The sequence below is a fragment of the Zingiber officinale genome, chromosome 9B (assembly GCF_018446385.1).
Source record: "Zingiber officinale cultivar Zhangliang chromosome 9B, Zo_v1.1, whole genome shotgun sequence".
NCBI lineage: Eukaryota > Viridiplantae > Streptophyta > Magnoliopsida > Zingiberales > Zingiberaceae > Zingiber > Zingiber officinale.
Genome location: NC_056003.1, coordinates 81,383,027 through 81,455,115, shown reverse-complemented (window position 1 = coordinate 81,455,115; position 72,089 = coordinate 81,383,027). Strand labels below are relative to the sequence as shown.

The window sequence follows — 72,089 nt, the reverse complement described above, 5'->3', positions numbered from 1 at the left end:
CAAAAGTACTTTTCAAAGCACTATTATGCTATTTTTAAAAATTGCCTTGAAAATTTCTTCAAAGGTATTTAAACTTTAAACTTTGAAATTTGTAAAAGCTATCTTTCAAAATCTAGTATAAAACTTCTAAACTTTCCATGCACAAAATTCTGATATTTTTAAAAAACACAAGTGTTTTGATGAAAGTTTCTTTTAAGATTTATAAAACTCTTTAACTTCTTTCCCCAATAATCCTAAAAGTTTTTCTTGTGTTAAGAAAATTTTATTATTCTCACTGATTACTTTACTTATCACACAATTTTCTGTTGACTCATTTATCTACTCATGTTTTTTTTTATAAATGTCAAAAGAGGGTTAGGGGTTAAGTTAGAAAACAAATGTAAATCAGAATAACTTAACTCCAAAAATGATAAAGAGAACGAAACCAACAATCTCATTTTTTTTTGTGTCTCTTCTCTTAGAATAATTGTATGTGTATTTGTTATATATTTTTTTCTTAACTTAATCAAGGTTTTCATTGTATCAAAAAAGGAGAGATTGTTGGTGCAGTTTTATACTAACAGTCTAACTCAAGTTTTGATGAATGATAAGTGAGTTAAGTTAGATATTTTATGATCTAATTGCTTTACCGAGAGTCCAGGAATTGACGAGTCTAAAGGACCAGAAATCAGACTGAAATCCAGCTAGGTCCACAGGACTAGATAGCTAGTGAGAAGTCCAGATAGGTCAACGAGCCAACCGGATATCTGGCAGGAAGTCCGGTTGGGTCCACGGTATCGGACAATTGGTGGAAGTCCAGTTGGGTATGCGGACCGGACAACTGACATGAAGACCTGGTGGGTCAGAAGACTAGTCAACCAACTGCAAGATGGTATGTAAAGATAAGTCACTAGAGGAGAGTGACTTTGTGAGGATGCATTCCGGTTGAGGGACAATAGCCGTCAGTTCAAGTTAGGTCCATTTTGGATCTCTAATCTGAGACCTTGACTAGTTCCTAATCCTGGGAGGATAGGAGCTAATTACTACTTATTTTCATTGTGCTAACTTTGTTTTGCAGGTTAGATATTTTAGTTTTGGACTAACACAACTTGCAGGACAAAAAGGAGCAAAAAGCCTTCGGATGAATAGTACTCGAAGGCGCCTTCACACTGTTCATAGAAGGCGCCTTCAATGTCTTGAAGGCGCCTTCCAAGGGATAAAATTTAGACCTTGGCACAGATAAGGCACAACAAAAATAGGATAATGTTTCTCTCATTATTGGAGGCGTCTTCAACACCTATGGAAGGCACCTTTCATGCCTTATTTAAGGTAGTCTCAACCAAGCTTCAAAAAATAAATAATATACGAGCTACTACGCGTCTATTCGAGGTTCCGACTGCTCCGACACCCAGCTGTGACTCTGCTGCGAAGGTGATGCACCCGACTACTACTCCGAGAACTTCCGATCGCGATCGGCACATCAACACTGACACTCGAGCGCTCTCACTTCAATTCATACGTGTCAGTAACGGAAGTTTTTTTTGTAATTAATTATTGCAAAAGAACAAGTGTAGGGTGTTGCACTTGTTCAAACTTTCTTTGTACTCAATTACTTCTTTCGGAGGTACCGGAAGAGGTATTTTAGTGGATTACCTATCGATAGGCCCATGAGACCTGGGTCTTGAGTAGAAGTCGACGAAGGCTCTGAACCAAGTAAAACTGATAGTGTTTTCTTGTGTTCTTTTTCTTCTCAATATTTCACTGCGTACTTAAATTTCAAAAAGAAATAAGTTTTCAAAACCATGTGATTCACCCCCCCCCCTCCCACTCTCACGTGCGACCCAATGCAACAACATCTTGTTATACCTGATTTGTTGATAAAGTAACATTATCCTCTTCCTCTATTGCAAATAAAAGAATTGTCTTATCAACTTCACCTCTTGTTGGGAACTCAATTTCGAGAAAAGTAACATCTCTTAACCCTATTTCAGAGATGGTTTCATCTTGCTGCTCACTAATAAAAACATAACCCTTAGAAATATCTGAATACCTTATGAAGATACACTTCTTACCCCCTAAGTCCTAATTTTTCATATTTATGAGTCTTATCATGAATGTAGGCAACTAACTCTCAAGGTATTAGATTACTCAAATTTGGTTTTCTGTCTATTCAATGTTCATATAGAGTAGATGGAACATATTTAGAAGACACTCAGTTAAGTATATAGGTTGCAACTAATAATGCATCTCCGCAATAGGAAATTGGCAAATTAACTTGAGGCATCATAGACCTAATCATATCTAGAAGAGTTCAATTTCTTCTTTCAGCAACCCTATTTTGCTGAGGAGTTCTAGGGATAGTTAGTTGTCTAATAATCTCTTTATCATTACACATTATTTTGAACTGATCAAATAAATATTCACTCTCACGGTTAGTGCGTAAAATTTTAACCTTACATTTCAATTAATTCTCAACTTCATGCAAATAACGTTTGAAGCAATCTAATGCTTCAAATTTATGAGAAACAAATACACATGACTGAAACATGTGAAGTCATTAATAAATGTAATGAAATAAAAACTTCTATGTCTATCCTTCACATTCATTCGACCACAAATATCCAAATGAATGAATTGCAATGATAATTTAACTCTAATAACCTTACCAAATGATTTCCTAGTTGCTTTTTTAGTAAGATAATGCTCACATATAGGCAAATTGATCTTATCATGAGCGCCTAATAGGCCCTCTTTAGCTAATATATTCATTTGTTCTTGTCCAATATATCCTAGTCTAGCATGTCAAACTTCATCATTAATATTAACATCACTAGTAAGAGCAATGATGCGGCGATGGAGGGAGACCTACCTGACACGGGATCAACTACGAGGGTGGAGGGTGTCGAGGGATGTTGGTTGCTATTTGGAATACCGTTCTAGTTCCCCAGTACAAAATTTTATACAAGCATAGAACTATCCTAGCTACCCATGTGCTCTACTGAAGTTAAATTTGGATTGCAAACGATGCTTAACATTATTAATCCAAATTTCCCTTCAGAAGTTAAACTTGGATTGGAAACGAAACTTAACATTCTTACTCCAAGTTTAACCGATGTGTTCTTCATAATTTAAACCATATTACAGAAGTTAATTAAATATCTATTTCAAAGATCGGCTTCCAGGTTAAACATGGTGAGGCACTAGGCCTTTTTGGGTATGGGATCATCCACCACTTCCTAGACTAAGTCTTTCAAAGAAAATGGATATTTAACTTCTTATAGTAAACTAGGTTTAACTACAAAGACCTCAATAGAAGCACAATATCGAAACATAAAATCAACAAATAAAATCGATAACCTAAAACTGATAACCTCTTGTGTTTGGTTTTTCAAGATCTATACAAAAAGATGAACTAGTTAAGATGCGGAAACAAATAACTAGTTATACCTTTTGTAGCTTAGACCTCTTGATCTTCTGCTGTATTCCTCTCCTTCTCTTGGACGTTGTGTGAGCAACGATCTTCCAAGATGAAATCCACCCAAGCTTATTCCTTTACTTCCAAGTTTCGGTCACCAACTAACCTCCAAGGGATGCTAGACAAGAGAGCTTCCTTCTCTTCTTCTTCTCCTTCAAGCAACCGGCCACCAAGAGATCACCAAACTTGATGTCGTCGGCCTCCAAGGAAGAAAACAAAAGGAGAAAAGAAAAGGAAGAGGGCCGGCCACCAAAGGATTGGAAGAGAAGAATAGAAGATGTGTTATCTCATGAGGCACCCCCTCAATCTCTTTTATAATCCTTGGTCTTGGCAAAAAAGGAAAGTTTTAAACATAATTAAAACTTCCTTATTTTCCTTGCCAATGACTAAAAAGGAAAGTTTTAAAATAAAAATTTAAAACTTCCTTTTAATGCTTGTCATGGTCGGCCCTACACATGTGCTCTAAACAAGGAAAGTTTAAAACATAAAATTAAAACTTCCTTATTTGTTTCCGATAAGATTTTTTTTAAAAAAAATTCTCTTTTAAATCCCTTGTTGGTTATAAAAGGAAAATTTTATAAATTAAAATCTCTCTTTTAAAAACATGTGGATGGTTACAAAAAATAAAGTTTTATCAAAAATTAAAATCTTTCTTTTAACTACAAATAAGGAAAGACATCAAACATCTCTCTTAATCCTTTATAGAAAGCTATAAAAGGAAATATTTTAAAATTTAAAACTCTCTTTTAAAATCATGGCTTCCACAAAAGGAAAGATTTTAAAATTTAAAATACCCTTTTAATTTTTATATGCCCGGCCACCTAGCTTGGGCTCCAAGCTTGGCCGACCACAACTTGGCTTCAATCTTTGGCTTGGCCGGCCCTAGCTTGGGCTCCAAGCTTAGCTTGGCCGGCCACATCAACATGGGTAAGAAGCTAGGTTTTAAGTGGATATAAGGCTTTATAAATAAGAGGTTACAACAGGGACCGAGAGGAGGAATTGGTTTTGGTCTCCCGATGAGCTTGAGCTTCCCGTGTTCGCCCCGAACACCCAACTCAAATTCATCAATAATAACTCATACCACTAAAGAGTTATTATTGCACTACCACACCAATCCCATATTACAATATGGCTTCTTCTTATCATGAGTGCGTTAGTCTCCCTGTGTTTAAGATATCGAATGCCCACTAATTAAATGAGTTACTAACAACTCACTTAATTAATATCTAGCTCCAAGAGTAGTACCACTCAACCTTATTATCATGTCAGACTAAGTTCACCTGCAGGGTTTACATGATAATCCTTATGAGCTCCTCAAGGGGACATCACCAACCTAGATTACTAGGACATAGTTTCATTCTATAATCAACAACACACCATATAAATAATATCACTTCCCAACTTATCGGGCCTATTGATTTAACGAACTAAATCTCACCCTTTGATAAATTAAAGAAATAAATATTAAGTATACGTGCTTGTTATTATATCATGATTAAGAGTACGTACTTCCATAATAACAGTGATTTTGTTCTTTTATGTAGTCAGTATAAAAAGAAACTACCTCAAATGGTCTTACTCAATATACTCATAGTGTACTAGTGTAATTTTATAGTCAAGATAAACTAATACCAAATTACACTACAACCACTCCAATGGTTTGCTCCATTCCATCTTTGTTGTGAGCTTCTATTTATAATTTATAAGAAACTGATAACATGATTTTCTGTGTGGCACCACATGCCATGTTATCTACAATATAAATTAAATGGACAACTACACTTAATATAAATGTAGACATTTGACCAATGTGATCCTTATAAATGTTTTATACAAAAAGTTAGACTTTTAGTATACATTCTAACAAGGGAGACCGCATAGCTGGTCTGAATGGGGGAAGATATGTTACTATACAATCACCGCATAGAAAAACCACGGAGGCTGACAGAGCGGATGAGTCATGGTCGAGCAGCTACCTCGCTCTGCCAAGCAACAGGACCCGACCATGGACATTGCGGAGTCTCGATCGAGTGGTTACCCCACTCGGCTAAGCAATGAGACCACTGTAGTATCTCTCAACATCCTTTTGGAAGATAATGCCGCTAACATGAGGCATGGTTGACAGGTAGATCGTATAGTAGAAGCTTCTACTGTCGCGTCAGGGATATGCATGTCCTATTAAGGTATGGTGTCAGAGGTATTTTCCTGACAAGGTCCTTTCATGGGATACATGGGAGAGCATGCCCATGCCTCGAGAAGTGTGTACGCTACCACCAGGGCTCTATATAAAGGGGGTCCATCACCGGTGAAGGTAAGCGTTATCTACTGTTTACGCATAGTGCTACTGTTGTTTTACTTCTCCACATTTTTCGATAACTGACTTGAGCGTCGGAGGGCCAATGTCGGGGACCCCTTCCTTGCCTCGACACTTACGTTAATTGTTTTGTAGAACGAAACGAGGTCCATAGCCGGTCAGTGGAGCCGCCACATCCCCAGCTTTCCAGCTTCACGCTTTCGGACAGGATCAAATAATATTTGAAAAACAATCATCAATTGCATAATTAATATACAGTTTTACATCAAGAACCATAAAATCATTTGTTACATAATCACACCTAATTAAGACAGAGTTAATTCAAAATTCAACACATTGACTGAAAAAGTTTATACAATAACTTAAATCAAGAAGACTAGTAACGAAAACCAGATTCCACCGAATCTCAGGAGCATAAAGATCATATAGAAACAAGGTGGGTCTACCATGTTGGTTGAGTTTACAAGTGTCAACTCCTTTGACTTCAATCCTTGCATTGTTTCGCACATATATCCATTTGTTGTTAGTCAATACCCGATAGTACTCCACGTATGTAGCTCAATCACGAGCTACATGGTTCGTTGCTCTTGAATCTATAATCCACAAAGGATAAGAAGCAGCTAACAATACTGTACTAGCAACATAATGCTTATGAAAAGAAGTTAAATATGGATCTACCATTTTCGACTCAGTACAATCCCGAGTAAAGTGACCCTTATTACTACAATTATAGCAAGTCAGCTTACTTTTAGACTTCTTTCCTTTCTTCTTGATTAGACCATCTTTTCTTATTCTTGGATCCAGAACCTTCAGCTATAAAAACTTGACTAGATATCATTGCAGATTCTATTCTCTCCGCCTCCAATTCAACATGGCATGAGACATTAGTGAAAGTTTTAATACTTTCACTATGAGTCAGATTCTGTTTCATTGTTTTCCAAAAATCAAGAAGGGAACGGATAACTGTCTGAACCTATTGTTCATTAATTAACTCATAACCAGCAGTTTTAAGCTCTCGAATCATATTAGTCATTTCTCTCATATATTAGGCTATGGTAATATTCGGACGCTTTTTGTAGCTATCAAACTTTATTGTCAATTGACGAAACTTGATTAAACTAACTCCACTGTACTCCCCAATAAAAGCTACCCAGACAGCATGAGCTGATGAAAATGGCTCATACTCATAGACCAGGTCATCTATCATTGAACTAATCAATATACCCTAGTAGTAGAGTCCTTCTTCCTCCATGTCTTATAGGCATCAAGATCACGTGTATGATGTGTCGTAGAACTATCTACAAGTTCTTCTATAAATTGATGAACAGTATCTAGAACTTCTTATTTCTCAAGAGCATATTGTATCTTGAGGTGCTAGATCTTGTAGTTATCCCCATTAAGTTTCTCTCCCTTATTAAATTCAGCTATGATATTTTTAGTTGTCATGATCTAACATAAATAAAGACATTATTTAGTATTCAGTGTAATTCATATGCATATAATTTATGGTTGACTCAATGTTAATTTGAGTTGATTTATAAAATCAAGTGATAACTACGTTTCCATTCACCATTCGTATGGTTCAATCAAATCAACATTGATTAATACTGTTACACACATACCAACAAATGAACTAATCATAGAATAAACAAAACATTAAAGGAAACGTGAACTAATCATGAAATGAATTAATCATTTTTAAGTTTGTTAACACATAATATAACTTTTCATAAAATAACTCTGTTCATACACAACGACAGAAATTATTACACGGCTTCATAAACTAAATGAACAATATTATTCGTACATAATAACAGTAACAATAATAAGACTCTAATAAACTAGATAGGTCAACATCACTCCCACTAAGACAAATACCAGTGTAATGGTTAACTAAATCACTTTCCACCTGAGCTCATTTGAGACAATCTCAGGTAGACCAACTTTAGGATTTTCAATTTGGTCTATCATCGAACCTTCTTCAGAATCCTGCTCAGATTCTTCAGGATCCTCCGTATCCTCCTTAAATTCTTTAGGATCTTCCTCAGATTCTTCAGGATCCTCCTCTGAAAACTCATGGTGAAATTATTCCACACACAACTGTGCATATGAGATTCTCCCTTCAGAGAGCCCCCAAATATGGTGTGATGCCACCTTTAGATTCCCCCATAGTGAACGAATCAAAGCTCGGATCCTGTAATTTTCGAGGATGGAAAACTCTTTCTTTTTAAGTTTCCAGAACAATCGATCAAGCCGTCCAATATGTCATCTAACTCCATGATATGAATCATACTTAATCTCTTGAATCTCTTCTTGTAACTCATCGATCGCACATCGTGACAAGTCATCGTGCATATCATCCGTGACATCTAGAATTGAAAAATAATAATGTCAGTACAAAACTGATTCATTTCAAGTCACACATGTGCATAGAAAAAAATACAAAATCCATAAGTAAATAAGAAAATTTAATTTTCTTTATTTGAGGAACTTCAATGGGCTAACATACTGGACCGATCGATTGTGAATCCTGATCTTAGTCCATTGTCCTTGTTAGAACTAATCTAATTGGATAGGAATATCTAACCTATGTTGTTCTTGTCTAATCCTATTTAATCAAATCAGCCCAAATTGACTCTGTTTTAGGTCAAATTGATTTAGTTAAACCTACTAATGATTTAAATCAAATTAAGGTCTAGTTAAACTAAAATAGTTTGATTAAATTAATGAATAATTTAAATTGAATCTGGATTTAATTGGAGCAATCTATCACAAACCTAGTTGGCTTAAATCTGACCGGTTCAAGAGAAGAGAGAAAGTTTTTTTATTCCTTTTTTTCCTTCACGTGAGCATATTATTCTTTTTTTTTTTATTTTGATTTTCTAAATTCAAAACACTTACTATTCGTTTTTTACGTGAAATTATCACGTTTTTTTTTTTTGTAATTTTGTTTTTCTCAAATCAAAACACTTACCCTTTAACAAAAAAGGTTATTATTTTTTTTGGGTTCACTGAACCACGAAACCTTAGGTTTCATCTCTTTTTTTTTTCCGAGATGATAATTTCATCCGAATCTGATGGAGATATCCGATACTCGATCTGAATGAAAGAGAGTATAAAGAAACTATCAATACTCGATACCCGAACTAAATACCCGATTAAATAATACATATACAACAACAACAACAACAACAACCAAGCCTTTTCCCACTAAGTGGGGTCGGCTGTATGAATCCTTTTACGCCATTGAGCTCTATCTCCTATTATATCATCATCTATATTTAAATAAATTTTATCTTGTTTTATTGTTGCTAACCAAGTCTTTTTTGGTCTTCCTCTTCCTCGTTTTATATGCATGTTTATCATAGTTTCACATCGCCTAACTGGAGCATTTATTGGTCGTCTAAGTACATGTCCGTACCATCTTAAACGTGTCTCTCTGAGTTTTTCCTCAATAGATGCAACTCCTACTTTTTCTCTAATGCTCTCATTTCTTATTTTGTCCATCCTCGTATGTCCACACATCCACCTTAACATCCTCATCTCTGCAACTCTCATCTTCTGCTCATGTGCTCGAGTCATAGCCCAACATTCAGCTCCATATAACATAGCAGGTCTAACTGCTGTTTTATAGAACTTACCTTTAAGTTTAAGAGGTACTTTACGGTCAAATAATATATATACATATATTAAAGAAAATTTTCTTTTTCCAAAATCAAAAAGTTATTTTTTTGTTGATATTAGGAGGAGACTATATAGATGTTTAATCTATTTTTTTAATTATATATATATTTTTAAATAGAATGTTAATTTTAATATATTTTTTTGTTGAATGATAATAGTTGGATAGAAAGAAAAAAAATTAAAACTATAGAAGATATCCGATCCTTTAATGGGTATGGGTATGCCCATCGGAGATCCTATACCCGATGGGTATGAGGACGGAGGATATAGAATCCGACCCGAACCCGACCCATTATCATCCCTACCTTTTTTTCAACCAACCTCGTTTTTGTTTCTCCGTCGCCTCCTTCGCCAGCACTCACACCATCAACCACTCCAACCTCTTCACCCGCTAGTCAAAAATAAAGGATTAACCACCAAATGTGTTCAGGGCTCAGTGTCAGGCTATCAGCCGCTGAGCATGACTGTTCCTATTGACGTTGGCAAGTGACAGATCGAAACAAGGTAGCGTTTTCACATGGCGACTGTGTCAAATCGTGACACTGTCACTATCTCACCTAGCGCGGCAGCAGGTGACGGAAAAACATACAGAGCCAATTCCATCGAACAACATATTTAAAGTAGAAAGATATTCGGGAGTTTCACGCTTTTAAAACTAAAATATGTTTTGATACCAATGTAGCAATTCTAAAAGATGAATCACAACACTGAAATCTATAAATGTAGAAATTTACAACGATCTCCTAAAGCGAAGCGGTCTCTTGAATACGAAGAATAAATTTCATACTTGCTTGTTGTCGGAAGAGCGATCACAGAATCGAAAAACCCTTCATAAATCCACGAACTAAATCCCACAAGCTTTCGGACGTTCTTCTTGTCTCTCTACCTCTTTTTCACACTCCTTGATAAATGATTGGATGCATATTTATAATAGAAATCCCCTAGGAATATAATGGTAATTTATCATATTATAAGTGGGTAATGTGTGTATCATGGGCATTCCCATGTTTGCACATTCCCATTACCCATTACCAACAGCTGGGACATGAAGGATATCAATAATGGAGATTGAGCCAAGAGACATGGTCATGTAAATGGTGTTGGGATATGAAACTAGGTCAGGTCTAATGTCAGTATTGAATGTCAAATCTATGAATGGATTGAGATTGAGATTGAGATTGAGATTGAGCCAGGTAGATGATGTACAATGGTGGATATTGGGCTTGAACTGAATCAGGGCCCATCATGAGATTGAGAGATGAAGATAGAGTCGGCGTCAGTTACTGAGACTGAGAGAGAGTCGAAATATGAGTCAATCGTTGAGACTGAGTTAAGAGGTGAGTTGGGGTTGAGAGCTAAAACTTAGAGAATGTTAGTGGTTGAGATTGAGATGGAAATAAATGGAAGTCAAGCGCTAAGACTGAGATAGAGACAGCATCAGAGTCAGAGTTAGTCACTGAGACTAAGTCAAGAGGTGTGTCCGTGACGTGCACTTGATCAAATTTGAACATCTGGGATAAATATACTGAGCCAGTTCAATCAAATTTGAGTCTATGATCAATTTTGACTTTGAATGACATATCAACACAACTTTTGGTTCTATAGGACACGTGGAGCTATAGAATTCTGCCACATCAGTATGTATATTGGCAGTAAAAACGTAGGCCTCTGATTTAATAACTTACGGCTACTGTTAATTAAGGATTCAACAGCTTATAAGAGGATTACTGCAAATGACAGTCCTACAAATTAAGACACATACTGTGTATCAAACTTGTCGAATTGTTACCAAAACTATGATGATGCCAAGATGCAATAATCTTAACTCCAATGTGCCATGCATTATTATTCATTCTAATGATGGCTTTTGGGATGATTGTGCTGAGTGTTGATGATGAGAAGGAAGGAAGTGGGCAAGCGGCGTTTCTGTTAATTAAAACTTGTATTATTATACAGGACCTCTGCCGTATATAATTGCAGTCTTAACAAAAAAAAAAAATAATAAGAGAAAAGGACTGTGTTCATCATTAGATGCTCTTGCTTTGCCACACTTTAGAGAATTCCATTCTTGTTTTAATTTTAATTTAATTTTTATTATTATTATTATTCTTAATTTTATTTTTTTAACGGATACTAGATATTCAATTTATATCAATTAATTCTAAGGATGACTAATCTAGTCTTATAAAAAATTTTCATCGGTTCACTAGAATAAATCGGGAACTACTTTGTAGCAAATGACCTAACAATTTAACGTCCTTAGGCCAACTATCCATTAAAAAAATTATCGATTAATTTACTAAAATTAAAATGTATGCTTTAAATATATGAAAAATTAAGACAACGCCCCTACCGTTACACCAGTAACCTGTGATTGATTTATCACTTTAGCTGATGTTGAGTCTGCTTGCTTTGCTCAAAGGCTGGCATCAACTCAACATCTGATAATTAGTCTATTATAATATGGCTTAACAAATGGTTGTGTTTGACTCACAAGGTATTTAGAAACAACTATTTCATTTTTTAAATATATAATTTAACTATCTAACTCCGTCCGATTAATCTTAAAAATGATCAATCTGATTCTATAAAAAAATTTCACTAACTACTAAAATAAATTAGAAAATATATATGGATCCTGACAGACGATCCAACATCACAAGTAATTTGAACTTCTCGAACGTAATATGTCACAGATAAAATTTGAACCCTTATTATCCAGCACTTACCATCACATTATAGCTTTGGGGCGATAACTATTTCATTATCATTAACGGTAGAGGGGATGAAATGACATGAAGAAACAAAGTTGAAAAGGGGTAAAATGATGATAAAATGGAAAAAGTTTAGAGGGGCAAAATGATCTCTTTTTTTTCCAAAAGGGAAATGCATGATTGCTATAGCTTTGTTTAGTCTAAAAGACTCAGTTGATCCTTCAGTTAGGTTGTAAAATCATTGTCTTGATATAAACAAGTTTATAGGTGGAGAAGATGCATGTGCTTTGAACATGGCAAAGCACAATAACTTAAGTCTTTTCAGTAATTAGGAAGATGATTGAGGATTAATTAGTGCAAACAAGCACAGGACCACTTAAAAGATAGAAATGTGTGGCTCACTCAAAGCCAGGCTGGTAAAGGTAAGAGAGGCCCAAGAGTAGTTCTAGGTTTTGTTCTATGGTGAAACTATTTGGCTATCATGAATTAGATCCTTCTTAGCCCCTTCCCCCTGTTAAATTATTTGAAAATATTATAAATAAATGCTAATTGATTAAGATAAACAGTGTCAAACAATCTTAATTTGGTTTGTAAAGTTTACGTACATGCATGTAGTTGATGGAAAATTTTTATAAGGCCGGATTAGTCATCTCCCGAATTAATCGGTTTGAAGAGCTGGATATTATAAAATTTTTTAAAAAAATGATAAAGTTTAAGCAATCTCTAAATGTAATAATAGTGCTCCTTATAAGGGTTTAGTAATAAGTAGTAAGATTATTATTACTTTTTAATTGAAAAGAAATGATAAGAGTCTAAAATTTTTGTTATGGAAGATTATTATTATTTTTTTATGGAAGTAAAAAAATTTTAAAATTTTGAAAATTCATTAAGATATTTTGTTGGTTTTTAAATTAAGAAAAATTGTTGAAGTAAAAAGGTGATAAACCTTTATTATGTGATTTTGCTAGAAGTGTCTTACTTGATCATAAATTATAGAAAATTTTATCTAACATAATGATCTTTTATCTATTACAATAACACCACATAAAATATCGACCGATTAAGAGAAATCTGGATAATAAAATAAAAATAAAAATAAAAAATAAAAAATAAGAGGAAAAAAAAGATTAAGAGGAAGAGTGGGGTATAGATTGTTCGCGCGGCCCTTTTTAATTTAATCTTCTCCTTCTCCTTCTCCTTCAGTCCTTCTCCTTCTCCCATTAAATACTGCTTTTGCGATCACTGAGACCATCCATCGAACACCTCGACGACATGGCACACGCCACGGGGAAAAGTCTCTGGAATGCCGCCATTGCCTGCCTCGTTCCTCTCCCATCGCTCCTCTTCTACCTCTCCTTCCTCCGAGCCACCTCCTCATCCTCCCCTCCTCCTCCCTTTGCCGCCCTCTGGGCCTGGTGCTCCCGCCACCCGCTCCTCCTCGCCAACCTCCTCTTCTTCGCCAACGTCGACGTCCTCTTCTGGATCATCGGCCTCCTCCTCTCCAACCACTGGGTGAGTTCACTTCCCTTCCCACTTTGAAGTGATTTTCCTGCTGCGCTATCCGGTAAAAATCCCTCCTTTGCAGTTGATCGATCTGTATTGGACGGTGATCCCGGTGATGCTGGTCCACTATTACGCCAGCCACCCGATGTCCAAGGCGGACGCGGCGAGGTCTGCTGTGGCGATTGGGCTGACGTGGGTGTGGAGCGTCAGGCTCACGCACAACTACTTCAGGAGGGAGCGGTGGCAATGGGGCGAAAAGGAGGACTGGCGGTTCAACGAGATGAGGAGGGAGTATGGGAAGCCCTGGTGGTGGATGTCCTTCTTCGCCGTCTACCTCTCGCAGCAGGTGACAAAATGCCATCTTTTCCTTTCTTTTCTCTGTTCATCGTCAAACTGTTTGAGGGAATGCCTACGCGAATCTCAACTAATGTTGCTTGCTTGAGAAAAATTTCTCCGATCGTATGCCAAAATAAGGATCTGCTTGTTGATTAATATGCTTAAATTAATTTACACATTATGGTCTGAACTGATGGCATGAATTCTTGAGATAGATGCTGCAATTCAGAAACACAAATCACCATGGGGTTTTGACTATCGAGTGATTGATAAGAACAGCAATCCAAACTTGGCTTATAGCTTCATTCAGCTCCCAGGGTTCAAATGTCTATCTAAAGCTCTAAATATCTATCTAAAGTTCAACATTTTGACATTTTGACAATTATGCTTACTTTTTCGAGAAGCTAATTTTGTACCCTTTGTTGAATCACATTTTTATCTATCCAAGGGGTCGAAGAGCAGAAACATTTGGGGTCTCTTCTAGTTGAGAACTATGTATCACTAGCCAATATGCCTTTTTCTCATTCCTTTCTTTGTTCATGGGTTGGTTATATTCTTTGGTGTCATAGTTGTAGAACAACCAAAACAATCCATCTCGATGCTTAAACTCGGTTATGGCAATGATACTATAGGGAAGTTCTTGTAGAAAAATAGTTTGCACTAGAATGACAAAAGGCTTAACACCTCTTGTTCATCTTTTTTCCTTCAGGGAAATACGAAAGAGATACAAAATCTAATATTCAAAGGCCCTCGTATTTAAAATCCCAATTATGACATCTCCTTTCTATCAATTCACATCTTGGAGCACATAGCTCTATTTCTTTAAGATAGATGAGTAGAGATCCACACATGAACTGATACAGCAAGCTCAGTTGTTTCTTCAACTTGACTTTATTTTGTCCAATGTATTGAATGCCATACTTCTATCTTATCAATAGTCTCTAAACAGATATGATGCAACATTTTGACTAGCTTTTATTTTGTAGGTCTTTCTTATTGGGTTATGCTTGCCAATGTATGCTATCCACAGTAGTGATAAGCCATGGAATATATGGGACTCCATTGCCACAGGTGCCTGCTTAACTGGAATCGTCATAGCTTACTTTGCAGACACACAATTGTATGAGTTCGTAAGCAGAAATGAAAATTTGAGTAAAGTTGGCAAGCCCATAGTGCCAAATCTTGAGGAAGGGCTTTGGCAGTATTCTCGCCACCCAAACTACTTTGGAGAGCAGCTCTGGTGGTGGTCATTGTTTCTGTTCGCTTGGAATGTCGGACAAGGATGGATGTTTGTTGGTCCCCTAGGAAATACTTTGTGCTTGGCATATGTTACAGTGCTCGTCGAGCGGAGAATGTTGAAGAAAGATCATCGGGCAGAGGCCTTTAGAGAGTATCAAAGGACAACATCTGTCTGGATTCCTTGGTTCAAGCGAACCATTAGGGAGAAGGCAAAGAGTAGCTAAGGCTTAATTTGCAAAGACTAGATCATTTTATCATAAAATCCTATGGATTTGGATGTATCTTTCTTTTAAAACTGTCGTGTGAATCCTGCTAGTCATGTGGCTCTTATGGTGTCCTACCTCCAGAAGAATGTATCAGTCCTACTTGTAAGTTTCATTTTCCATCAAATAAAACTTCATCCTTCATTCTTCATGTTTCATTTTTTTTTTAAACTGTGTAACTGAGACAATAACTGAAGTTGGACATTCAATTATATTGACCTTTGTTTAGAAACTGGACCTTGTAGCATTAATTTGATCACTCACAGTAGTATGACCAATTTCAGATATAGTTTTGTTTATACACTACTAAGAAAAGATATTGCGAAATATCAATGAGACAACAATTGAACAGCAACCTAGCAGTCTAAATAGATTATCCAATCAAACAACAATCTCAAACTCATACATTCAAGGTTAATAGCATTAATTGCGTGAATTGTCAAGCAATAAGCCTTTTGCTAATTCAAAATTTGATGCAAGCCTGTTGCCATCCTCTGAGCTAAAGCTCCTAAGTGACTTTATTTAATTTAATATAAACCACAATAATAATAATTATTATTATTATTTTAAAAAAAGGTTCATGTTGAACAAATTATTGGTCCATTAGTGGAGGAAGTTTAATTTGCGTCAACAAGAGTAGAGGTAAGCCCATTGAGCGGGTGATGAATTTCTCTAGTTGATTTGGTGATTTGGAAAAGACAACTTTGGCTAAGATGATCTATAACAACGAGGACCACTTTCAATTTCGAGCTTTGTTTGCAGTGTCAAGATTATTCAACAATTTTCCATCAAGAACAGCAAATCTGAAATGTTTCAGGGTGGCAAGATGCCAGCTTGAACCTTTTTTTTTTTTTTGGCTGAGCTAGATGACGAAGTAATTTATTGTTTTTATGATATTTTGATAACCACACCAAGGGGGGAGCCTAAGCATTACATTACAATCAAGTAAAGAAGGAAGTTGGGTTATAGTAACGACTTGTATTGAATGAATTGTTAGTGACATGGGTAGCTTCTCTGCTTAGAAAGCAGCTGAGTGCCGCTTCAACTGGTTGATTGGTCGGTAGCTTTAGTCCAGCCATCAGAATGAAGCTGTGAAATGTGCCGTTCACATGATGCTTGATGTCATAACTTGCATATCAACCTCCCACTCTCTAGCCATTTGGCGGTCAATTATAAATTGACCCCGTGATTTATCTTCCTTCACATAACTTTATGACGGACTATAAAGAATGTCTGAGATGGACATAATCACATTTTGCTACAATTGCATATCAAAGAAAGAGAACTCTGCTATTCAATGACACCATGTGGGTTTCAGAGAATGTGCGCTGCAAAGACTCTAGATTCAACTTATCCTTTCTTAATCTCTTCCACGACGTTCATATACCTTCTAGTGTGTAATTCTCAAACTTGTTCTGCTATTCAACTTCTCTGTAACAGTACGTTGGTCTCTTAATAAATTGCTGTCCAAAATAAGCTTGACTGTGTGGCATGTTTATTCATTGATTTGATCAAACACGATAACTAAGCTACTATCTTGAAACTAATGAGTCAAGTCTCATTCATTTTCTTTCTCTACCAAAGTGCAGGGGTTTGGCACAAGTAAATGTTAGGACCAAAAGTAGCTAGAGGGGGGGGTGAATAGCTCGTCGCGTTCGCTCGTTGCTCGGCGTTGCTTGTTTCTTCAAAGATGTGCAGCGGAAATACAAAGAAACAATCACACAACGCTAACACGGTTGGTTTACTTGGTATCCACCTCACAAGAGGTGACTAATCCAAGGATCCACACCAACACACACACCCTCCACTAAATAAAACTCTCCTTTATGGTAACTACCAAGGGCGGAGAAGCCCTACAAGACTCAATACAAGAAGAGAGGGAAAGGATACAAGAAATACAAGCTTACAAGCTTATAATGAGTATAAACCCTAACCCTAGCTTCTCTTCTTGGCTTTGATCCGCCTCTTGACTTGGAGAACTTCCAAGATCCTTCAAGAACTGGCGATCTGAGCTTTGTAAGTGCTGTGGAGGAGCTGGCGAGAGATCTGGAGTGAATCGGAGAAGAGATTGCCGAAGGAATCGTGCGCCTGCGGCCTTTATCGACGCCAACGGTCGGATCCCGATCGATTCGAATGTTCCCAATCGATCGGGGAGGCTTTGGATCGATCCACGGATCGATCCGACCGCACTGTAGAACGCTGGATCGATCCATGGATCGATCCGGCGCTCCGGGAACAGCGTCCCAATCGATCCACCGATCGATTAGGACATCTGGATCGATCCACGGATCGATCCAAAGGCTCTGTTCGCTAGGAAAGGCTTGGATCGATTCACCGATCGATGGCCGGATCGATCCAGCGATCGATCCAACACTTGGTTTTTGCCCAAAACCAAGTTCCAAGCCTCTCAAACCAACATCCGGTCAACCTTGACCTGTTGGTACATCATGCCTAGCATCTGGTCACTCCTTTGACCTGCTAGGACTTCCCACCAAGTGTCTGGTCAATCCCTTTGACCCACTTGGACTTTTCTATTCATGCCAAGTATCTGGTCACTCCCTTTGACCTACTTGGACTTCCATCAGATGTCTGGTCAATCCCTTTGACCTATCTGTATTTCCTCGTGCCAAGTATCCAGTCAATCCTTTGACCTACTTGGACTTCCCAACACCAGATGTCCGATCATCCTTGATCCATCTGGATTTTCCCTTGCCTGGCTTCACTCACCAGGACTTTCACCTAGCTTCACTCACTAGGGTTTTCCATCTGCCTAGCTTCACTCACTAGGATTTTCCATCTGCCTAGCTTCACTCACCAGGACTTCCATTCTACCTAACATCCCAGTTAGGACTTCCCAGTCAAGTATCCGGTCAACATTGACCTACTTGACTCTTCTTCAATCAATTTCTTATTGTCAAACATCTAAACTCAAACCAAGACTCAGCTTGGTCAACCAGGTCAACCTTGACCTGAGGGATGTTGCACCAACAATCTCCCCCTTTTTGATGTTTGACAATACCACAATAACACTTACAATACCACATGCAAGTTAGGCTAATCCTATAGCCTCAATCTTCATGCCACTAGGTAATGAACACATAAATTAAGCTCTTCATTCTCCCCCTAAGAGGGCACACTCCCTCTAGGTAATGAAAGCCTAACTTACACCCATTCACAGGCCCTTTCATTCTCCCCCTATTGGCACACATCAACTCATCTTTGGGCACACATCAACCCATGCCCCAATTTTGGGTACACATCAACAAATCTATTTGTTGACGACTCTCCCCCTTAAGAGTTGCTCCTCGTTGTTCACAACATCACTCGTTGTGATCAACACGATAATGAAGGTCTCATACCCTTCATTTATCCTTAACTTCTCCCTCAATGTAGACAAATACCCAACCTTGAGCATTTTCTAACCACTTGAGTTCCCACTTGAAATAATGAGGATATCCACTCCCCATTTCAAGTTCAAAAGCTCATACATGAGCATTTTCTTTAAAGAAGGTTAACCACCTTCCAAGATTCATGAAAAATAATTTTTCATGTCTTTAAAGAGTCCCTCCCCCTAAAGACATGGTGGTAACTTCTGTCATTGCACCAACAATGACTTGGAATCCCTAAACCTTTAGGAAACCCAAATTTAGAAGTTTTGAGGTTCAAATACTCAAAATTTGAAACAAACCTCAACCTAAACTTCAATGAAGCCTTCCTTAACCAATCCATCCTTGTTTTCACATGAAAACACCCTTGTATGTATACAAATGTATTTTGGGGGGTTTGGAATGGTTACCTAGACTCAAAAGGGGTTCAAAGATGCTGAAATCAGGCCTTCCCAGCCAAAATCAGCAACTTGGATCGATTGGAGTTGGGTTCCAATCGATTGAACCTTTCTGAATCGATCCACTGATCGATTCGATCGGCTGATCGATCCAGCGAGCTTCTGCTCGCGGGAGACTTGCCTTCTGAATCGATCCACGGATCGATTCAGGCACTCCAATCGATCCATGGATCGATCGGAGCTCTGATAGTTGCTGAAATTCCATTTCAGTCAACTTCAGAAACCCCTAGAAAATTCTACAAAAATCCAAAAATCATGAAATTTCGTGTAGACATTATTTAGGGCATACTTAATCATGGAAAAATAATTTTCTATGAAAATACATCATATTTTCAAAGATTGACACAAGATTGAAAACTTGCTAAAACTTTAGCGTTTTCTTCAAGTTTGTGTCTAACTATTCAATGGTGATTACTATCAAAAGATAGTCTTCACCATGGTTTTCCAAAAGCATTTTTAAAACATTTTCAAAACCAATATCCCATCATGTTCCTTGGGCATAATGCACATGACTTGTACATTAGCTTTCCCAATGATGGGAAAACACATAACTATGTGTTTTGATGAACCTAAAAACTCAAAAGAATGCACTAAATCAACATCTTGAGCTTTGTTCATCATCCTAACATCTCACTTGTATCTAATGTGCATTAAACCACATACAAGTCACCTTATAGTCTTTGTGAGATGTAGATTTTGGTTTTGCCCTAATCTAGGGATCATGCATATCTATCTAGGCATTTTAAATATATTAGACATCCACCTAGGATGTCACTTGTTAATAAGTGTTGCTAAAATGTCATTTGTCCTTAATTACAAGGAATTAAACTAATGCATGATAATGTTATGGCATACATCAAAATAAAATAACTTTCAAAAGAAAGATTCCTATAACTACATGATGTATGAATGTCATGACATGGTATTTTTGGATTTTGCATAATAAAACATGAATGCAAAAATAGACATGATGTCATGGCATATGATGGGCAAACAATCATGGCAAGATTTAGCATAAATAAAATATACCTAGATTAACTATCTAGGTATCCTTAAAATCTTAGCTAAACTTACAACTTAAACATAAATTGCCCTAAAGTGCTTCAAGAAAATGCCAAAGCCTAAATTGGCATTTCTAATTTCCTTAATTAATTTATGCCAGTCGAAATTAAGCATATCCTCAAATGTTGGCATATTTCATTTTTCACAAGAGTAGCACTTTTAAATTAAGGCTCGGATTGCCTTAAATTTCCTAAGAACATACCAAAATCCCAACTATGGTAGTTCTTCTGAATTTCCCAATATGTGTCATTTAAGATTAAAATCAATTCTTCCACCATTAGGCACATTTTACTCTTTCAAGGAGTAAATAATAATTCCATTTCATTTTCAAAGGCTAACAAAACCTTGAAAATGCTCCTTGAGTGTCAATTTCCTCAAAGTTGGGTTAACTACCCTTCTAATCGGAGTTGACACTCTCTAACTCATTTATGGGGTAGAGAAAATGCTCCTAGGAACCCAACACCTATTGGTGCTCCTTGGATGCTCTAGGTACTCACTAGGGATAACTTCCCTAGATACCTTCCTAGTGACTTTGTTGGGCTTCTTAGAAGCCTTGGTCACATTTTCTAGGTCAACTCTAGGGATAGCCTCCCTTGTGACCTTGTTAGTGACTTTCTTAGACTTCTTAGAAGTCTTAGTCACTTTGGTTGCAAAGATACTTCTAGGGATATCTTCCCTTGTATCTTTGACTTGACCTCTAGACTTAGGGTTTGTTCCATAGCTATATGGAACCCTATGATAACTAGGCACATCCCTTTTTGCTTTGGGTTTGTATCCCAAACCTCTATGGCCATTGGATGGCTTTTGTACCCCTAAACCTAGGTTATGCTCATTTTGCCCTTTTAGGATATTTTCCATCCTTTTTAGGGTCTTTTCCATTTTATCAAGTCTTGATCTCAAGACTTGATTTTCTATCATTAAATCCTTAGATTTTGATTTCTCATTACACCCATGAGCATTTTTGTTTTTGGGCTTGTATCTATTATCCTTAGTGTTCTTGCCCAAGTGTCCATCTACCTTCCTAACCTTAGGTTGGGTAGTTTTGGCATGTAGGGCCACATGTTTTTCCTTAAAACCCTCATGCTTCCTATTCTTATGGTAAATTGCATTAAAATGATAAAAATTAGAACTATCATGCTTTTTACCATAATGTAAAGGGGTAGGCTCAATAAAAGATATCTTCTTCTTTACCTTGGAGGCTCCCCCTTGACTAGTGCCTCCTTGAGCCTTGACCACCTTCTTCCCCTTGGGGCATTGACTTCGGTAATGCCCCTTTTGATTGCAAGAGAAGCATATAATATGCTCCTTGCTCTTCTTTGTGTTGGGGATGATCTCCTTGGGCTTCACCTTGCATTTTTGTGCCACTTGGCCCTTCTTCTTGGCTAATTTAGGGCACTTGCTCTTGTAGTGCCCATGTTCCCTACACTCAAAGCATATAATATGATTTTTATTATTAATTGAAATATTTATACCTTTGCTTGTAGGGGTGGCATTTTCTTTGGATCCGGAGGTAGAAGCTTCCTCTTGATCGGACCTTGATTCTCCTCCATTTGATTTTTCTTGACTTGTGGAGGTAGAATCTTCTTCCTCCTCTTTGTCTCTTGACCCGGATGTAGAAGCTTCTACTTCTTCTTGATCCGGCGTCACCAAGGATTGCTCCCCCTCAATCCTAGAGGTGGAGGCTTCATCATCTTGAATATGAAACAAGGAGTATGCTCCCTCCTTGTTCCCTTCGTTGCATTCCCTTGAGGATGAAGCTTCTTGGATTTCCTCTTCTTCGGAGGTTGAGCATCTCTCAACCTCGGAGTCCTCCTTTTGGTCTTGCTCCAAAGAGTCACCCTCTCTGGATACTTCTTGCTCTTGTACAGTGGAGGGGATCTCTTCATGAAGCTTGGCCAATTTGCTCCATAATTCCTTTGCATCTTCAAATTCTCCAATTTTGCAAAGAATGGTGCTTGGCAATAAATTGACCAAAAGCTTGGTCACTTTGTCATTTGCATCGCACCTTTGGACTTGCTCCGAGCTCCATTTGCTTTTCTTGAGAAGCTTGCCCTTCGAGTTTGTTGGAGCTTCAAATCCTTCCATTAGAGCAAACCATTGCTCTATCTCCATCATAAGAAAGTTTTCGATTCTTGATTTCCAAGAATCGAAGCTCGTGGAAGTGTATGGTGGAGCCACCCTTGTGTCAAATCCAAGTCCATCTTGGAATTGCATCTTGAAGTTGAGCCTTTTGATTTCTTTGACTTTGATGAATTTGCTCCAACTTCTTCGCCCTCTAGCTTTTCTTGTTATGCTTGACCCTTCCGGCGATGATTCCGGTGAAGAGCGGTGTTGCTCTGATACCACTTGTTAGGACCAAAAGTAGCTAGAGGAGGGGTGAATAGCTCGTCGCGTTCGCTCGTTGCTCGGCGTTGCTTGTTTCTTCAAAGATGTGCAGCGGAAATACAAAGAAACAATCACACAACGCTAACACGGTTGGTTTACTTGGTATCCACCTCACAAGAGATGACTAATCCAAGGATCCACACCAACACACACACCCTCCACTAAATAAAACTCTCCTTTATGGTAACTACCAAGGGCGGAGAAGCCCTACAAGACTCAATACAAGAAGAGAGGGAAAGGATACAAGAAATACAAGCTTACAATGAGTATAAACTCTAACCCTAGCTTCTCTTCTTGGCTTTGATCCGCCTCTTGACTTGGAGAACTTCCAAGATCCTTCAAGAACTGGCGATCTGAGCTTTGTAAGTGCTGTGGAGGAGCTGGCGAGAGATCTGGAGTGAATCGGAGAAGAGATTGCCGAAGGAATCGTGCGCCTGCGGCCTTTATCGACGCCAATGGTCGGATCCCGATCGATTCGAATGTTCCCAATCGATCGGGGAGGCTTTGGATCGATCCACGGATCGATCCAGAGCGCCTCTGTGCTCTGGAAAAAACGCCTGGATCGATCCATGGATCGATCCATGGATCGATCCAGCGCTTATCGCGCGAAGCAGCCGCGTCCCAATCGATCCACTGATCGATTGGGACATCTGGATCGATCCACGGATCGATCCAGAGGCTCTCTGTTCGCTAGGAAAGGCTTGGATCGATTCACTGATCGATCCCCTGGATCGATCCACTGATCGATCCAACACTTGGTTTTTGCCCAAAACCAAGTTCCAAGCCTCTCAAACCAACATCCGGTCAACCTTGACCTGTTGGTACATCATGCCTAGCATCTGGTCACTCCTTTGACCTGCTAGGACTTCCCACCAAGTGTCTGGTCAATCCCTTTGACCCACTTGGACTTTTCTATTCATGCCAAGTATCTGGTCACTCCCTTTGACCTACTTGGACTTCCATCAGATGTCTGGTCAATCCCTTTGACCTATCTATATTTCCTCGTGCCAAGTATCCAGTCAATCCTTTGACCTACTTGGACTTCCCAACACCAGATGTCCGATCATCCTTGATCCATCTGGATTTTCCCTTGCCTGGCTTCACTCACCAGGACTTTCACCTAGCTTCACTCACTAGGGTTTTCCATCTGCCTAGCTTCACTCACTAGGGCTTTCACCTGGTTTCACTCACCAGGACTTTCACCTAGCTTCACTCACTAGGATTTTCCATCTGCCTAGCTTCACTCACCAGGACTTCCATTCTACCTAACATCCCAGTTAGGACTTCCCAGTCAAGTATCTGGTCAACCTTGACCTACTTGACTCTTCTTCAATCAATTTCTTATTGTCAAACATCTAAACTCAAACCAAGACTCAGCTTGGTCAACCAGGTCAACCTTGACCTGAGGGATGTTGCACCAACAGTAAATAATGCCCATTTTGTGTAGCAAGGTCATAGAACAGGTACAACATTCTGTTGGTTGTGAAACTTTGGATAGGCTTCTATGTGCAGATCGCTGAATTGTAGTTCACCGTCACTTGTTTTAGTTTCATTAGGATGTTCCTTCTGTCTCACATCACAAATGTGTTCCATGTATTTTGCAACAACACTTTCCTTTATATACACAGCCAAGAAAGAAAATTTAGAAGCATATGGAGGATAGGAAATGAACAAGTGACTACAATCTCAATCATATTGCTTTGAAAAACAAATATTCTAATATTATTCAAGAAATTCGTCTACAAATAGATGTCAGATAAACAGACGTCATTTTATTGTTGAAAAATGATCAGTGTGTACCGAAACAGAATTTCCTACAATTATGGAAGTAGAAAAAGAACAATGCAAAGAATGTAGATCCTGCTATGAGTCCATTAAGATTTTCTTCAATCCCCAACGGAAGGCCACAAGTTAATTTTGGTAGTCTTCCTTCACTGTCATACATCATAATTTTCTTATAGGTGCATGTATAGTTCATTTGATTGCCAAAATCTGAATAATTGATGAGAATATTATTGGCACACGTGAAATTTGAACCCCCAATGCATCCTGACACCAAGTTGCGATGAAGTATCATAACATAACTTCTATATAATATATAAAAATTTGGCATAATACCCCACAACTAACCAAATAACTCTAATATCCAATAACATAACAAAAGGAAAACCTGTTCTTAAACTGAACAGAAATTTTCAATACCTGCATGTGCAAGTTTTATGGTTCTAGCTGGAGAGGCTTTAGAGAACCCCATGTTTTGCCGAATTTTAGTTTGACCCGCAGAGGAACTGGAACAATCAACAAAGTTGCTAAGTACAATTAAACATAGACTATGATATCGAAATGGGGCAATAAAGTTCTGATTCATATGATACCAAGAAGTGATGCAGCATTTTCCATACACGACTGCAGAAAATTCCCTGCGGCTTTGATTAAACCTCGCTCAACTTCTAGTACCAATTCATCATGTACCTGATTGGTTAAGCAAAAGGACGGTGATTCAGTCACATTGAACGCACATCCAAAAAGTGCCCAAGAAGAGTAACGAATATTACAATTAATACCCAGTTAATTATCAGATAAAAGTAACTTCATATTTAGTAGTAAATATCACGTCAGTCGCATAAGGGGAAATCCAAAAGCAATCCTATATTTGTCAGAATGAACAGTTCCTTAAATTATAACAATAAATTGAATCAATATGCAGGTAAACCCTCTTACTACCACAATAACAGTATCATAAAGATTAACTGGTCATTATGAAATAAGAGACATACATATATGCCCATAAGCCAGAAATGTACCTAAGAATGACAGTAAGCACAGATTAGACAACAAATACTGTATGAATTTTGAAACAATGGAATTTCACAGGTTACATTGGTATCAAGATATGGTGTTGAATGTCCAAAAGTATCAAAACAACAGGGTTTTAGATTATGATTTTGGGACACTCTAGGCACCAATCTGATCACATTGACTTATAACCCAATGTATATAATCACGACTCTCCAAATAACACTTTAAACTCTAATTAACTTTTCCTATGCATATATATTAGGTATTTAGGCATGACATTATGATTATATTACTAATTTTCCATAAATTATTATATTTGTATAACTGTATTAAACTTCATATCACTCACATTGAGCTTTGTATTAATTGTATCAAGCTCTGTGCTACTTGACATATAGATATCAAGCAAATATAAAAAGAAATCAAGTTTCTCTCATTCAGCCAACATATATACCAATCACAGAATATTATACAAATCTCACTTGAATCACTAAATAAGACATGAAATTAAATCCATTAAAAAGTCTAATATACATATAATCCATAATTTCAAATATTACTAATACTTGATCTTTGACAGAAGAAACATGCATAAAAAGGTAATTTGTCCAATGGCTTGTTTAGTTAAACCATTGCATAGGAGTAATTAATTGGCAAAGTAAGATGATAATATTTTATCAAGAAATGCTTTTAAAGTATACTGAACAATTTTTTTTACACTGGTACTAGCTGAGCCATTATGTTTAAGCAGCACACCTTTGGACTATGTTATTTGCAGACAATACCATGGTAATTGGAAGTATGCAATTTGTAGACAATACCACGGTAATTAATGATAGTGTAAATAAATCAAATTGAAGGCTAGAATTATGAAAAGAAATTTAGAAACTAAAAGTTTCAAGTTAGATAAAACTAAAACTCAATATAGGAAATGTAATTTCAATAATAAGAAAAGAATAAATTAGTTAAAATGAATTGACATGAAATTCCTATAGGAGCTTTAGGCATCTTAAATTTATTATACAACAAAGATATATTAATAAAGATATAATTGATAAAATAAAGAATGGATAGTTGAAAGGGAAATGGACTTGTAGAGTCTTGTGTGATCATCATATGGCCTTTAGACTGATTAAGAAAATATTAGTGATGTATTCGGAAAAAATACACACAAAAAGTTAATGCACATAGCTCTACATAAACCTGTATGGAGGGATGACATCTATATAGCCAATTCCAAATAGTTGGGACAAATACTGTTTGGCAATGATAGAACAAATTTTCTGTCAATAACAACCTGCAAAATTATGCGGCAGTGTCCTTTGAGATTTGGATACTCTGCATTGATCCCATTGAAATTTGATCTTCCATCAACAATTGCAGAGTGAACATTTAGCATTGCCACCTTAACTATATCAGCAGCAGATCCCTGAATAGAAAAGTCACCTAAGAATTTTAAGCAAATAAGAACCATAAATAATCCCTGGTACCTGACAAATTGAGTTAACCGCTTGTCTTTGAGCTTTAGCTTTCTCTTTGTGGTTTCCAAATTTGATTTTCGATAGAAAACGCTTTCTTCCCATCAAGGTTTTGATATATCTGCAATGGTCATAGAGATCCAGAACTGAATACTCTTGGATGTGATACACAACCAATATTCTATTTTGACAGAATGAAATACTACAAACATTACAGGAACAAGATAGATGTTATGTTTTCCATATATTTCACTTGAATTAGAGGAAATCAAGAAAAGAAACGGCATTCAAAATCACAGTCAAGCAACCACACAATTCAAAGTAATGATCATTATGGTAGCATTTAGGAAAGAGAAACATTATATTGCATTATATATTTATATGTCATAAAGGATAATGACATTTATAAATTCAACATAAAAATCTTAAACATGATTAATTCTATCAAAATAATTAATTATATTTAAAGAATAGACATAGGACTGGGTATACCAAGACTAATATCTATTTTCATTTAAGGCTCCTGTCAAGTTATAGCATAGATACTATCTATGCCCAATTTGTTATATAAACTAGAATAACTCTAAAAAAATTAAACTAGACACGTGATAGAGAAAACATATAGATAGATAAATATTTGATATTTTCTTGGTCTAGTTCTCCACTATGGGCCATGAATATGCAACATGCAGATAAGATAGAATAGGATGAGACATTAGCTGACAAATCTCTCAAGTCATGTGGGTCCCTTAGAATCGGGAAATAAAACCAAAGAAGGAAATCACACAGTGAGGGCCCTAGAAACATTGCAGCGCATAAATAGCAGGCCAAACATAGTGATCAACAAGAAGAGGACAAGAGAATATGAAGAAAAAGAAAAAGAAAGATGGTTGTAGAAGGAAAGTAGGAATGCAACACAAAGGATTAAAATATAAATATACAGACTTTTGACATTTGCTCAAATCTAGTGCATCCTTTCATTATTTTTCAAATCTAACTCAATATTCATAAAACATGTTAAAATCTATCACCAATTAGATTTCCATTCAATATTCATCCATCATTAGCAGATGTGGCACTCACCAAACATTGCCAATTCAGCAAAGTGTATATTAGGATGCCTACATGGATTAATTGGTTGTCAAGCCCTTTACAACTCTAATAACTCACAAAAGGTGTAAACAAATTTTGGGTTTGAACTTTGAAGTACTCCTAGGTGTAAAATTGACCAGCACCCATGCATCCCTGACCTCTAGAGGGTGACCTACTAATTAAGGAATCAAACAACACTAATGTTCTTTGCAATCGGTCTTTCTGAAGTCAACCCATGCAGCTCAGTTGCAGATAAGATTGTGGTATCACGTCTTATTTGCAATTGACATTGAACTGCACATAGTTAAAAATAATGCATATTTCATTGCTCAGAAAGACCAGAAAATTTGCCATTTTTAATATTTAGACTATAATTAAGTGGTGTTGCTTCTAATTAACTGTGATCCAAGTAAACTAACCCTTTTTGTCGGCAAGATGAAACTGCTTCATCAAGCCAAGTAGAGATACCAGGAAATGAATATCTGAAGCTTTGAATTTTTTCTGCAGCTTCTTCAGGGCTGCATTGAAGTTGTTCTCCAAGCGCATTAGGACCCATACCATACAGGATGCCATAGACCAACCTTTTAGTGCAATCTCTCTCATCAGAGTTAATTGAGGATTCTGGCTTAGAAGTCCATCTTGAAGCCATCATTATAAAAACATCACCATCAGGTTTGCTTAAAAGTTCAATCAAAGGCAAATCTTTTGAGAAATGTGCCATTAGACGTAGTTCTATCTGAGAGTAATCAGCTGTCAGCAGCAACCAGTCATCCTGGAGCAAGATGATATTATGCAAGAGTTAGTCAATTTATATCTAAATAGGGCAACAGATGACAAAACTACAATGATGCATTACTTCAGAAGGAACAAATATGTCACGAGCATTGATCTGATGATTGCATACTATTGAGCTTGAGCTGAATTGATCAGTTTGATGGGTTGTAAAAGCTACCGTATGTTCAACACACTACATAACAAGCAACTCACTAATCAGTTAATTGTTCATGCACATGAAAGATTAGAATAATAATAAATAATAATAATAAAAAACCTGAAGATTTGGCTCCTCCATGGCAAGGCGCCCTGTTGCTGTTGATGCCTGGAGCCAATGCCCATGTATTTTGTACTTTTGTGACTTCATGCACAGTTGAGCCCTTGAACAAACTGATCCAAGTGTGCTGTTCAAGAGCTTTGACAGAGTTCGATGCTCCTTAATTACAGAAATAATAGGGTGCTGATCTCTGGAAAAGAAGAAAAAGTATATGTAAAATTGAAAAATTCTACCATACAAAGTTTGAGTTAATTTGACCCAGCACATAGAAACCATATACATCAACAAGATGGAAACTAGCACATCATAAATGTAGACCCAGCATATGTAGTCCATGCCCATTAACTTTAAGATAAGGATTAGTCTCATAAAAGGCAATAATTTTTTTTCCCCCAAAAAAAATCAAACATAATTCATATTCAAATTGGCATAAATGTTTCATAAAGCTTGTGTTTGGTTTCTTTTAAAAATAAATCAGGCCATCAAGATGCTATCATACAGGTAAAAACATGTAGCTTATTTCTAGGAAAAAGCCAGACCAATTGGAATCTTCGAAAAACAAACATAAATTTCACTCATTTAAGTCAGAATACATGTATAGGATGATTAGCAATCTCATTCACCTCTTCTACCATGGACTCCTTAGTCTATCCCAAAATAACTAATTATTTGGAAGAAATACCATGCACCACTACAAACCATGGTAATGAAGCATCATAACTCAACATGTCTCCTTATCTGCAGCATATTCTAGCCATAATAGCATATTTAAGTGGGGTGAAGTCTATTCCTACGTCAAAATAACTAGTCACTTAATAAGAGGTGATTTTTGTTATACAAATACCATAGACTACTGCACTTGTCCATTTGAGCATCCTAAGAAACCACCAATCTCAATTTTCATTCATAAACAACAAGGAACATTAATCCAAAGTTATCTTCCCTTTTCTCATTCATGCTCTGTAATATTTATCATAAACATCTTCCAAAGATACTAACAATGAGAAACAATATCCTAAGAACAGCTAAAATAATCAAATGTCAAAGAAAATAATAAATAATAACTCATAAATGAGAATGACTAATTCTAAGTGGAAGATACTCCTAAATATCACAAATGCAAGATGATCACATGCTGAGATGGCAATCATATCTTTTATGGTTCTCAATAATTTTGGACTTCACAAGAAGAACAAATTCATCAGCTTCCATCAAATTTAACCTCCAGGAAGCAATACTCCATCTGATTGACAGTTAAAACAGGCTTCACAATTTCTCCTATGATTTGTCAAATAACAAAGACATGCTGAATGGGAGTTTTGGCACAATGGTAAAGTTGTTGCCTTATGACCTTGTGGTGGTTTGAGTCGTGGAAACAACCTCTTACAATACAAGATAAGACCCAATGTGATCCAACCTCACATTGGCAAAAGCTTCGTGCATCGAGCTGCCCAATTACTAAGTCTATCTTCTGTCTTAAAAAACATTGCTCCAAATTGTAGGAAACCCAAGAACGCAATATCAAGGCTTGCATCTAAAATGGCAACTGCTTCTTAGAAGAGTTTTAGTACAAAAAGGTGAATTTATACCTAATCAACAAACAAGATACAGAAACAACAAACTATTTTATAGAAATTATGATCCAAACAATTATCAAGTACAATCTCTCAAAAAGAAACGACAGTAAGTGATAACAAGAAAATAAAATCTCTTAGAAAAGATACCTTAATTGATCCAAGGAATGCTTAGCAGTGCTAGGATGTAGTTTACCCTTCGCAGACTCCTGGGGAATTGGCAACTTTAAATGTGTATAAAGGACATTTGCAATATCTGCAGCATTATAGAGGGAGAAAGTAATTCCAGCCAATCTATAAGCCTCTTTCTCAAGCTCCTTTAACTTTCTTATTAAAATATGCCTATGATGAAGACACATTTCCATGTCAACACCTATGCCCCAAAGCTCCATGTCGGCAAGGACTTCAACCTATAGCAAATTTACAAGAATAAAGTATGAAAACAAATTAAGGTCATGCCCCCATGCCTCAATATCTGCAGCATTATTGAGAATTCTGAATAGCAATGAGTTGTACCAATGGATACTCAATCTTAGAGAGCACTTCAGCAAGTCCCTCTGAAGCAATTAGCTTTAACAAAAAGGAACTGAGAGCACGTATTTGTGCAACTCGACGGCAACAACCATTATGTGCTGCTTTACGCATTTGATTTTTCCATCTACCATCCCGATTAGCAGCTGCTGAAACATGACTAGGCAACCTTTTCTTGACAACCTACAGGTATGTCAAATCTAGCAAATGAAACTCCCCGAGAGTGTGGATTAAATCTGTCAAAAGCTTGCATGTTCCAATAAACATTCTTCAAGTTAACGAAGAAAAAAAAATGTCCACTTAATGTCGGTTAATTATTGATAACTTAAAACATGACAATTGGTGATATCTTAAAATTGGTGTCAACTTAAAGATCATCCATCTTAATCAGTATTTTTATCTTGCGAATTTTCTACATGCACATCTTGTATAGACTCTATTATCACATTTATGTCCACTCTTATTATTGTCTACTTTGGCCTCCAGCTACAGATTGGTCATTGAATTGGTTGATTCTTTGAATGTGATTTCTTGTTGAGGTATGTGGTTTAGTCAAGTTTGTTTACTCTGATATTACTTCAATTACACAGATTGAGTGAAGCTTACCTTTCGATCAACCAAACTCGGGCATGGCAACACACATTTCTTCTAAATCTTGCAACGGAGCTTCCACTTACTAGTAGTAGCATTTGGAGAAAAAAACCACCAAAGCAGGATAGTTACTACTAGTAACATACAAAAAGACTTACTAGTAGCTACTACTAGCATTTATCTAGCAGAAGCTCATACTTGCTAGTAAGTACCAAATGTGCAAAATACATTGAAATGCATTAGAACATTGTGTATTGTCAATAAACAAGACATTGGGAGGTTCATACTATGACATGAAAAATATCCAAAATAGAATATACATTTGAAATATTGAATAGACATCAAAAATTGCAGGACAGATGATGATCATGCAAAAACAGGTCATACATATCTAACAACTAATGTTTAGTTCATGAAACCTTTTACACTATCACATCTGCATTTTGAATTGTATATAATGAATACCTAAAATCGTAAATATGTATAGTACAATTTACGGGGGCACATGTATTGATTTGCAGAATAAGAAGCAATCTAGGTTGCAATTTGGAACACTATCAGAAACATAATGAAGTATGAAATAGTTGCGGAAGGTATGGAAACTTTATACTTGATCACAATATGAATTATACCATTTCATGGATCATAAATATATTTAAAACTAAAAAAAGCAAAAAATATATATTTATTTAAAATACCTTCTCTAGGTTTGGAGTGGATTTGCTTTCCTCATCAGGCCATAGTATCCAATTTGCCAAACACAGATCAACTCCATTATGCACAAATATATTAGGTAATGAAAGAAACGAATTATCAATAATCTCACTCTCATCCCATTTGACATTGCCAAAGTTGAGCTTCCCACATCTTTGAATGGAAACACATGGAGATTTTAGAGCCTGAATCTGAATCTTCAAATTCCAAGTTATCTTCCCAACACCATCTTGCCTCATGATTTTTGCAATCTTGCTCCATCTATTTCTAGCAAGATCCCACATGTCAAATTCATTCACATTACTGTAGGTCACAAGATCTTTAGAGAAATTGCAATAATAAACTGGTGAATTTTCCCAAGAAATGGCCAAGCCAAGGACTTCAAAAAGAATAGAAGAGTTTGGATTTTGTCGTTTTAAGAAGTGAAGATCAAAATAAAATTCATTAACTGAAGCCCACTGATCCAGAAAGAAATCAAATCCACCAGGAAAATTACTTGCTGGAATAGGACCATCAGGCGTGGTACCATGGTTATCCTCCTTTAGTCCAACCATAATTCCTTGGTCAGACATGACAGGCACGTCAACCATAGGATTAGGATGGCCAACTGTTTCATTCTTGATCAAGATTCTAGATGCATTACCATTATCATCTACACCAGCAGCCTTCAAACTAGAATTATTTGTCTCAATTGATGGTTCTCTATGATGATCTGCAAGTCGCATTTCAGTGAGTTGAACATCCTTGATAGGTTCATCCTTAGAACAGGCCAATTTTGAACCTTCAACGAACTCCTCAGCTACAGTAGAAAGTAAAGGCCGTGACAGCTGGGGAACATGAACTCCAAGTGATTTGAAAGCAGAAAATGCAGCAATTCTTGCTTCTTCTGCTTGGTCAAGAATGATTTTACGTGCACCGTTCTTTATCTTTTTAGCTATGCCAAGCTGCCTGCGTTGCAAGTTGGATTCATCTACACAAAGCAAAAGGATAAACTTTAAAAAAGAAAAGCTCATACCAGCAATATCTTATAAATCTGACATTAAACTAGGATTTGTAAAAAAAAAAATTAAAAAATAAATAAAAAAGAGGGAGGTCAACAAAAATTTAAGGAATGAGAAAAATAAATGTTATCCTACACTCCAACACCAAAATATAACTTGCCAACTAGACCTTGCAGAAACAAAAGTGAATATTCCTTGAGGATGCAATCCCATGAGACATCAAACACATCATAATTTATGCAGCAACAAAACATGTATCATAATCATATGAATCTCAATAAGAATACAATTAGATTTTATATGTGCACTTTGTCTCTGAATTGAACTGAATCAAGAATTGGTATGATTCAATTCAAATAGACAATTTTGATACAAACTGGATGTGCAGTGTAAAAACATAGACTTAACCCCCTATCAACAAGAAAAAGGCCTGTGTAAAAGTTCAGGGTTAAAATAAATACTTCCTTGCTCCTTTCTTCAACCACCTTCATCATCATCCAAGTATCTTCACCATCTTCTTGGCACTACCATACAACATCAGAGACCCTTCTGAAGCCCTCATCCTCAACCAGCCATCTTTGTCACTATATTAAACACCAAAACACTATAGTGACCCTTCTTCACCACTCATCCTCAACCAGCCATTTTCGTCTTCGATACTATGACATTTACAATTACCTTAATAGTCATCCTCAACACTGGTCCTTAGTCAGCATCTAAGAGGACATTAGCAACACATCCATAGAGACAAGTAGCAGTGGGAAGTTTTTTTTCCTCAATTGAACATCTACATCAATGGGCAGTGGGCAAAGCTTCCAAAGTTCTCAATTTATATGAGATTTCATGCATGATTAACATGTAAAGATCATGCTTCTATAATGGTTAAATGCTGGAGACAATAGAGAAAATACCTAGAACACACAACTTTTCAATCTAAAGTTGATTTGGTTGAAAAAGGGGTTTTAACTAGAAGAATCAGTTAAACATGAACATATGTTTTATAAAATCCTCTTTTATTGAATCTTAACATAGCACAAGCTGATGGAAATGATTGTCTTTAACTTAAATAGGTTCATTTTGTTTATCTAAGCCATTTTTATATGCAGATTTCATTCTTGAAAATAGATGATCAACAAAAACCCATCTAGAACTATCAATAAATAAAGGAAGACTAAAATAAATCAAGAAAGCTAACCTTGAGAAGCCCATCTAGAACTATCAGAAAGGGCAATCACAATATCAGTAACAGATGCTTCAGCAATAGCTAAAGGAGTCCGCAAACCAGCCTTATAAAGTGCCCGGGCTCTTGAACCCTTTAACAAGCAGAAATATGATGCATGAAATTGAGTTTCAGAATGATAAACATGCAAGGAAATAAAACAACATATTAAAAAATTCATTGAGGAGATTTAATAGTAGCACTACTTTAATATATGGAATTGCAGTAAGCTCAGCAATCTCTGCCCTAACTCCAAACGAAACACGATTCTGGAACTTAGCAAAAAGGCCTTGTAAATCTTGCCAGCCAAGCCTCTCACAGAATACTGATATCATAGCAGCAAATCTGCCAGCATTTTCTTGTAAAGCTTGAATCATCCCCCTAGCAACTTTGAAGGCTTCACAAACATCAGAAACTGGAACCTCCTACCAAAGGCACAAATTTGTAAAAATAGTTATTACTCAAAGCAATCATGTAGATGATTTGTTCACAAAAAGATACTTACAGAGGACTCTACATCTCCCTACAGGAAAAGAAATGTATCAAAAACTAAGATGTCTTTCAAAACTGATTAAAATGGTTAATAATCCCATCACAAGATTTCCTTTATTGTAATCAATGAGGCAACCGAAGATGAATTGATATTGTTTCTCTTCTTTTCTTTTTTTTATGATCTCCCTAGTATCACAACTTCTATTAGTTAATGTGGAAAAGAGAAAATCTCTCTATCTTATCATTAATATGTTTACATGTAGGTATTTATATACATAAGGAGAGAAAAGAAAAATCAATCTCAATCCTACCGTCAAGAGAATACAATCAAGTTCAATCTTAATCCCAATAATCAAGGGAATCTAAATCAATCATAATCCCTACAATCAAGGGAATCTTCAGAAGTATTCAACACTCCCCCTCAGGCTGGAGAATATAGATCATATGCACCAACCTTGTTACATATGTAGTCAATTCGGAGACCTCTTAGTGACTTAGTGAATATATCTGCTAGTTAATCATGTGAATTGACAAAGCTAGAAGATATTTCACTTTCTCTCTGACAAAATGACGGTCAACTTCAATATGCTTTGTCCTCTCATGAAAAACTGGGTTCGAGGCGATATGCATAGCGACCTGATTGTCAAATATAAGTGATACTTGTGTAATCTCTCTAAACCTTAGTTCCTGAAGCAACTATTTTAGCCATAAAAGCTCTTGACTGGCTATGGGATACTCTGCCTCTGTACTGGATCTTGCCACAACATTCTGCTTTTTGCTTTTCCAATAAACAAGGTTATCTCCGACAAATATACAAAACCTAGAAGTGGATCTTCTATCAGTGGGAGATCCTGCCCAATCTGCATCAGAATATCCTACAACTCGAGTATGTCTTTGTTGGAGTGTATACTAAAAGCCTAGCTTTTGGTATAAACATTTATCTAGAAATAAGAATCACATTGATCGAATGTCTACATTTATGATAAATGTAGTTGTTCAATTAATTTATATTGTAGATGACATGGTGTGTGGTGTCACACACAGAAGATCATGTTATCAGTAGCTTATAAATTATAAACAGTAGCTCACGACCATGATGGAAAGGAACAAACCATTGGAAGGTCGTAGTGTAATTAGGTATTAGTTTATCTTGACTATATAATTACACTAGTACACTCAGAGTGTATTGAGTAGGACCATTTGAGGTCGTTTCTTTTATACTGACTTTATAAAGAAACAAAGACCTCGGTTATTATGGAAGTGTGTGCTCTTAATCCTAATGTAATAACAAGCACATATATTTGATATTTATTTCTTTAATTTATCAATGGGTGAGATTTAGTTCGTGAATCAATAAACCCGATAAGTTGGGAAATGGTATCACTTATAGTGTGTGTTGATTATAGAAGGAAACCGTGTCCTAGAGATACTAGGTTGATAATGTCCTCAAGAGGAGCTCATAAAGATTGTCATGTTAAACCTCGCAGGTGGACTTAGTCCGACATGATAATAAGGTCGAGTGGTACTACTGGACTTAGATATTAATTAAATGAGTTGTCAAGAACTCACTTAATTAGTGGACATTTGATATCTTAAACACAGGGAGACTAACACACTCATAAGAAGGAGCCCAAAATGTAATTTGGGATTGGTGTAGTTCAATGATAATTCTCTAGTGGAATGAATTATCATTGATAAGTTGTGTGTTCGGCGAACACGGATGCTTAATTTTATCGGAGACCAAAACCAATTCCTCCTCTCCCCTATCGTAGCCTCTTATTCATAGTTTAATACCCACCCATACCCACCTTCTATACCCACTATGGGGAACCAAGCCAGGGCCTAGGTATATTTGGGTGGCCCTAGCAACCCAAGCTAGTGGGCCAAATTAAATTAAAAGGATTTTAATTTTAGTTTTATTATGTGGAAGAAATAATTTTTAAAGAGAATTAAAATTAAAATATCTCTCTTGTAACTATCAAAGATTAAAGAAAGAGATTAGATCTCTTTCCTTATTTGTAGATTGATGAGTTATTTTATTTTCTCTTTAAAAATTATCCACATGTTGATAAAATTAAAATTATAGAAATTTCCTTTATCAACCATGAAGAGATTTTAAAGAGAAATTTTATTTTTTAAAATTTCCGGAAACAAATTAGGAAGTTTTAATTTTGATTAAAACTTGTCTAATTTATTTCTCTAGAAGTGGCCGCCATTAGAGATTAAATTGGGAAATTTTATTTAATTTTTCTCAATTAAATCATGCCAAGGAAATTAATTAAATTTCCTAATGCCAAGGAATATAAAAGAAGGGTGAGGTGCCTTCACAAGACACAACATCTATTATTCCTCTCCTTTTGTTCCGGCCAACCTCTCCCTCTCTTCCTCTTGTGGTGACCGAACCTCTCTCTCGGTGGCCGGATACTACTCGGAGAAGAAGAAGAAGAAGGAGAGAAAGCTCTTGGAGCTTGGTTAGTATTTTGTTTTTCTTCCTCGTGAAGCTTCCTCTTTGTTGGCCGAACCTAGCTAGAGGAGAAGAAGGTGATTGGTGGTTTCTCTGGAAGATCGCTGCCCACACAACGTCCGAGGTTAGAAGAGGGTAGAAGATCAAGAGGTTTTTCTACAAGGTATAACTAGTAAATTTTATTTCCGTCATGCTAGTTATTTATGGAAATAATACCAAATACAAGAGGCTTACGTTCTAGTATAATATGTTTCAAGGTTCTTTTTTCTTTCTTCCTTGTGATTTGATTGTTCTCTTTGGTTAACCTAAAGTTATTTTAGGAAATTAAATATTAGCTTTCTATTAAAGGTTTTGTCTAGTCGGTGGTGGTTGCTCCCATATCCAAGAAGGCCATGTGCCTCGCCACGTCAGTACTGGGAATCTTTTATGGAAATTAATATTTAATGGAATTAATAACTTAAGGAGACTTGGGTCGAACGTGTTAAGTTCCGCAGGAGATCCAAGTCAAAACCTAAAAGAACAAATATATTAAGTTTTGGATCAAACGTGTTAAGTTCCGCAGGCGATCCAAAATTTAATTTAAAAGAACACATGGTAGCTAGGAAAAGATTCAGACCTTTGTACAAAATTTGTGTACAGTGGAACCTATAGGTTTTCCGAGAAGCAACCAACAGTCTTTTGTCTTCATACAAAAGACCCTTTCTTGGTGCACCTCTGATATATCGAATAATGCGAGTCACAGCATCCTAATGTTCCTTACTACACTTACTGCAAATGAGATATCTGGACGAATAACAGTAAGGTAGCTTAGTTTCCCTACTAATTGTCTGTACCGTTCAGGATCTGAAAGAGACTCCTCCTGATTTGGTAAGAGCTTGACATTAGGATCTATGGGGTTGTTGACTGTCTTTGAGTTTAACATTCCTTTTTCTTCCGGAATATCCATTGCATACTTCCTTTGGGATATGATGATCCTATCTTTAGACTGTGCTACTTCTATCCCCAAGAAATATTTGTGTTTACCGAGATCCTTTATCTGGAAATGTTTGAAAAGATGTTGTTTTACCTGTGAAATCCCGAGATGATCACTACATGTGATGACGATATCATCAACATAAACCACTAAGTAGATGCAACCAGTAAATGAGTGGCGATAAAAGACAGAATGGTCAATCTCGCTCCGAATCATGCCAAACTGTTAAATTACCGTACTAAATCTACCGAACCATATCCTAGGTGACTACTTGAGGCCATATAAAATTTCCACATGCGACATACAAGACCAGAAGACTCCCCCTGAGTAACAAAACACGGAGATTGCTCTATGTAGACCTCCTCGAGCAAGTCATCATGTAAGAATGCATTTTTAATGTCCAACTGATAAAGAGGCCAATGTCGAATCACAACAATGGACAGGAAGAGGCGCACAGAAGACATCTTGGCAACAGGAGAAAAAGTGTCCCCATAATTCAATCCAAAGATCTGAGTATAGCCTTTAACGACAAAGCGAGCTTTAAGCTGGTCAACCGTATCGTCTGAACCAACTTTCACCGTATACACCCATCGACAACCAACAACTGACTTCCCAGGTGGTAGAGGAACGAGGTCCCAAGTCCCACTGCGCTGCAAGGCACACATTTCATCAAGCATAGCCTATTTCCATCCTGCATGGGCAAAGGCATCACCTGTAATCTTTGGAAGAGAGATAGACGACAAGGAAGAAAGACAAGAAAAGTAGGAAGGAGTAAGACGATGATAAGGAAATATAATGAGGAGAAGGATTACGAGTGGAACGCATACCTTTCTGAAGTGTAATGGGAATATTAGACTCAGGAGATGGGACCGGAGGGAGAGGCGAAGGATGCGACTCCAAAGATGTGTTCATGACAGTGTCAGTGACAGGCGGCGGCAAAGCAGGACGAGGATGATGCTGATAAACCTGTAAAGGAGAAGATGGTGTTGGAAGTGATAGAGACTCCCCCGAAGGATAAAAGATAGTTACTGGTGCAGGTGGAGAAGAACACTCGGATGGAGATGCTTGAGGCTCAAAAAAGGGAACTGAATCAAAGAACGTGACATCAGCAGAGATAAAATACCGACGAAGAGTAGAGGAATAACACTTATACCCTTTTTGAGACCGGGGGTATCCAAGGAAGACACACTTATAAGACCGGGGAAAGAGTTTGTCGATGCCAGGATCAAGAGCATGAACAAAACATATAGAACCAAAAACCTAGGTTACCCTGGAGAGTTGAGGAAGGCAAGCGATTGATGAGATAACACGCAGTAAGCACAACGTCGCCCCAAAACTAATGAGGAGCGTGGTAGTGGAGAAGAAGAGTTTGGGTGGTCTCGAGGAGATGACGATTCTTACGTTTTGCAACCCCATTCTGTTGAGGGGTATAAGGGCAAAACGTGCAATGCAACACACCGTGAGATGCCAAGAAGGTACGAAATTGAGCAGATAGATACTCGTATGCATTATTACTTTGCAAAGTTCGAAGAGAAATACCAAATTGAGTTTTGATTTCATGGAAAAAAGATTGAAAAATAGGAAATAATTCTGAACGATCCTTCATCAATCGTCTATAAAAGTAACAAAATATCGTGATCCTAATGTAGAAGAAATACGACTCGGATGCCAAACATCAGAATGAACCAAAGAAAAAGGGGATGTAGCCCGACTCACAATATGAGGAGAAAAGAACTGCGAACATGCTTTCCTAATTGACACGACTCACAAGACAAAGACTCTAAGTGAGAAAGACTAGGACGTAATTATTTCAACTTATCCAGACCTGGATGTCTCAACTAAGCATCAATAAGAAGTGGAGATGTCACCGCCGAACCAACAAGAGAGGGTTGTTGAAGCTTGTATATGTCATGAGACTCACATCCGAAGCCAATCATCCTCCCCGTGCCCCGGTCCTGTAAGACAGAAGTTTTAGTAAAAGAGATGACACAATTAAAGGCTCGAGTGAGTTGGCTTATGGACAATAAATTCAAGGGAGCTCCGGGGACATAAAGAACATTATGGATAGAAAGAGACGGGGAAGGATGAACAATACCAACACTTGGGACTGAGTTTGGGAACCATTGGTCATAGTGACAAAGGATAAATAACCGGAAGTAGAGAGAGAAGAAAAAAAGGATTTATTACCAGTGATATGATCGGTGGCCCTAGAGTTAAGAACCCAAGGATCCGAAGAGTGAGATATACCAGCAAAAGAATTACCATGTACGACGACAGTAGTGGAATCTGAAGTCTGACGATCCTCATACCATTTCAGAAAGTCATCATAGGAAGGCGGTGAGGTCAGATCCGGTGGTAATTGTGCAGCAAAAACTGAAGAAGTGACAAACTCTGAGTGATCAGCAGCGTGAGGAGGTCGACCATGGAGACTCCAACACATATCAATCATGTGTCCTAGTCAGTGGCAGTGATCACACCAAGGACGTCCTTTGCCACCCTTACGAGGTGGAGGTTTGTTGTTGTTTCGAGAGACCAAAGCTGACAAGTCAACGAGAACGGAAGGAGGCAACGACAAGACTTTGGCAGGGACACGAAGGAGAGTTGCCCAGGTATGTCTATGGTAGCTTCTGTGGGGCTGCCCAAGATCTGATCGCGAACATGAGAATAATCTATGGGCAGACCATATAAAGCCAGAGACAAAAACTTTCTTCCGATTTTCAAGCTTCGCAACAGAAGTGACCGCAGGTGGAAGTAGTTCATTGAAGTCACAAAGAAGGCTAGAGACTGAACCTAGATAGGTAAACATTGAATCCTTAACCTGATGGGCACTGAGGATAGTCATGAGATCTTCACAAACCTGATAGAGTCGTCAGAGGTGTTTGTAAAGAGTTGTTGAGCCTGTGTCCAAACAGAATTATAGGTTTTGTGAGTGCGAAAGACATCCTTAAGAGATGGATGGATGGTGGCTAGGACATTACAACACAACTGGGCATCAACCTTTTTCCATAGAGGACGATCGGTGACTTGGACATCCTCTTCGGTGTGAGTGAGATGTGTCTCATAACCCTATCCAACAAGCCAAAGTTCAATGTGAGAGGCCCAAGAAGAGTAGTTCTGACCATCTAACTGCTCGGAAGAGAGTGATGCAGTGATGTAGTTGGTAAAGATTGAAATATCCGATGTTGGAGTGCTGGAGAAAGCCATTGATCAACTCGGTGAAAGAGGGCACACGGCGAAAAAAGGCTCAAGCGATGCAAGAAGATAGGTGAGGACGGTGGAACTGCAGGAAGAATAATCTCTGTCGTCACCAAACTGTTGATCTCCCGAGCTTCTCTCAGTCGTCGGACTGCAAGAGAGGATGAAGGACGATGTGCTCACAACGTAGGAAAATGCCGACATCAGTTCGCAAAGAGGAGAGGAGGGCGGCAACATCGGGCGATGCTACTGCGCAAGGAACGGCGACGCAGAAAAAAAATAGGGTTTGCCTTTCAACCTCGCTCTGATACCATGTGGAAAAGAGAAAGTCTCTCTATCTTATCATTAATATGTTTACATGTAGGTATTTATCTACATAAGAAGAGAAAAGAAAAATCAATCTCAATCCTACAGTCAAGGGAATACAATCAAGATCAATCTCAATCCCAATAATCAAGGGAATCCAAATCAACCATAATCCCTACAATCAAGAGAATCTTCAGAAGTATTCAACAGTGAACAACATTAAACAAAAGGCATAACAAGAGCAATCCTCAAACACAATGAAACATTGTATTACCTGTACAAGCCTTGATAACATCAGTGCAACATAAAAACGTCTAGATACTCGAAGAGTTCTCTCATCTGAAGATAAGCTATTGTCAGAGACGACATTTCGAGTTCGCAATTTCTCAGAAAAAGCACTCTTTTTCCCTCTTGTTCTATTTTGAGCAGGAAATGAGGCACCATGTGCCATGCGCATCAAAAAAGGTTCGGTTACACCCACTCGATCGCCAACAGACTGCATTCCACAGATTACAAGAAATCAGAAACAAAAATAGCAGGGAATAAATATAATTGAAATGGAAAGAAGATTTGATAGGCTAAAAAAGATTGTCACTAAGCAAACAACAGCAATGTGTCTTCCAATAAACACCACTGTCCACAGAGGTTTCAAGGATGAGTGAAAATAAAATAAAACAAAACCAGGAGCAAACATTTAACTAAATGTAAATGTTAAGGAACACTAAAATGGACAATTCTAAGATCACACATAGATTACATAAATTCTTCTTACAATCAGTTTCCACATCTGATTGAATAGGCTCAACTACAGCTAAAGAAAAAAAATGCAAACAAAACTAAGAAATGCTTTGTTTAAAATATTATGTGTGTGAAAATGCGCAATCTTGACTACTGGTTAATATCATGTCTCAATTCCTAATAACTAGATTAGTGGCAACAAACATTGATGGTTAAAATCATGTAGCAGCACCTAATAACTAGATTACAAATTAAAAGCAAGTACCAATTCAGTCACGGTACTCCCAGCATGCCCAAATATCAAAAGCACAAGAAGTGAAGAAATCAACAACAAAACCTAAAAGTATGATGCTACTATTAAATGCAAATAAGTGTTACTGCTAAAAGGTTTCTAACATGTGACTTTTCATGAACTTAAAAATAAATAAATTATTGAAAAGCTCTACCTGCTCAAGCGAAGGCAACTCCATGAATCTTTCATAGTACAATTCCCAGTCAGGTTCAACATCGACATTAATGGGTGTAACCAAGTACACTAAGTGCAGATCAGATGCGAGAACAAAAGCCTCTCTTGCCTTCAAAAGGTCATCCAGTACAATCTGCAGACAGAGAAGAAGAATACACAAAGTAAGAAATATAATGAATTTAAATTATGAATGATAAATCCAAGGATGACTACAAAAACTGTAATGAATCTACAAGTGATTCTTCAGGGGTGAGAGAACTGCCAAAAGCTGCACGTCCAAGTGGAGTTGTGTTGTACAACTTAGTGTCTTCAGTCCACTGAAGAAATTTCTTGTTACATAACCATCGAAGAGAATCTTGAGCAGATTTAACAACATCTTGAAATGGCTTTGTAGAATTAAGAAGTGTGCATCTAACATAGCGATTGATGTCATGTGCAGTTTGAACAATACCACCAGCAACAACTTCCATTATAGCATGAGTCATCCCATTCTTATCTTCAGATAAACAAGAATGCAATGGGGGGCAACCATCATTGATTATAGCTGTGACTTTCTTGACCTCATCAGCTTTACAGATAAGAATCTGGTTTAGAAAGATGGAAAAGGACTTAAAGCAAACTTGTTACCGAATCAAAACAGCAGAAGTGTTTGACAAAGAAAACAACTTACACTCTCCCCTCTTGTATCTATTCCAGTTCGACCAGCTCGACCAGCCATTTGCCTATAACGTGTCCCATCAATGAAATCACGCCCAATCCGTGGCTGTCGAAATATAACCCGCCTAGCAGGTAAATTGACTCCAGCTGCTAATGTAGAGGTAGCTGTCAAAATGCGTACAAGTCCTTTACGATAGCATGTTTCAATAATCTCTCTCTCCTCAACCTGTAAACATGAGATGGAGAATAGATACGCAACATAGGTAAAAAAACTTCATGTAACATGAAAATCAACAATCGACATTCAACATACATTGACAACCTGCCAAATCTGTTTCACAACAAAACCATTATTAGAAAGAGTAATTCTACATCCAAGCAGGTCACAATACTTCTATTGATTTCTTATAAATATATTTGGTTGCAATGACACTTAAGGATTTGATAAGCAATTGGAGTTGACAAATGATGTGATAATCTCATTAGATCACACTCTCTCTTCAAAAAAGTAGTAATCACTCTATATGTTTCATCCTCTCATAGGACACTAAATGAAGCACTATGTGCATTGTAATTTGATCGTCACAATAAAAGTTCAATGGCTCTATGGGAGCATGTCCTAACTCAGTAAGCATTTGTTTGACCTAGATGAAGTAATACGTTGATATGGTTATAGTTGATACCCTGCATTTGACTTGGCTGCAATAGTCTACTTCTTGCTCTTCCCAGAAATCAGATTACCTCCCAAAAAAGAAGAAGAACACAATAGTCTGATATGGATCATCTATCTAGGGAAGTGCATGCCCAATCAACACAATGTACATTGCAATCTGAAGATCACCTTCATCTCCAAACACGAGGTCTTTCTCAGGAGCATTCTTAATTCTTAATGTACTAGAGAATTGACATTCTACCTATTCCTATTGCAATTCTTCCTATCATACTCCATTATCTGTCCCTTTTCACCATCCTCTCCTTCAAAGGTAGCAACACCACAACTTCAACCAGTTAGGACTTATAGTAGAAGGCCTAAAGTTAAGGTTGCCATAACAACTCCTTGAGACTCCACAACTTTAAAGCGTCATATATTGTCCCTGATTTTGCCTCCCACTTTAATCTTCCTATTAGCTTAAAAAAAAGACACTCCTAAGTATGGCACCTCAAATCTTTTTGCATTCATTTCTTATGCTTCCATGTCTACATAGTATTCTACTTTTATCCCTGCTTTGGACTCTGTTAACATTCTTCAGACTAGCATAGAACCTTTATCACATCCACTATGAAGACAGGTTATAACAAGCTTGCATTCTAATGACACATGGTTGTTGGTTCCTCTTCCAGCTGAGAAATCCACCGTTAAATAGGTATTCACTATGAAAACATCAATAATTACACTGTGAATCATTTTAAACCTCAGTTAGTTGTGGAAAGCTATGTAGATATATGGTGTTGATTATATCGATACATTCTCTCCTATGCTTAATCTCAATTTGACTTTTTCACGAAATAGCAGTTATATCACATTCCCAATATATCAAAATCATATGAAAAATGTTTTCTTTTATGGCGATTTAAATGAAAAAATATGCACAAAACAACCTCCTAGTTTGTCGCTCAGGAGAAGACAAATCTGGTGTGTACACTGAAGTATTGGTGTAGGTTGAACAAAACTTTTCCAGGATAGGATGATTAGAAGAACATCAGTGACTCTATCCTTATTCTCCTCAATCTAATGCACATGTTCTTATTATTTCTGTTGATGATGTCATTATTGTCAATAATAATGATACAGGAGTACTGAAGTTAAATGTATATCTCCATCAACACTTTCAGCAATCTAAAACATTTTCTTAGCATAGAGATTGCTCAAGGAGAGGCTTTTATATTTACCAGTGGAAATAGCATTTTTTTAATGCTTAAAAAAGGAGATGCATTAGACCAGTTGACATTCTTTTGGAACTTAATGTTATATTAATGTGGAAATAATGAGAACCGTTATCAAATCCTGGTAGAAGTACAGGAAGTTAGTCAGAAATTGAACTATACAGGAAGTTAGTCAGAAATTGAACTATCCAGGAAGTTAGTCAGAAATTGAACTATCTTACTATTACTAAACTTGCACCCCCTGCCTCATTTGTTGGAAATGTGATCAGTCGATTACTTGAGGCTCCATGCCATGACCATTAAAAAGCAACTCTTAGAATTCTTCAAAATCTCAAGATTGCTTCAAGAAAAAGTCTCCACTACCATGATCATCATCATCCACTTATTGAAGGGCATACAAATGCAAATTAGGCTTGCTCTCCCATAGATAAAAGATCCACATCAAGATATTATATACTTAGAGGCATATTGGCATCATAGAAGAAAAAAACCAAATCATTGTGGCTAGATCAAATGCAAAGGTAGATGAAAGAGTTAGAGCTCTTGCTATATACAAGCTAACCTAGCACAAATAGTTAATGACTAAGCTGAGCAATCCTCCCAACAAACCAATTAAGTTTTATTGTTATAAGCAAGTGATTGTACACATTATTTCGGATAATAATCCTCCTAACAAACCAATAAAGCTATATTGTTATAATCAAGTTATTATACACATTATTTTCGATATGGTCTTTTCACGAGAGGACAAAAACATTGATATTGATTGTTTCTTTGTTTAATAAAAAGTGTATTCCAATAAGAACATCAACTCTTATTATTTCCAATAATTAGATAGCAAATTTGCTAATAGTATTTAAAAGATTCTAGAATTGAGTACATGTACCAAGCTGGGGTTTTACAATATTTTTGAACTTAAAAGGGAGCATTAGGAACCTAGTTGTACATAAAAACGAGTAATTGGTAAGCATATCAAGCATAGGGTTGTGTATGTGAAATAATAATGACAATAATCTGTCTAGGGAAATAATGATAATAATTTGTCTAGGGTAATAACCTTAAGAATTTTCTCCACCAACAAATAATATACATGCATTCAGATACATTAAACAAAATGAAGCACGATTGTTAAGTCAAGCAAAAAGGAAGTTACAGTGAGGCCAGCATGATGATATGCAACACCAGAAGGAAGTGTTTGCTCAAGGATAGGGTCCAATCCACCAGGAGACCTCCTCAAGGCTTCAATTGCAGAAGATACATCATTGAACTCACAGCCTTCATGAGCATCAACAGAAATTTTTTTTAGAAATCTAGCCACATGCCTTGCAGTCGACTCACATCCTTTGCGACTGGAACAGAATAAAAGAACTGAATGACCTTCTTGAACAACCTGCACTAATGGATATACAACAGAGTCTAGAAGTACCAAGTTAAATCATAAGTAGCCAAACAACAATCTGCACCAAAATTTAATACCTCATTACACATTTCTACAATATGATCTGGATCTCTACCCGCAAGATCAGAAGTTTTTGGGATTGTCCGGACAACCTTCATTTTCTTGTCAAAAATGGTATTCCCAACTTTAATAAACTCTTCTAATGGTACAGGACGGAATTCTGTTTGATAGAGTGCAGCCTAAAATTTCATCGAAGGAAAATGACCATAAGAAACATTTGCTACTAGAACTACTACATTGGAGAATTACATGGAAACATTAGGAAAAAATACTCATTATTTTTGTGGAGTCTACCCATAATTTGACTCCATGATACTATTTAAGATATGCACAGTTGATTTGAAATAACTAATATGGTCTTCTAGGGCCTATTTGACCATGAGAAAAGAACCCATTTCCCTATCAAGGAGAGATTTTTAAGAGGGAAACAAGTCCCTCTCCTCCAAGTACCTATGCAGAAGTAATCGCAGAAGGGACTTCAAATCCGCCTTCAATGGAAATTTTTTCAGCCCCAATAGTTTCTACTAGACCCTTCCACTAGAAATCAAGCAAAAGTGGGTGGTTTCTATAGAAAGGGGCTAGGCGAAGTCCTTTTTGCCACTCATACATGATTGCTTCGTATTCCCCACCCCCAATCGCACACACGATAGTTCAATAGTCGAACCCTTCTCACCCTTGCATCCACTGCCCTTACTAACTACAACGATCTGTGATCTCAAACCTAATCGGGCTCGATCTGTGATCTCAAACCTAATCGAGCTCCCCCTCTCCCTGTAAAGAAGTTTAAAAGGCCTAAAAAAAACGTAACTGCACTAACTTACCTTTTTTAATATGCATACAAGGAAGATACCACACCATTTGCCCAAGATATTCACATGGTAATCATACATTTTTTATATGCGTACAAGGAAGATACTACACCACTTGCACAAGTAATTCATGTGACAATTCCAACAAGAATTAGGCTTGTGTCATCTTGTATCACAACAAGAAGAGGAGCCTTGGCGCGACTGCAAAGTTAACATGGTAGTTACGAATTCGAGTCACAAAAATAACTTCTTGCAATACAAGATAAGACTGTGCACAGTAGATCCTTCCTTCGTGTACCAGACTACCCTTTTTCCTCTAAAAATTAATTTGTTTAATTCTTGTTCGTTTGTCAATTCTTTGCATTTACTTAATTTTTCTCACAAACCTTAACTTACACCCTATCCAAAAAAAGTCATTTATGTAGTCATTTATGTGTTTCCTTAGCTTGCTACCTCACTAATTTTATAATCATTACTTCTTAACTCTATTAATATGGTCAAAGATACCACAACAACAAGGGGAGCCTTGGCGCAACGGTAAAGTTGTTACTTTGTGGCCAAAAGGTCACGGGTTCAAATCCTGGAAACAGTCTCTTGCAAAAAATAAGGTAAGGATGCGTACAATGGATCCTTCCCCGGGGCCCCGCATGGCGGGAGCTTCGTGCACCGGGCTACCCTTTTTGTTTTTACTTCTTAACTCTATTAATATAGTCAAAGATACCACAACAATAAAAAAATGTGAGTGGTCATATTAAACCACAAATCTTAATCCTATAATTATGATGTCTATTCTTCCTTCTTCGAAGTAGTTGATTCCCAAATTGCTCCACATTGAAGCACTAGATGTACTTGATCCATTGAAACCACTTCCAAATTTAGATATGCATGAATGGATCTCTAAAGATGAACTATGCTATATTGCACCCAAAATATTCCCTAAGATCTAACAATAAACTTTAGAATCATATTCTCTGAAGGCACCTCACACTTGTGTGAAAGATCACAGAGATTGCTAGAGCATCTCGCTCCACAATTCTATGTAGTCAACTTCTTCATGCCAAGGAAGAATATTGCAATAGAAAATTTACGATTTATAATTATTTTAAGTTTTTAAGCATTTCAAGTTGTTGAAAAGTCAATATTGCATTTTTATTGAGTATTAGGATAATTAGTCCTTTCCTATCTTATAAATGGAGTTCTCAATCCCTCATATTATTCTATTCTATGATTTAATAAAACTGTTTTTCCTCTATAATTTATTTTACCTTCTTTTGAGTGAGATTATTTTCAGTGCTACATCAATGAGTATAAAGACACTTCTATTAAGAAACTGAGAATATGGAATGTATAAATGGCGACATATAAAGGGCATAGACAAAGATAAAGAGACCCTGCTGACATTTTATCACTGACTTTGTGCCACTCTCCTCCAATGGCCGTGATATCCTAGTAAAATGTAGAGGTCAATTAAAGGGGATCCAACTAAAATTCTAAACCTTATTGGATATAATACATCGAGGCCAACCTTTCGTAAAAGAATGAAGTAGAGAAGATGATATATCCTTGTGTACCTGAAGCCAATCAGCAACAGCCGCTACATTAGGCATAGTAGCACTCATACCAACTATCTGCAAGCCATGAGCTGAACCACCCTCTCCACTACTACCTCCTGACCTTTCACCACTAGATGAGTCAGTGCTCCCTTCACCAGCAGCATAGCGAAGCTTTGTCAACAGTAGCTCCAAAAGGTAACCCCGGTGTTGATCTGCGACCTATAATTGCAAACCACATGGTAAATAGATTCAATCATGAAAGTTGTCACAAGATCAGAGAAGTAGGGAGAAGAGTGACATGTAGACAAGACTAAACTGAACAAACGAAGGAATGAAGGCAGACAAGCAAAGAAAAAAGAAAGAAAGAAGATTCCTTGACTGATAATAAACTATCTAGATTGTAAACTATCAATTCAAATTGGAGCTCTTTTTCTACAACAGTTTTATCAAATTAAAAATATTCAACAGCTTTGCAACTCTCAGAATATGAAAAGAGAGGCAGAGAGTCATGTAGAGAAAAAAAAGGCAGCTAAATAGTAACCTCTAAATAGCATACAGCCTCAATTGATGGTCATGTTATGGTAATGTCAGAGTTCGAGTTAACTATGTATAACTATGACTATACCTAGAAAAATTCCAACATTACAAATTACAAACCCTAATCCTCACCTTTCTCAAGAATGTGAATTGAGACTAGTGTTTGCTTGTTTTCATGATCAAATACTTAACTGACCAGTTGCTTTCAATGCTTCCTAATCAAGAAATACAACAATATATCATTAGGTGGAATCGGTTATATGGATCATTCTACGCCATTGTGCTCTATCCCCTACTATATTATCAATTATATTTAATTTATCTTGTTTTATTATTACCAACCAAGTCTTTTTTTGAGCTTCCTTTTCCTCGTTTGATTTGTATATTTACCATAGTTTCATATCGTCTAACTAGGTCATTTATTGATCGTTTAAGTATATATTTGTGCATCTTAAACGTGTCTCTCAAAGTTTTCCCTCAATAGATACAACCCCGATTATCTGTCTAATATTTTCATTTCTTATTCTCTACATCCTTTGTATATACAGGGATAAAGAAATAAAGAAATAAAAATATTATGTATATTTAAATAAATTTTAAAGAAAGAAAAACAGCAACCAAACATTTATCCCACTAAATAAGGTCAGCTATATAAATCCTCCTATATCATTGAGCTCGATCCTCCTACTGTATCATTATATATATTTAAATAAATTTTATTATGGTTTATCATTATTAACCAAATAAATAAAGAAAAGTAAAAAAAAACTAATTGTTCTACATAGACATGAAAGAAATAGAAATAACAAAGAAAATATCTAGTATCAACATGTGCAAATCCCCAACCATTTCAGCACTAATTCAACGGGATGAGAGAAACAGATAAAAGTAAAGAAGAGAAACGCAAACAAGCCAATAAACAGTTTTACCCATTTGGAAATACGTTAAATTATTTGAAGCAAGCTACAAAATGGTATGATTAAAAAGTTGTATACTTGAAAGATACAAAGTGGAAAGAGGATGTCCTCTTTCTAAACCTAATCTTTGGATCACCCTACCAGGAGAAAAAGGTTAAACATAAAAAATAAAAATAAAAAAATAGTTCATATAAGAAAACTTTATATCCTATATGACAGATACACTCAGCAATTAGTCATGCATAAATTTCACAAAGATCATAAATATTAAAAATAAAAGCCTAGTACATCACTTCAAGCTACCATTTCAATGAAAAAAAACATTAGCAAACAAGTCTAGGGAATGGGAAAAGAAAAAAGAAGAAACAAATGAAAGAAAAGTTACCATATGAAGTTCATCTATCACAATAATTCCAAGTTCAGAAAGACGACTTTCCTCTAACAAGCGATTAATTAAAGAGTTTGCCTTCTCAATGGTGCATACAGCTACAGAAGTATCTTTAGGAAGTGCTCCACCACCCTGATTTCCATAGAAACTACGAACATGCTTACCAAACGGCTCGAGAAGCAACTCCAAGTGTTCGGCCTAGAATTAAGATACTCACAAATAGGACCAATCATAAAGGTTTCATTTTTAATTCAATGATATGTGTAACATACATTATTCATTTAATGTTGTACCTTTTCAGCACAAAGTGATACATATGGAAGAACAAGAAGAGCCATTTTCCCGGAAGACAAAACTTGTCTTAGCATCAAAATTTCAGCTACAAAACTCTTGCCAGAACTGTCAAACAACTCTATATTATCAACATTCATAGAAGCACATCACAAAAGCCAACAAACCAACAGAATATGATATGGACTCAGACTAAGATTGTTAGATATGCATATAGGAACACAAATGGCTTTGATCTTAAAATTGGTCGCTTAGACAAAGTAAATTTGTGTGATTTGGCCATTCGGGATAAATTAGTATGTGACAGAATATAATAAATGTAAAGAATAGACAATATGTGATTTTTTAATCTACAATAAATTTAACAGAAATCCAAAGATGAGAAAGTGCTAGAACTTAGAATTAATTATTCAACAACTAAGCACATTGATTGTTGAAAACTTTCACATAGGCACTACAAATTGTGATTATTGGCAAATATTACGAGCTTAGATTTTAATAGTGTGTGATTATATAATCTACGATAAATATAGAGGAAATCCAAAGATGAGAAAGTGCAACAACTTAGGCATTAGTTACTAAATCAACAATGGAGCACGTTGATTGATTAATATTTTCACATGGGCAGTACACAATTGTTATTGTTGACAAACATTAGGAGCTTAGATATAATTAGCTTTGTGATACTCATTCTTAAACCATCTTTGTATAAAATTGTTACCCAAGTTCTTTGCAAGCATTTATATTATAATTTTCAAATGATTACTTATCAAGACCGCATATAGTTAGCATATGCCCACACATATTGCACAAGCATTATGCTATGGCACTATCAATGCAGTTGAATGTGTACTTAAAACATGGAATTTTAATATGAGGTTAGCATCCAATAGATTTCAAGTCAATGGATTTGCAATGTTCATTACGACTTGGGGGGAGGGTGTTTGGAAATGATTCAATGAGAGAAAAACATTTCTATAGAAATGAAATGTTACCCAACACCTCAGGAATCAAAGGTCGAAGTACAACACAATAAAAATACAAATTAAAAGTGAAACATAATCTTCATTTGGGAAAACATAAAGAATAATGTTTGCCCCATTATATACTCCTACTTGACACCATAGATCAAAAACATGAAGTTTCAAAGAATAACAAATATAAAAAATCTAAAATTTATCATTCTTTGTAGTGTATTATTGTACTCATGAAACAAAGTTCCTAGCTCCACCACCACCAGAAAGCATAGCTAAGATTGTTGTCACTAAAATTTTAAAAAGAAGCCAGAAAAGGGGAGAAAGAGTGGTCCAATGCAATGAACATCTTAATTATATTACAAAAAAATTGGCAAGAAAAATCCAAATTGCAAAATAGACAACAAATTGAAACAATTGAAGAAAAAAATGTCAATCATCAACCATTTTCCAAAAATAAATTGTTACTAAGTACCTTGTAGTTGCACAATAAACAAGATTTCTTCCCTCTAGAACACCGTCAACAAGCAGACATTCCACCTAAAATATAGGTAAAACACATGCCCACGATGTCAATTTGTGCTATGTTATAAAAGTCCTGAATATGAAATGCAAAATCAACATTCATCATAAAGCCTCAAGATGGCATGATACATTAATATACAAATTCAAGTTGCATAATTCTTATTTTGCATAAAAAGGGCAGCCCGGTGCACAAAGCTCCCGCTATGCGGGATCCCGGGGAAGGATCCATTGTACGCAGTCTTACCTTGCTTTTTGCAATAGCCTGTTTCCTGGATTCGAACCCGTACCTTTTGATCACAAAGCAACAACTTTACCATTGCGCTAAGGCTCCCCTTCTTATTTTGCATATATAAGAAAATTGATTTGTGATTGGGTGAGTTTGGATTAAAGAACTTTTAAAAAAATAATGCAAGTAATTGGCGCAAAGTTTTAAATATTAACACCACAATGAAATTAGCATATATTATATTGCCCCTTTTAGTCCATCGACGTTCCCTGGAATCTTGAAGGTAGTAAAACCAGACTTTGTATACAAGGATAGTTATCAATAGAGTTAGGACTAAAAATTCAGAAGTACATCAATTTAAATCAAAATAAGAAAAGAAACAAAAAGTAAAAATAGCTATCAATGCACAAAACTGCTGGTGTTGATTTAGTAAATATAAAGAATGCTATATTAATAATGACATGACTATGCAAAGTTCAATTGAGATATCTAAAATGACACCACTATCAAAATGTATGCACTTCATATTCTTATATCCAAGTTTTCTATAGGGATGGAGAAACTTGAAGGCATTAACTCAAGTTTAAAGAACAACACACCCAGTGACAAAGAATTTGAGGTCCAAATCATACAATTTTGTGATACGTTCTCAAGACAAAAGAATGTTTTGAAAGATATATGTTCCTTCAGACTCAAAGAACAAAGGAATCACAAATTCACATCCAGATCTTTGATATTAATTCATTTGGAATTTAAAAAAAAAAAACAACAGTGAGCATTTTAACTAAGGAAAACATTGGATTTCCTAATCTCACCAGAAGCAATTGAACCTTCTCTAAATTGGATTTCTAAATCCCACATACCCCATGCTACCTGCATTCGTGCTTTTATCTTATTCAAAAAAACATAATATTGAAAAGGATAATCTATTGAAGACCCTCAAAAAATAAATTAAAATTACAATTCCTCCAAGCACAATAACTGAGAGTTAGTTACATGAGAACTTACTTCAACTATAGAAATTCTTCTTTTAAAAATTGGTACCGAAGGCAAGGAAAATGTAAACCAAAGTTAAAAGTCAAACCTGCCAAGGATAAAGCTTTGAGATGCTTTTCTTCATATAGATGCTGCAAACTTCTGAAGGAAGCCAACTGTGTAACTGTAGGCTGTACTTTGGAAGCATAAAACTGGATGGAGTACCAGACCCCTTATGATTGCCATCAGATACTGATACTTTCTGATTCGTTTCCTCTTTTTTAGATGAATCATGAGCATTCCCTGAAGGAGAACTATTATCATGAGTAGATGAAACACATTTTCCTTTGGAAACAGCCAAATTACAATCTGCCCCAGTTTGACAGGAATTTTCATTTGCATATGATGAACCATTAGGAACACTTGAGATGTCTTTCTCTTGCTCAGGGTCTGGTGAATGATGAAGAAATTCATGGTTTACACCATTATCATTTGCTGCCTGAATACTGAAAATAATAGAAACTTTAGTTTTCTCGGCAACACACTGTTGCAAGCCGTCCTCATGAGAGAAGTCGAAATGCTTTACAGGCAATGGAGATACACTATTAGTTTGATTAAGTCTCAGTGCCGTTATATTTTCTGGTAATATTTTCTCAAAAGTCTTTGAACAATTCTTTGATGTCATTTCTCCGATACCATTCAAAACATTTTTATTTTGTGGAACCATGAAAGATGATCCATCTGCTACCAATTTGTTATCGGATATTTCATTTCTAGAACAAGGTAGGTTGCTAGGTTTAGTAACGGCTGGAAGAAGACAATCTGCTACTTGAATTGCTTCACACCAAAACTCTTCCCCTGGCGAGAACATTGAGTTTCGGACAGCAGATTTGGGCGTGCCAGAGGGACCTTCGGTATTACATGGCCTACCCTCTCTGCAGTGTCTCACATTTGTGTTGCTAGCAATTGGAGTAGCACTGCATCTTCTCAAGCTTACACCCACATTAATTTCACTATTGAGCTTCTTACCCCCCGAAATCTGCATAGATTTGTTTCTTCATACTTTGCCAAAGAAGAATAACAAAAAGTAATAATAATAAAGAATCAAAATCATAATGACTCACCTTAAGTTTGACCTCCTTGACTTCCTCATTCTCAGCAATTGCTTGTGATCTACAGGTGGGTGGTTCGGGAGAATTATGAGAAGCCTCTAAGGGGCATTGCCTTTTAGTTAACACCTTGCTGCAAGCGGCTAGATAAGATGGGCTAACATTCCTCTTTTGGCCCTTCTGCTCTGGTTCCGAAGGCAAGCTTACAGCTGATTGTACATCACTGGTTACAGGCACTAAATAGGTAACTATACCAAAAATACCAAACTTTCTGATGATGCACTAATAAACTATGTGAAACATAAAAAAAAATATCTTTAAAGCAAATTAAGCGTGCAACTGAGTGATACAGAAAACAAGGCCAATCACCTGCAGTATAAAGATAGAAAATCTGCAGCAAATTTTTTGAGTTCCAAATTCCCTTCGCTGGGAGTTTCATGAGACGGTACGGCCTCTGAAGAATCTTTTTCTCTCTCAGTGACCACTGCAATGGAAAGACATTGCGCGGAATCCAGATGATCCCTGGGTCTATTTTCTTTAGCACAGCCATTTCCTGCACAAGAATTGAAGGCCAACTTGCGAGAAGCATCAGAACCCGAACCAGTCTCGGAGGTCAGATTCCTCTTTACAAGTTCATGCCTTGGCGAAGAATCGTCAGCTTCACATATGGAGGCGAGTGCTGTGCCCTTAGGGGACTTCGACAGGAACCCATCCAGGGTGCTCTTGCCGCTTGGAGATCCAACAGCCGGACTTCTGGATTCTTTATCTGAATTTTCATTCTTTGGCAGCAGGTTTTTCCGCTTCCTCGAAGTAAAGAACTGAGAAAAGGGGAGAGAGACAGAGAGAGAGAAATCGGAGAGCGGAGGGAGGCTAAGAAAAATAGGGTTTCAGGGACTGTAGAAAAAATGGCGTACCTGATCAATGCGAGCTCGAGATGGTTCTGCAGACATCGCCGAAGCCGCTCGAGATAGAGAGACGGGAAGACTAGCTTTTAATCAACGACGACAATCGTCGGCATCGGCAGCCACAGCGCTGTTTTTTTGAACGAGAGAAACCAAGCGCCAAGTTTGGAGTTTCGGCCTTTCGGGGCTGTCGTTTTCTCTCTCTCCATTGGTTAAAGCTCTCATTAAGTTTTCTTTACATAAGTTTGTACAATATTTGTTTCATTCGTATAATTTTTAAAATGATCAGATGGTATATGAGATGCCGATTTTATCCTCTACCTTTCCCTCGTGATTGTCCACCTTTTGCAGCATGGCTATCGCGTGCATCCAAATCATGCATGATTTATCTTTCCGAAGTGCGACCGAATCAACACCGACGACCAACGATAGTGCATTTCTTTGTCAATCCTAAACTTAAACACCACCGTGCAACATGGTTCATCTTCTTTGTCAAACGCACGGTGCAACAACTCAATATGTTTTTGACATTGCAACACTGTGCTGTAGTCAATTTCTCTTCCTGATGTGTGTTCGAACCAACATTGACAGTCAGCAACAGTACATCTTCTTTGTCAAACCTAAACCTAAAACCACGGTGTAGCACGATTCAACAACTCAATGTGTTTCTTTTTTGTAGCACAGTGCAAAAACTCAACGAAGACAAACGACCCTCCCCTCTAGACCACGGAAGTCCTAACCGATGAAACGTAACCTTCCTCCTCACCATCTCCTATTGCAATGGTCGAGTGAGGTATATTATTTATTTGGGTCAGCGCTCAAAATTTCTTGTAGTATGAACCATCCTTATATATGAAGTTTGTGCTTTGGTTTGGTGTAAATCAATGTTCCAGCAGCTCCAAAACTTTCGACACTGTTCCGACAATTGCAAGCATTCAAGAAAAACTCTAAAGCACCAGCAACATTTAAAATCCGACTGAGGATAAAACTTTTCACTATGATCAATTTAGATATGTATGTTGTCTTCTATTGAATTTTAGTTATATTTTTCTCTTTTTATATATTAGTATTATAAATTTGTAGGAAGAATAACATTTTCGAATTTTAGATGTCTTTATTTAATTTTTTAAATCAAAACCCTAAGTTTGGGTTTATCTTACCTATAATTATTTCTTAAAGGATAAATCCTAAAAGATTTATTGTACAATTTTAGTAAAATACACTTTAATGATATATTGACTTCCTTGATTCGGTTAATGTAGTTTTTTAAAATATTCACAGTCTTAATAGAATTTTTGTTTGTAATATGGTTAATTTATGATTGTATCAATGCAGGAAAGATCAAATTTCTGATGAGGTGCTCATAGTTATGATGCAATCTATAGATCCACAAATAGAGAATCGAAACAAATCTATTACTTCAAATATAAATTTGGATACCGGGAATATGACACATTCAACTTTATCTAGTGTTGTGGTCAATACTAGAGAGACTATTAATTACAGGTTAAATTTGAATGAACAAGCTCCTAGTTTTGAGGATGACTCAATACTTACGAGTACAAGATTAGAAGATCTTTTTGAGGATGCATGGACTGAACAAGAATACAATGAGAATAGAATAGAAGTAGAAATTCAAATAAATGTTTCCGAGGATAAATTCTTAGCAAATAATATGCGTTATTCATTAGATAAGTCAATCAACACTAATGAATATATCGACCTTAAAGGGCAATTTCCATTAGCTGAAGATCTATATGAAATGAACACAAAATTTTTTCCATTGCTAATCGAACAAGTAGATGACTCTGTTGAGGATTTTTTTTTTTTATAAGATAATTATGTATTTTTTTAACTTTTAGTATGTGAACTCAACTAAATTTCAGTAGTACTTATATAAACATATATATAAATTAATATTGTAGGTATATACAATCCAAAAACATTTTAAACATACACTTACTAAATATACTATAAACAAATGTTTCCCATACAAAATAAAGGACACATGGAAGAATAAAGTGTTAGTACCCCCAAGGTATTCTTTAAGACTGATTTCGATTTATTTTTAATAATTAAATTTGATTTTGTATCACCTGAGAGTAAAGAAGAATACCAATGGATAAAGAAGGAGCAAGCCGACTTCGTGACAACGGCAAAGCAGAGTTCCATCTGCTGAGTGTCTTACCGCCATAAGAAGTTACCAGATCGGAGCCTATGAGTTAGCCAAGGAGCTCTGGGAGAAATTCATGAAACTACACGAAGGGACCTCAGAGGCAAAACTCACAAGACGGGATCTGCTTAGGAGCCAGATCAGCAACATCAAGTTAGGAGAAGGCGAAACCGTTGCACAACTTCACTCAAGAATAAAGGAACTCATCACCAGACTCACGAATCTCGGAGAAAAGGTAAGCAACTGAGATTCGTAAAGGTACGCGCTTAATGCATTCCTAGAAATACTGAGTGGGCATCATTAGTAGATGCTTATTATATATCTAAGGATCTAGAATTAACTACTTTAGAAGAATTATTTTCAACATTTGAAGTCCATGAAACAAGATGCGCATATCTGAAGAAAGAGCCAAAGTACAACATTGCCTTACAGACAAAAACGGACGAACGAGATTCTGAATCTTCTCTCGATGACGATGAAATGACACTCATGGTAAGACAATGAAAAAGGGCACATCAAGGATGACTGCCCCAAATTGAAGAACAAGGACAAGGACAAAAACAAGAAGCCAGCCCGCCCAAGCATAATCTAAAAGTCACATGGGATGAATCATCGTCCTCTAAATCTGAAATCGAAGCCTACACCGGACTAGCCCTAATGGCAAGCCATAAAAAAGAAGACGAAGCAAGCTCGTCTGAAATAAGCATTGAGAGTATCGATAAAGGGGGAGCGACATTGGAAGAAAGCAGCACTTCAAGGGGAGCTTCAGATTACGGGATCGACAAGGTAAGTCAGGTATGGTCTCTTCCTCCTAACAAGTTATTTCAATTTGTTAAATTATTATAAAAAATTATTGCATGTTGGAAAAAGAAAATAAAAAGTTAAAATCAAGTTTAGCTATTTCTTGTCAGTTAGAAGATTTCGATAAACTGAAATTAGAAAATGAAAAATTGAATAAGGAAATAGAAAATTTGAAACATTGCACATGCTCAAATAATCAACCTATTAGAAAATACAATGGCTTAAATTGGTACTTTAAATACCATAAGAGATAAATTAGGAAAATTTCACAAAAATACATTCTTAAGAATTTCTTGATTAATCCAGTAGGTAGGAACCTGTACTGGGTTCCAAAATCATATTTAGATTAATTATATTTCTAGACTTAGGGCTTTCAGAAAGAAAATTAAATATTTAAATTATTTAAGAGGCTTTGTCTAGAAATGGTTGATGCTCCCATAACCATAGAAGTGGTTGATACTTCAATAACTAAAAAGGCCTAATGTATGTCTCACCACAGCCTGGAAACCAATTACTGAATTAAATATTTAATTGACTTGCTATAAAGTATTTAACTAATGCTTTAAATTTCTGTTAGAAAAAGTTTTTTTTTAAAAAAAGAGTCTAATCATTAAAATTTGTTTAAGTTATTTTTTAAAAAAAATGTTAATCTAAACAATCTTTTGAAATTTTTTCCGTTAGAAATTTTTTATGAACTAGTGATCAAAGTGCAAATTTTTTATTTTGCCAAAAATTCAACTTTCTGTGAAATTTTTTCTGTTCAACCTCTGCTAAAGTTTTTAATATAAAAGAATTTTTTATAAAATTGAAGTTTTTGAAACTTAACTTTTCAAGTAATATATTACCTTAGACTTTTTTAGAATTAAAAGTAAATATTAAGTATAGGGGGAGGGTAGTACAACTTTAATTTTTTTACTTGCAAAATTATTTTTACAAAAAATTATAACTGATATTTGTTTATGGTTTACCCTAACTTAATTTGGGTTTAATCACATCAAAAAGGGAGAGATTATTAATATCCCAAGGTAGTTTTAATGTGATCAACCAAGTCAGTTTAGGTCCTGTTGATTTTTAACCCTATGTCTAAGTGTGCAGGAACTTAGGAGCATAGGAAGTCGAGCAAAAGACATAGCTAGCAAGAAGAATGACACGAGAGAGAGTCGACAGGCTCTGTATGTCTGAGGGACGAGGTGCTGCTGAAGAGTACGCAAGCAGACGAGAAGGAGGCACGCGAGTTTTTGAGGGACGAGAAGCCGGAGCGAAAGTTTACCCGAGAAGGTCGGAAGTTGGGTTCGGGTGAGCCCTATTCCGAATGGCCGAGATCAGCCAAGCGAGCAGAGCGAGCGGAAGACCAGGACCAATGCGAGCGGAACCGGAGCAGAAGACCCGAACCAAAAAGTCAATGAGATGTTGACTTTTTAGCTCCAGACGCTCCGATTGGGTCCGGGCACCCGGACTCAAAATGTTATCAGATCATGATGTGGTGCGATCCATTGCAACAGGGATAAAGTTTTATCCTACTCCAGACGCCTGGAACCCTTCCCGGCGCCCCGACCAGGGCTATAAATATAGCCTTTGTCCTAGAGGTTCTGAACATTACTTATTATCGTTTCCTTTTGAGTTTAGCTTTCTAATTGAGAGATTTAATTGTTGTAAGAGGTTTCTCCTCCCAGAGGAGATTTTTACTGAGTTTTTCATCTTCCTTGGATTAACAACCTCCCCGGTTGTAAATTGGGTGTGCCTCTTCTTTTTAGTTTATTAATTTTTTTGTTTATGCAAGTGTTTAGTTTAATTAAGCTATAAAAGTTCAAGGAAGGTTTGCTTTGTTTTGCAGAGCTATTCACCCCTCTATAGCTGGTCGCCGAGGGTCCTACATAGAGTTAAAGCAAGGGGAGATATTGAGTGCATGGTTATAAAATATTTAAAGCATCATCAATGTGGTCTTTGTATGATAACAGTTGATCATCCTACATACACATCTTCATTTATAGCTTCTCAAATTGAAAATTATCTTGTGACATCAGAAGATTATAGACCCATAAATTCAAAATGAGATAAAATCATGATTTAGAGTGAATATATCATATCGAAAGGCATACTAAGCACATATGAAAGCTATACATAAGGTGGTAGGTGATTTCGATATAGATTATGGTGATGTCCCTAGACTATTTCATGAGCTAAAATATAGAGACCCAAATACATACTGATCCTGCCCTGAAGCTGAGTAGATGGCAACCGGGAAGCAATGCTGAGGTGGCTCTTCGTCTTCGCTGGTGCTCCTCCGCTCCTTTAACCACAAGTCATTAGTGTCAAGCCGGGACGGGGCTCCCGGCGACGGCCCTCCAACGCTCAAGTCACACACCAGCAAGCGAGGAAAACAAAGAAAGCAAAGATGAAGCAATGAACGGTGGTTTCCGAAGACGTGTGTGTGTACCTCTGCGGATAGCTGCTCCCCTCCTTATATAGAGCTTCGACGGGTATACTACATGCTTCCCAGGCGGATGCGCATCCCCAAACTTTCCCCAAAAGCTAATATCGAGAAAGGATCCTTGACATCTTATCATAACGGGGCAAACGCATCTCTGCCGAGGCGGCGAAATCTTCTTCCGTACAATCTTCTGTTCATCCGTGCCGTCAGTCGACGACACCGACTCCCAAAAGACTGCTCTATCCATATGAACCACTAATCGGCTGCACTGACTCCCAAAAGGATGTTGGCACGTATCCCACGTCTTATTTGCCGGTTGTTAGTCTGACTGGACTCCCCTTGATCGGTCCGATCGACCACTTCTTGGACCTCATACGCCTATGTCTAGGTCGATCGGCTTGAGTGCCCCTCGCCTCGATGTGTTGTAGGCTCAGCCAACCCTCTTCGAACTCTTCTGGTCGGTCGGGGATGAAGGACCTTCTGATCGGCTAGTTTCTTAGTTGACCGCCCCTTGACTTGGCGACCACCAAAGCGCTGAACTTCCTTGGAGGTGGGTCCTCTCGAGTCATCACCGGATCACATGCCTCCCCTTTAAGTCTAATCGAATGAGACTGTAAGGCCGACTGACTGAACAAAATGGTGCGAAAATATTAATTCCTTCTTGGCATTTCGGTCAGCAATGCTTCTTCGCGGGAGATCCACCAATCGACCTAAGTTTTCTTTACGAGGTGATGCCTTCAGCAGGCTGCTCGACCAATATGAGTGATCGCTTGACCATGAGTCTGCTACTCTTGTTTGCTCAACCTGTAGGGTCGTTGCCTTGACCTTTCCCCTTCTGTCAAAATCTCTTGGAACCCGCATCGATCTGAAGCGTTAATGGGGGGCATGCCTCCTTAATTCTTCTGACAACCGCTCTATGGGCGCACACCGCGTGTCACACGCCTACCAATGCACGCTTGAGATGACAGGAGGGGGCACGACCCTTGGCGTTTTTGAATTCAACGGGCAGATTTGCTGCTAGGTATTCGTGCTTATAGATCGGACGGCTTAGCCTTGCCTCTTTGATGTTTATAAGCTCGCAACCGCCACCTTCCTCCTTCAGTGCTTTTGTTTCCGGCAATTTCCTTCGTGTTCTTCGGCGAATCCTTCTGCTTCTCTCGCTACTTCCGCCTCCGGTGAGTCTATTACTTTCTTCTGTGGCCCTTTTCTATTCTGCCTTCCCCTCCGGCAAACTCTTCTTCCTACCCTCTGCCCTTTTTCCTTCACTTCTCCCCGACTCTTCTCGGTATTTCTTCGACTATGGCTAGTACATCGCAGCCCTCGTCCTCTGCCTCGGGTCCCTGGAACGACATTATGGAGTCCAGGTTCGACTAGGATGATGCTCGAACTCTCGCTAATACCTTTGAACTTCCTCCCGTGTCACGCCCCGGAGGAATTCCTGTCCGAAGAAATTTCGGCAGCATCTCCCCTGTACGGCGGACAATCTGAAACTTTACTACATCACCATATACATCAGCCACATGCGGCTGGAATAATAACAATAATAAACAAACAATAACACAGACATCCACGTAGTTTATATCAATTTCAGTCTCTGGCTGACACAACCACGCAGTTTAATAGTAAACAAACTGAACAGTGATAAGCAGACTCAAAACCAACCCTACTCCACTACACTCATAAAACTCAAATCTGACGATAAAATCAACTCACCTCTTCTGTCATCCAGGCAGGCATGTAGTAAAACAAATCTGAATGAAAATCATCGACAGTAACCATATAGTAAACTAATACAAGTCCAGATAGTGCGATATCCATAACACAAAAACCATAATCCAAGTGTATCAAACAGAACCAGTCTAATAAAGAAAACCAAAAGATAAACCACACGTCCTCGCGGTCTTAGGGGACTAGCAACTAGAGCGCTCTCTAGACAGCATCAACCTGAAAATAGCAACGGAGGAGGGTGTGAGTCCAACACTCAGCGGGTAACAACTGATATGCATAATAAAGAAAACAACATCTAGCACTAATCATGCGTACAGTCTCCTGATACAAGAAGGATAAATGCAACTGAGGAATACAGGAGAAAACTGCATTAACCAGGACCAAGGTATAAGTACAACAGGGTCGTCAGACCGAGAGTGTCATAAATTCTGTATGCATGTCAATCATATGCATCCATATAAATGCAGCAAGTAAATGTAGCAAACACAAGCAATAAATGCATCATGCATATGATGCAAATGTCATGGTCACCCCTGACGCCAGTCAGTCATCTTACATACAATGGTGAGACCGAGTGGGTAGGGCTGTGACAACCGTGCACTCTGCCATCACTGCTCCTGATGAGTGACCGAGTGAACGGGATGCTGTCGAAGTACACACATACTCCTACCCCAAATCATAAATGGGGGAGCGCAATGCTCTCATCTCCCGGTACACCATGACGGGGAGGGATTTCTGACGTGCTACTATGCTGCGTCACACTACCCATGAGTGGACCAACGGAGCACCGAACAAAGCAAAACTGACGTGCTACCACACTGCGCCACGCTACCCATGAGCGGACCAACGGAGCACCGACAGTGATGAAACTGGCGATGTGCTCAACAATAATGGAGTAGACTATCGCACAGCATGTAATCGTGCGAATGGTGCATGATACTAAGCATGGCAAAATACTGAGCAGCATAGCAATAATCCATATACATGTAAAATGTGTACCATCTGGAAGTGAATCAAATCAAAGAACACAGACCAGATAAGGTATCAAAAACCCTAGGTCCTGAACATGATAAATAACATGGTTGTGTCACTACCTCTATAAATAGGCATAATCAGGTATACACTAGCATGATGTGAAAAATAAATAAACAAACAAGCATGTAACATGTCAGGTAGTGATCAACCGAAGCAAATGAGAAACATAATCATTGCTATATGTTAAAAACATTATTATGCATATCAAAAGACATAAGTCAAAGTACCCGCCTCCACAGAACGGTCCAATACAGTCCAATCCGACGTCGAGATACTCGTCTCGCGTCAAAGTCCTGTGATATCAAACATACATTTTTATTTAGCTACAATTCTAATAAATAGCTAAATAAAAAAATCTCTAACCCTGAATTACGGCAAAACCCTAATTAACACATGAACATAAACCTAATTCACACTTAGTCAATTTGTATCCCTTCTACACTGGCATGCTATAATTATCCAACCTACATGAATCAGCAAAATTGACCCACTGCCAAAGTTGTGCAGTAAGAAACAATTGACCTCCAAGCCATATACTCAAATTGACTCTTATATAGATCAATCTTACCCAAAGCTGAAGAGGTTGCTACGATGAGTGAAGAAAGAACCCGGCAGTGGAAATCTAGGGCTCGACAGAACCTAATGGCCGGCGATGGTCGGAGGCGCACTGTGGGTTGCGGCGGCGGCGCTGTGCCGAGATGCGGCAGAGAGGAAGAAGGGCACAGACTGGTGTCGGGGCAGAGTCGTCGCGAGGGAAAGGTGCTCGGCTCGGGGACTGCGGAGAGGCTAGGGCTCGCAGGGGCCGGCGATCTGTGTCGGCGCGCAGGAAATGAGGAGACGACAGTGGTGGCTGCGGTGTCGCGGGAGGGGAGAAGGGCACAGGGACGACACAAGATCACAGGGGAGGCCGGTGGTGCTAGGGCACGACCCAATCGACGTTGGCGTTGTTGGACGGTGTCGCCCGATCGACTCCCTTGTGGCATCGGCGTCGGGAAGAAGAGAAGAAAGGTGGAGGCTCGCGGCTCGCTAGGGCACAAAAGAAGGGAAAGAGAAGAAGGAAAGGGGCTCGGCGAGGGAGAAGTAGAGAAGAGGAGAAACCGCCGCGTGCGCTTGCGGTTAGGGCTTCGGCATCGAGTTCGACAGTGAGGGAGAGAAAACGGCGAGGAAAGCAAATAAGGAAAAAAATAAAAAGAAAAAGAAAGGAAAAAGTAATAAAGAAAATCAACATTTCCTCGTTAAAACGGGGTAGCCTAAATAGGCTTTCCCCGGACCCCATTTTTGTCCCCGTAAACTCATCCATACGAGCTCCGAAAAATTTCTAAAAATTTTGAAAAATTCCCTTAAGGTATTATGTCCATTTTCGGTATTTTACATTCTCCCCCACTAATAAAAATTTGGTCTCCAAATTTCGTTATCTACCATCAGCAAATACTAACAACAGCTAAAAAGTATAAATGCTGAACAGTAAATTAAATCACATACCTCAAGTGAAAAAATGGGGATATCGAGCTCGGATCATATCCTCGAGCTCCCAAGTAGCCTCCTCGTCCGAATGATGCTGCCATCCGACTTTAACCAGTCGGATAGTCTTGTTCCGCAACTGACGCTATTTCCGGTCCAAAATCCGTACCGGAATCTCCTCATAAGTGACGTCAGGCTGAATTGGAACTGAGACATCTGTCAGCACATGTGTCGGGTACGTATCTCCTCAGCATAGATACGTGAAATACATCGTGCACGCCTGCTAGGGATGGTGGTAGTGCTAGCCGGTAAGCTGCTGCTCCAATCCTCTCTAGGATCTGGAAAGGGCCAATGTATCGCGGAGCTAGCTTACCTCTGAGGCCAAATCTCTTCACCCCCTTCGTGGGTGAAACTCGCAGAAAAACATGATCACCAATAGAGAACTCCAAAGGTCCGCGTCTCCGATCAGCATGACTCTTCTAGCGGTCCTGCACCTCTGACATCCTCCGTCTGATAATACGGACCAACTCTACCTCCTGCTGAGCTCTATGAGGTTCCAACAACTGGGCCTCCCCAACCTCATCCCAGAGGGTGGGTGTCCGATAAGACCTACCATACAACGCTTCAAACGGTGCCATCTGGATAGCCGAATGAAAGTTGTTGTTGTAGGCGAACTCTACCAACGGCAAATGGTCCTCCCAACTGCCTCCAAAATCTAGCACACAAGATCTCAACAAGTCCTCTAGAGTCTGAATAGTCTGCTCTGACTGTCCATCTGTCTGCGGATGGAATGCTGTACTAAATCGGAGCTGAGTGCCCAAAGCCGCTGCAGACTCTGCCAGAAACGAGATGTAAACCGGGGGGTCTCTATCCGAAATAATAGTCAAAGGGACACCATGCAATCTGATGATCTCCCGGCAATACAGATCTGCCAATCGATCCAGGGGATCAGTCCTCCGAATCGCTAAGAAGTGCGCGAATTTGGTTAATCGATCAACGATTACCCAAATCGCGTCATGGCCTCGTCGTGTCCTCGGTAAACCCATCACAAAATCCATAGTAATATGTTCCCATTTCCACTCGGGAATAGGAATCCGCTGAAGTAAACCGGCAGGTCTCTGATGCTCAGCCTTCACCTGCTGACAGACAAGACATCTAGCTACAAATTCCGCGATGTCTTTCTTCATACCGTTCCACCAGTAGGAACACCTCAAATCTTGATACATGCGGGTCCCGCCTGGATGGATCGCAAATCGAGAGCAATGAGCCTCCTGAAGTAGCTCCTGTAAGACCGGATGAGACTGAGGTACGCATAATCTGCCTCGGAAGTATATAATACCCTCCTCGTCTCGTGTAAACTCGGTCTGCTGCCTGGAAGCTATCTGACTGCCAATGAACTGCAAATGCAAATCACCAGCCTGGGCCTCTCGGATCCTCGTCCTGATCGACGACTGAGCAACCATGGTAACAAGAATACTCTGCTCTGTATGTCCCTACTCCTCAAGGTCTAACTTGGAGAAACCTTGAACCAAGTCTGTAACTGAAACTCGGTGGCAAGCCAAAGTCCCTCTGGACTTCCTGTTGAGTGCATCGGCAACCACATTAGCTTTTCCCGGGTGGTAGCTAATGGTACAATCGTAATCCTTCAGGAACTCCATCCATCTCCTCTGTCGAAGATTTAGTTCCTTCAGGGTTTGAGCGCTGTTCTGATGCAGCATGACAGAGTAGTCTCTGTTGGTGCAACCTTAGGTCAAGGTTGACCTGGTTGACCCGACTCGAGTTGACTTGACTCGAGTTGTATTTTGATGTTTGACTTGGGAAGATTGTCGGTGCAACCTTAGGTCAAGGTTGACCTAGTTGTGTTGCATGTTGATGTTTGACACTCGTGAGAGAGTTCTATTCTTGATATGGGACAAGAATAGATGTTTGGGAGATTATTGGTGCAACCGTAGGTCAAGGTTGACCTGGTTGACCTGATTCGGGAAAAAGTCCAAGTATGGAGACTTGGCAACGGAAAAGTCCAAGCAGGGAGCTTGGCACTGGAAAAGTCCAAGTATGGAGACTTGGCACTGGAAAAGTCCAAGCAGGGAGCTTGGCACGGGAAAAGTCCAAGTATGGAGACTTGGCACTGGAAAAGTCCAAGCAGGGAGCTTGGCACGGGAAAAGTCCAAGTATGGAAACTTGGCACGGAAAAGTCCAAGCAGGGAGCTTGGCACTGGAAAAGTCCAAGTATGGGGACTTGGCACGGAAAAGTCCAAGTATGAAGACTTGGCACGGAGAAGTCCTGGTGAGTGAAGCCGAGCGGGAAAGTCCTAACTGGATGTTAGGCGATTGAAAGTCCCGTGAGTGAAGCCAGGAAAGCCCTAAACTAGGTAGTGGAAGTCCCGTGAGTGAAGCCAGATTGGAAATCCTGGTGAGGAAGCTGGTGAAAATCCTAGTGAGTGAAGCTAGGTGAATGAGAAAGTCCTAACTGGATGTTAGGCAATGTGGAAATCCTGGTGAGTGAAGCGTGAAAGTCCTGAGTAAGGCAGGCAAGGGAAAATCCAGATGGATCGGGATGATCGGACTTCTGTTGAAAGTCCAAGTAGGTCAAAGGGATTGACCTGACACTTGGTGAGCTAGTGTCAAGGGAGTGACCAGATGTTAGGGATGAAGTACCAATAGGTCAAGGTTGACCGGATATTGGTTTGGAAGTCTTGGGACTTGGTTTGGGCCAAAACCAAGCTCTGGATCGGTCACCAAACCGATCCAAAGGATATTTTTCCCACTGCTCGGCCTCGATGACCTTGTTCAGGATAGCCTTCTTGCCATCGACGGTGACCGATCGCCTTGAGGCAAAGAGAGGTGCCGATCGTCCATGCATCGATCAGGTCCCGATCGGTTCGGGACCGATCGAGACGATGTCGCTGAGGTTGGGATCGGTCTGCGGACCGATCCTTTGATCGGTCCACGCACCGATCGTAACCCGCATGTAAGGTGGGCGCTTCAGGAAAGTCGATCGGGGACCGATCGAATAGGTCCCGATCGGTCCCCGACCGATTCAGTACCAGCCGCGCCGCAACGCCAGATTTCTTCGTGTTTTCTTCGCTTTCGCAGTTATAAAGGAGGCTACTACCGCGAGCCAAATGTTTTTGTTGTTCCCGCCTTCTTCGTCAATCTTTTCGCTCGCCGAGCTTTGGTTGAGCTCTCATTGTGCTGAGTTCTGTTGAACTCGTCGAAGCTCTGCGTGAGTTTCCTGCTGGTGTTCTAGCTGCTGGATCCGAGAAGCTGCTGCTTCATCAAGGTTCCAGTCGACAACAAGAGGCAAGCAAGTGTATTACAATTTCTATTGTTCTTGTTTGTTTTCTCCATTGTTGTACTCCTTTGTTTGCTGTTGCAAAAGAGTGTGGCGAGGTTTCTCCACCCATAAGGAGTTTATATTAGCCGGTTCTCCGGGGACTCATCCACCGACGGATTGACCGGACTCGTCCACCTTACGGACACGCCGAGGAGTAGGAGCCCTAATCTCCGAACCTCGTTACATCCATCGAGTTTGAGGTTTGATTTCTTTCTTTGTCGCTTCTATTGTTTTATTTCCGCTGCGCTAACTCGACATTGTAGAAAGAATCGAGAACGAATTGGGGTCGGCTATTCACACCCCCCTCTCTAGCCGTACGAAGAGATCCTAACAAGTGGTATCAGAGCGAGGCCGCTCTTCGACGGATCAACACCCGGGGGAGCACGGGCTAGAGATGGATCTCTATGGAGAAGATGTCACGATTCAACCCTTCTACGAGTCTCACGACAACTTCACATATTGGAAGGTAAGGATGATGTATTTTCTTAGGACTAATATGTTAAATTGGTTTTGTGTACAAGAAGGGTTTTCCCCACCGATGGATGAGGAAGGAAAACCTATCAAGAAGAAGGAGTGGACGAAAGAGCAAATCCACCAATCCACAATCAACGACGAGGTAACGAAAATTCTTGAATTTTCATTACCTAGTGATATCTTGCATAAGATAGGTAGATACAACGATGCCAAGGAATTGTGGAACAACTTGGCAAAGTTCCATGAGGAGAGCTCAAATTCAAGCCATGAAGAGGAGCTAAGTGAGCCAAGTAGCTCACATCATGGAGGGAGCGAATTGGGAGTTGAGGGCTACTCAACATCCAAGGAAGAAGAGGAGGAGAGTTCCTCTTGTTCAAGTTCGGAGCAAGAAGAAGAGACATCTACCTCCGGAAGGGATGAGGAAGAGAGCTCACACCCATCCCCAAACCTAGGTAACTCAAGCATTTCAATTTCAAATAAGTTACATATAATATGCTTTGAGTGTAGGGAACATGGACATTACAAGAGTAAGTGTCCAAAGAGGGTAAGAAAGACTCCACCGGCGCCAAAGTTCAAGGAAGCCGGAGTCCCAAAACGCAAGGGCAAGGAGCACATCGTGTGCTTCCAATGCAAGCAAAGGGGACACTATAGGAGCCATTGTCCGAGGGGGAGGCAACCTCACAAGGGCAAGAGACCGGGCACATCGATAGGGGGAGCTAAGGCAAACCCTAAGGTAACCTCTAAGGTTCATTATTGCAATTCTAATAAAACTCATGCTAGTAGTTTTGTTGCAATTGTTAATAATGATAAGCATGTTAACTTTAGGAACCAATACATGTGCTTAGGAGCTAAACATGTTAGCCTAGGTAAGGATAACACTAGAAATACCAACCCTAGGATTAACGCTTCTAAAGTTAAGGAAAACCTAGGTAGAAATCCCAAAACAACTAGACACATGCCTAGGAATACCTCAAAGAAAAATGACAAATCAAAAATTGAGGTATTAGAGAAGGAGAATCAAGTCTTGAGGTCAAGACTTGATACTTTAGAAAAGGCTCTTAAAAACATGGAGAAGTCATCTCTAGGGTTTAAGGGTCAAAAACCAAAGCCCAAGGACAAGAAAGGTTTGGGTCACAAACCTAAGTCCCAAATGGTCAAGCCCACCTATCATAATGTTCCATTCGATTATGGAACAAAACCTAGGGCTAGGAAGACCACCACCAAGGTCACAAGGAGTCACCCCTAGAGTTGATCTTGATGAGACCCAAATGACCAAGGCTTTAAAGCCTAAGAGGGTCATTAGGAGGATTGCTAGGAAGTCATCCCTAGTGAATTTTTAGTGAACCCAATGAGCTCAAGTAGGTATTGGGTTCCTAGGAGCATTTTCTCTACCCCATAGATGGGTTAGAGAGTGTCAACTCCAAGAAGAAGGGTAGTTAACCCAACTTTGAGGAAATTGACACTCAAGGAGCATTTTCAAGGTTTTTGGGAACCTTTGAAAATGAAAGGGGATAATCTTTATCATTCACTCCTTGGAAGAGTAAAGTGTGCCAAAGTGAGAATATTTTAATCTTATTTGGCACAATTTAAGGAAACCTAGAGAAAAACCATAATTGGGATTTTGGTTTTCTCTTAGGGATATATGGGCAATCTAGGATTAGAATTTAAGTTAACTAAGAGATTAAGGATACTTAGATAGGTAATCTAGGTATTTTATTTGTGTTAACTTACCATGGTTGTTTGCCATATGACATGTCATGACATCATGTTTAGTTTTATCATCATTTGAAATGTCATGATAGTGCTAGGCTAGTTTATATGTCATGCTTTATTTAAGTTTTCAAACTTTATGCCATGACATCATGACATTGGCACATGTTTTTACTTATGATATCATTATATGCCATGTCATCATCTCTTGCATTATAATCAATGTAATTGATTTAAGGAAAAACACATTT

At 38.1% G+C, this 72,089-nt stretch overlaps 2 protein-coding genes across 2 annotated transcripts; one reads left to right on the top strand and one right to left on the bottom strand.

Moving 5' to 3' along the window:
* The first annotated feature begins 13,353 nt into the window (after positions 1-13,353).
* Positions 13,354-15,658, top strand: LOC122022267 (uncharacterized protein C594.04c-like). The gene is made up of 3 exons (XM_042580223.1): positions 13,354-13,678; positions 13,752-14,015; positions 14,992-15,658. The coding sequence occupies exons 1-3, from the start codon at positions 13,439-13,441 to the stop codon at positions 15,466-15,468; spliced, it is 981 nt and encodes a 326-aa protein (XP_042436157.1). The 5' UTR covers positions 13,354-13,438; the 3' UTR covers positions 15,469-15,658.
* Positions 15,659-24,492: 8,834 nt separating this feature from the next.
* On the bottom strand, positions 24,493-56,889 carry LOC122025458 (helicase and polymerase-containing protein TEBICHI-like). The gene is made up of 27 exons (XM_042584264.1): positions 56,701-56,889; positions 56,156-56,604; positions 55,802-56,009; positions 54,787-55,716; positions 53,427-53,491; positions 51,980-52,085; positions 51,684-51,884; positions 49,863-50,063; positions 47,500-47,661; positions 47,177-47,413; positions 44,153-44,365; positions 43,716-44,066; positions 43,463-43,615; positions 42,553-42,774; positions 35,055-35,273; positions 34,825-34,942; positions 32,613-33,598; positions 31,309-31,506; positions 30,943-31,202; positions 29,219-29,408; positions 29,024-29,134; positions 28,587-28,939; positions 27,088-27,196; positions 26,895-27,026; positions 25,174-25,270; positions 25,001-25,086; positions 24,493-24,847 (listed from the first exon to the last, which is right to left on the bottom strand). Exons 1-26 carry the CDS (start codon positions 56,734-56,736, stop codon positions 25,016-25,018), a joined length of 6,378 nt encoding a protein of 2,125 aa, XP_042440198.1. The 5' UTR covers positions 56,737-56,889; the 3' UTR covers positions 24,493-24,847; positions 25,001-25,015.
* Between the last annotated feature and the right edge of the window lie 15,200 nt (positions 56,890-72,089).

Bases quoted from the DNA above. Each gene is read 5' to 3' on its own strand.
- LOC122022267 (XM_042580223.1), top strand. From the start codon at position 13,439: ATGGCACACGCCACGGGGAAAAGTCTCTGGAATGCCGCCATTGCCTGC. The intron at 13,679-13,751 runs GTGAGTTCACTT...CCTCCTTTGCAG, and splicing joins TCCTCCTCTCCAACCACTGG to TTGATCGATCTGTATTGGAC. The intron at 14,016-14,991 runs GTGACAAAATGC...TTTATTTTGTAG, and splicing joins CCGTCTACCTCTCGCAGCAG to GTCTTTCTTATTGGGTTATG.
- LOC122025458 (XM_042584264.1), bottom strand. From the start codon at position 56,736: ATGTCTGCAGAACCATCTCGAGCTCGCATTGATCAG. The intron at 43,616-43,715 runs GTAGATTCATTA...CTCTGTCTGCAG, and splicing joins TCACCCCTGAAGAATCACTT to ATTGTACTGGATGACCTTTT. The intron at 28,940-29,023 runs GTAATGCATCAT...ATCTTGCTCCAG, and splicing joins ACATATTTGTTCCTTCTGAA to GATGACTGGTTGCTGCTGAC.